Here is a 72089-nt window from a genome sequence, read left to right on the forward strand (position 1 = left end):
GACGGAGTGCAAAACATACTCTCTCCCCATGCCTTCGGCCTGGTGGAGACAAAAAAAAGTACGAGAAATATATATACTATAAGCTAGGTGGTTAATGTATGTTTTGCAATAATAATCAATTGAGATGTCTGAGACATCTGAGATGTAGTGGAGTACTGAAAACTGGAAATACTCCAGTAAAGTAAAAAGTGAAAGTACAGTACTTGAGTAAACGTACTAAGTGACTTTCCACCACTGCCTGGAGGGAACTGTGAAGTTAACATGATGACATACTGTTGCTGTTCACACACACACACACACACACACACACACACACACACACACACACACACACACACACACACACACACACACACACACACACACACTGCTGGAACAGCTTAGCTACAGTAGCTGACATTTAGGTGTGTGCAGTGGTGGACAAAGTACTCAACCCACTCGACTCAAAGTACTCCTGGTCAAATATTACTCAACTCCAAGTGAAAGTTGCTTAGTCAAAGTTGTACTTGAGTTATAGTTGTGGAGTAAAAAAAAAAAGTACGTAAATCTAAATGTGTTAAGAGGTTTATTCCGTCTTCTCCTGTGTTTTGGTGAATGCCATTATCATCTGAACATTATTGATTCAGCAATCTATCTACAGTATATTCACATTGGCTAAATTGTGACTATATATAATTCTTCTTCACAGCATGAACAGCAGCCTCCCAGTTCTGGCCATGTCATAATTGGTGAACTTTCTGCCAAAATAGTCGTAGAGTCTACTGAGTAGACCTGTGAGCAGGCTGTTTTTTTTTTTGGGAAGAGATTTGGTGTCAAGGGCGAAAAAAGGGACCATCTGTGGAGGCTTTCTAAGCAACAAATGTCAGCATTTGCATTTGGTTGAGTAGTGTCACATTTTACCTCACACACATACCTCACACATTGTTATTGCACAGGCCTCAGGTTCTCATTCATACGTTATTAATCATGTTTTACCACAGACTGACTGTCTCCCCCTGGAGCTTTCAAGGCCTGCGATGATGATGAGCCATGAGGGGTTACTGTATGTGTTTGGGTTGAGGAGCATTTACATCCATCTGCTTTAAGCTGCTTGACTCTTGATGAGGGAAACAGGGTTATTTGGGAGTCAGAGTGAGGTTGGATGTCACTCTGGGCAAGACATAGCCTACGCTGTAGAGTGCATTGCTGGAATTTGTCAGAAGTAGCTGGATTTTGGCGGAAGTACCGCTCAAGAAAACAACGCTTTACAAACCTGTTTACATTCTCCGTGCATGAAACATGTGTTGTGATTGGTCGGAAAATATCGTAGCCGGGGGAAGTACATCTGACGGATGTTCCGGCACTATGCACTCTCTGCCATATAGGTTGTGAGTCGTGACCATACCAGGCTTTTCACTTTGCAGATGAGTAAGGCTGGAAGTGGGACCAAGGCTAGGTTGGATGAGGGAAACAGGGTTATTATCTGGGAGTCAGAGCCAGGTTGGATATGGGGAACAGAGTTATCTGGGAGGCAGAGTGAGGTTACAATGTGACGTGCTGTGAGCCTGTAGATCTGCTATTTTCAACTTGTGAAGTGGACATTTTGCATAATGAGTAGGCTACTTTTTACTTTTGGTCCTTTTAAGCATATTTTGATGCCCATGATACTTTTGTACTTTTACTCAAGTACATTTTTAATACCAGACTTTCACTTGTAAACAGAGCATTTCACATTGAGTTATTGTTGATGCTTGTACTTAAGAAACGAATGCATGAGTACTTCTTCCATCGCTGAGTACTTCTTCCACCACAGTCAGCATGCAGGCAGTCAGCAGAGGAGGAGGATAAACAACAACACAACAGAACAGAGCAGAGCATCTTCTCTCCTGGCTTTCAGCAGGGAGACGTCTTTCACATGGTAATGGGATATAGACATTGTGTTGCCCCACTTTTCACTCCATCTCTGTCTCTACCCACTCACTGCAGCTCTATCTCCATCGGCTCTGTTCTTATTTCTGTCAGTATATATCCAAACCACCCCCGCCTCCCCTTTTTCTGGAGATGCAGTCTCGGAGCTGACAATGCGCATTATCTATTGTTATTATCTGGATTTATTTGTTTCACCGTCTGTGGCGGCCAGGCAAATCCTTCCAGCTCGGCTCACAACAGAGTATTATACGCTACAGAGTTCTAGCTGCTGAAACTATCGATTATCAATATATATCTTTTTAGAGTCAATTAAATCAAATAGGTTCATCCTGTCCCATCCCTACAAATGTTCACAACAGCAGAAAGAAGCCATGTATTTCACAGACACCAACCTTTGTTTGGCCTTTTGGTGTGTAATCTGGCATGGTCCAGTGTACTGTTAGTTATGTTAGACGTCAAGCAGTCATCGTCTTGTGTACTTACTGCATGTGTATGCTTGCCATGTACGCAATACCGACACACATGAAAATTACTTGAGCCGTTGTTATTGTTGTGTGTTTGCTGTAGTAATACCTCAGATTCACCTCAGCCATCTTGTTTGGAGTACACACCTTAATTTGAAGAACGGTCTGTCACTTAGAGCTGTCACTATCAAAACTACACTTTTTGCTCACAAATGTGAACAAAGCCGGTTATGCACACAAAGAAATGTGCCTACATGATCTATTCCACAAAGAGCAGGTTGTCTCTATGCGAAAGACTATCAATATTTCAATACAAAACAAGAATGAACCCATTCGACCCTTGGCTGACGCAATGTATACTGGCCGGTGCTTGTGAAAGCGTGTTTGTATTTTCACCATATGAGAGAGAGAGAGAGAGAGAGAGAGAGAGAGAGAGAGAGAGAGAGAGAGAGAGAGAGAGAGAGAGAGAGAGAGAGAGAGAGAGAGAGAGAGAGAGAGACAGAGACAGAGAGACAGAGAGACAGAGAGACAGAGAGACAGAGACAGAGACAGAGACAGACAGACAGACAGACAGACAGACAGACAGACAGACAGACAGACAGACAGACAGACAGACAGACAGACAGACAGACAGACAGACAGACAGACAGACAGAGACAGACAGACAGACAGACAGACAGACAGTTCTGCAGTGGAATGCAAACTCATTTTGAGTGGGAGTTCACCAGCATCCGTGCCATTGGCTGGGAACTGCAGTAGCAGTGTCAGTAGGTTTATGTTGTGTACACCCCAGTGACACAAGCTGTCCAATGATGCTGCACTTAACAGCCATTCCCAACCTGTGGATGAGGCCCACAGGTTGGCAAAACACTACGAGTACATTCATAATATAACAATTATATTAACAAAATGTATGTTAACAAAGCCATGATATTTTGTTCTTACAAATGTACCAGTGAATAGGAATTAAACTAGGCTACATTAGTTCCAAGAGGGGATGCAATTTATCGATGAATCATGATCAAATAAATGTTAAGTGGTCAGACACACATACACATGCACACGCTTTGATCTTGTAGATCTGCTATGTATTTTGTAGAAAAATACATTGGGGGATTTGGTCAGCAATATCATTGGATTTGACCTATTAGTGTTGCTCGCCTAAATATGGTATAGTACTCAAACATATGATATGAATGTTTTATGTGAGAGAGGACTATGCCTAACCCACAACACCCCTAACAGCCACCCAAGAGTGCAAGGACACTGAAACGTCCACATGGTTGTTAGCATGGCTCCTTCCTTCCCACCACCTAATGGGTTTATGGCCTTGTTTTCGGCACACCTGGTTCTGTGCTCTGCTCTAGTTAAAAGGCTTTGAACAATTGCCTTTGCAGGTGTGAGGTTCACAACAGGAGTAAACACACACACACACACACACACACACACACACACCCGCACACATGCACACATGCACACACACACACACACACACACACACACACACACACACACACACACACACACACACACACACACACACACACACACACACACACACACACACACACACACACACACACACACACACACACACACACACAATGAAAATGCTTTATGTTAGATGTTTTAAAGTTCTGCTATGAAACTATATAAACCCAGTGTTTTACAAAGCCATTCCAACGTATTTTCAAAGCCTATTTTTCTTGTTTAAATCTGTGATGCATTCTCACAGCTGGATAAAGTTCTGTCCTCCTCTCCCCTTCCCTTCCCTTCCATCCTCTCCTCTCCTCTCCTCTCCTCTCCTCTCCTCTCCTCTCCTCTCCTCCCTCCTCTCCTCTCCTCTCCTCTCAACATAGCTTGTGTCCCAAGCTAAGTTGACCTGTCACCTAGACAGTAAAGGGAACATATATTGGGTGTGGCCCTTCTGTTGTAGTGGCATGCGATTGTCGCCAAGACCAATGCTTCAAGCCGCTTAATTAACAAAGGCATACTGTCACAATCCAAATTAATTAGCCATAAACTGCTTATGCTGTACACATTTTGTTGTAGACATAGGCTAACATCTTTAGAAGACACCCCTGCCCCTAAATAAATAAGTAATAATATTTGCATATAAGTGCATTGACAAATGTTACTTTGCCATTTCAATATTTCCTTCAACATCACAACAGTCAAACCAGAGGTCTTTCTGTAAATACTGTTAATTCTCGAAACGTATAGGTCGTATACAATAAAAGGGGGGGACTGGGGACGGATTCCTTGTATCATGATGCAACACCAACAAAATGTACGCGATGTGAGCTTGAGATTGGGTATATTTTCGCAGAATGTTCGCTCATAGAATAGGGAAGCTAGGGCTCATTAGGTTACAGCACCTCCTCCCTAATTCATGTCATCGTGAGCCAGGTCAGTGCTGAAATTCCCCTGCTCTCCTCTTCCCAATTAAATTGTTACATAACACAGGCTTCTAGAACTGCTGTCTTGTGACTATCCCCCCCCCCCCCCCCCCCCCCCCCCCCCCCCCCCCCCCCACACACACACACACACACACACACACACACACACACACACACACACACACACACCACCACCCATCCATCCATGCCCACCCACTACCCCTCCCTTCCTGACTATAATTTGTCCTTGTCTCCGGTGGTGGAAAATGTACTGAAATTGTTTACTTAAGTAATGCAGAATGCAGAAATACTCTGTTTCATACAAGTAAAAGTCAGGATAATCTAAATTTACTTAAAAGTACAAAACTATTGGCATTAAAATATACTTAAAGTACCAAAAGTGAAAAAGTATTAAAATGTGAAAAAGTATTCTGAAAATAACAGATCAACAAGCTCACAACGCATCGCGACAAGTTGTGAGCTTGTAGATAAGCTATTTTCAAATTGCCAAAGTTTAAATAGGGCTGTTAATGTAAGTTTTGTAATAATTAAAATCTGCAAAGTAACTAGTAAATAAAGTTTTCAAATGGACTAAAGGTACAATATTTGCCTCTGAGATGTAGTGGAGTAGAAGTAAAAGTGTAGAAAATTGCAAATATTCCAGTAAACCTGCTATTACCTCACTTGTGTACGTGTACTTAGTTACTTTACATCACTGCTTGTCTTTGACCCCTCCGCTCTCGATGTCCCCTCGGAGCCCTATGCTAAATGTCACATGTAACGGCCAAGCATATTCTGCCACAGAGCTGAAGACAGATGCAGTATAGCAGCTCTTTGGCTATGAGTCAAAGTTCATGCGGGTTTACTTTCACTAGGTCTTGTGTGTTCACAGACACTGGCAGATACAAAGCTACATGTAGTCTACCATTCATTTGCAAAAAGCAAAGCAAAGTTACTATATTTACCCAGGGTAACTGGACTAAGCATCAGATACTTGTTTACAGCCTCAAGGGCACTTAGTGGTGGTAATTTTAACGTGCCGGTCCGGGGATACGAACTGGCGACCTTCCGGTATCAAGACCGCTCCGCAAACCGTTCGGCCACCGCTGCCTATGTACAGTACGACAGGGCAGGCCAGTGACATGAAGATTGAAAGATGCATCCCCTACGTCAGGAGTGGGCAACTGGCGGCCCGGGGGCCACATGCGGCCCCCACCTTCACTTAATGCAGCCCTCAGGTTAATGTCAGAATTCTGATATAATATTGGTTTCAGCTGATTACAATTCCACAACATGCAAACATGACCCGCTTTAATTACTTCAGTCTAAATTAGTAGCTCAATGCTTCAACACAAGTATAATTAAAGGCATTTGAAATGACATAAAAATGTTAATTTTCAGGATTCTGATAAAAAAATAGCAAAAATTCAAGATTTCAATTCGAATATAGCAAAAATAGCCGATCTACAAGCTCAAAACGCGTCGGCTATTTTTGCGACGACCGTAATATATGGCCCTAGGGAGTGAGTGTTGAAATATAGTGGCCCTCTCCATTGTCAAAGTTGCCCACCGCTGCCCTACATTTAGCTGATATATACAAAAGCTACAACAGCTGCCGTTGGGTTTTTTTCTACCTTGGAAACAGAGATCACCCAATGACATGAAGAACCCTGTAAATGGTTGTTTAACTTCAAGTCAAAAAGTATATTCACAAAAGGAATAATAATACAAATGATTCATTCCGTTCTGAGAAAATATACAAAGTTACAGTATGGAGGCAGATATCTATTTCTCCTGTATGGTGGGAAAGGATCAACATATGGAATGTCAGAACAGGTCAGCTCCATATATGGAGATATAAGGGTTTGAGTGCAGTTATGACAGTTCAGAGGTGGCGGGCCCCCATAGGCCGAGACGAGCAGATGACATGATGGTGCCAGTGTGGTGCCAGTTTATAGGATGACAGGATGATGTGCCTGATGACATGGCATATTATCTCTTGACCAGCAGTTGTCAAGTCGGTGCTCTAGGGTTGTCAGAGATGCCCCAGTTTGAGCTGTCATGGGTTCCTCTTATCAATGACATGTAGGCGGGACATACAGACTGATACAGTACATGTGCTCCTTCAGCTCAGAACACATGCACAGGGCCTGATTTCTAGAGGACCGGATGACATCTGACACTAGGACTAGTTAAACAGTACTTCAACTGCAGCTACAAAGCTACGACGACAAAGTGTGCTTTAACCATTTCCACTCACCTTTGCTTGACACACTTCCTGCTTGTTTTGTGTCTTTTTAACTTTAAAGTAGGTCACCCAAAAAATTAAGCCTTGAATTTGTGGAATTTGTTTTTTGTTCTTGTCTCATTCCTGAGCCAATAATTTGATGACTGGTGTCATCAAATTATTGGTTTAGGAATGCGACAAAAACAAAAAAAAATCTCCATGAATTCAAGGCTTCATGGGGTGTGTAATTTATAGAAAATAAGTCATTTTTTGGGGGGTGAACTGCTCCTTTTACTAACTTTAAGGCTTTTTTTTTTTCTTGCTTGCCGATGCACAATTTATGACGTCAACGATCTCATTGCGTTGTATCTGCCAGTGTGTACACAGCTTTAGTGCTGTTCATGAGGTTGTGTGCGTGCGTGCGTACTAGACTCATTATATAAGGGTTTTATAATACGTTCCCAGTATGAATAAAATGAAAGACCCACTATTAAAGAATTACTGTTTTCAATGGATGAAAAACAGATATAGATTCCTCTGTTCATCTGAATGAGAGAGACAGGGACAGAGAGAGAAGTGCACACACACAGACACACGCACATGGTCTGTAGGCCTATATGTGTGAGTGTGTGGTGTGTGTGTGTGTGTGTGTGTGTGTGTGTGTGTGGGGGGGGGTCAAAAGTTAAAGTTCACCACGGCTGAGTAAACAGAACATATTTAAGCCAACAAGCGGTCCTCTCCGCATGTCACACTGGCTGTTTTCAACATTAGCTGTTTTGACAAAATTGGCAATTTCACTAATATGTGCCAAATCCTTCAGTCCGCACACGCGCACACGCACGGTGCGCGCGCGCACACACACTGCGCACACACACACACACACACACACACACACACACACACACACACACACACACACACACACACACACACACACACACACACACACACACACACACACACACACACACACACACACACACACACACACACACACACACACACACACACAGCAAGGAAACTAATTTCTGTCCCCAGAGAAGTTTTCAAATTGAACTGTTCAATGTTCTGACTAACTGCTGATGCGGATAATAAGCTCCAGATCTTCTCAGCTGTCTCAAGAATCACGAAGATCTCTGTATATCTGTCAGTCCTTGTCCATTTTATGCCCATATATGGAGATCTTTTAATTTAATTTATCAGTCCATGTCACTTTTTTATTCAGCTGATTTGTTTGCGACTGATGCCATGACAATTGATGACACACTCTATATTTGGGCGTAGCTGCATTGGTAACTCCTTATGTGGTTATGGTTGAGCCATGGTGACATGAGCGTGATGTCAGAGGCCCACCGGCCTATCCTCCCTGTTTTAATATACTGTAGGATTAACCACTTCAGCGCTAGTTCTTACCATCGGACATCATTTTATACCGGCCAATAAGAATTTGCGTCCTCACCTTCGTCGTTAATGTTTGTGTTACGCAATGTTTGTGTTTAAACAAACACTCAAAATTGTCCATTCATTGTCAATGGGATTGTTAAAGTTTGTGTAGGACAAAGTTTGGCGCATACACCGCATACATCGCCCCTCAACAATAGCCGATCTGCGACGCCTTTTGATCTAGTAGATCTGCTATAAATTTGCACAATTTGTACTTTTGGATATTTGAGTGTCTACTTGAGTATATAACTTTGTCCACCACTCAGTATTCTCTTCAAAGTGTCTGTATTTTCTCTCATGTGAATGCCATTGGGTTTAAATGCTTGCGGCTAGTGATGAACTTCTGAGGAAAACACAGAAGAAAATGGTCGGTTCACAGTTTGATCCAATTATGACCTCTCTCTCTCTCTCTCTCTCTCTGTATATACATTGACTGGAATTCATTAGCAGCTGAATGGGGTGCGGTGCGTTTGAACTGCCTTCATTACTTGGCTTACATAGAGGCTGCAAAACCAAGTATCAAAGCTTGTTAGCGAAAAAAAAAAATAAGTCAGCCAACATCTTATCTGAGTTTCAAACAGTCCCCAAAAAGACGTGTAGACACTTAACTCAATTTCACGCTGTGGTTATATATACAGACTTTTAACAAGGCTGGTGAAATAAGTTTTAAGTATAGGGATGGAGGGGGTTGTTTATGGGGGAGGCAGAGATTTAGCCTTTAATGTGAGGACATTAATCTGTGTTATTCTGCCATGTCCCCAAAACCTTGTTGTACAAGCAGCATGGTCAGTGTTGCCAAGTCTGATTATTATAACTAATTGACTTAGTTCGTCAGTTGGTTTTTGGCTTGTTTCTAAGGTGTAGTTGCTTATTTGGGCTTGCTTTCTGATGCCATCTAATATAAGCCAGTGATTCTCAAACATTTCCTTGTCAAGGACCCCCGAATTGTATGTATTTGTACACGGACCCTCATCTGAAAAATACTTTAAATTTAGAAGGTTTAAAAAACTATTACAAATAATAGTGAGGGGCGCTAGCCCCTCCTATGTCCAGCTTTGAGGGTCTGTGTACTGTAAACACAAACATTGAAGACAAAAGTGTGTAAACAGTGTTTACACACTTTTCTCTTCAATGTTTGTGTTTACTAAACACAAACATTGAAGAGAAAAGTGTGTAAGAACAAACATTGAAGACAAAAGTGAGGACGCAAATTGTGATTGGCCAGAATGAGATGATGTATGATGACGCATGATGATAAGAGCGCCCCTCACTTCACACAGGTGTGATTTACTATAACATATAAACATAGGAAACGTTTTGTACTTTTACTCAAGTACATTTTGAATACCGGACTTATACAACAGTGTTTCTACATTGCAGTATTGATACTGCAATGTCTAGAATACATGTGAGTACTTCTTCCCACCACTGCTCTGTACAGAGCTTTCCATTCCAACTCCCAAGAAGGCCTAGGAGGGGAACAAAGGTCGGCTCACCTCTGACCTTTGACCTTCAGAATGTCCACACAGACACTGTGTGACAATCTCACGCTGTGTTCTGGCTCACAGAGGGTTAACATTATTGTCATCGCTGTCACGCACAAACCTTGTATCTCCATCTGTCTATGTAGCTTTGTTTTTTTGTGCTTTTTACGTTCTTTTCTCCGTAATTTACTTGTTATGCCATTGATTCCTCCCACGGCACTGCTGCTGCATACTACTGGCTCACCTGCCAGTAAGCAGCCCCCACCGGGAGGACGTAGAGCTTTCGTCCTGTTCCTCCTGCCCAACACCCCCTGCTGACAGGTACCATCCGCCAACACGTACGGGCCAATTGTGTTCGCATAGATGCCTGACAAAGCTGGATGCACCACGATAGATAGACCGATAACCTCTACACGGTAGTGGGCTGGCACTTTACCACTGCACCACCAAAAGTATCGGCTATTTTCACAATTTTAGAAACGTTTTAAAATAATACAATAAACGGTTATGAACATGCAAGGTTTCCACCCAATGGCATCGGTATGTAATGTAGCAATGGGGTTAGATTATCCAAGCCGCAGGAAATCGAAAATCTAAAAGTAGTCGGGAAACAGGTAACATGATCCCAGGACAAGTGTTTAGTCACCAGTACAGCAGCAGAATGCTGTGCTATCTAAAGCCATGTCACGACCATGGAGTCGCTGAGACAGAGGGATAACGGTATCGAGAACGAGGACACACCATGCAAAACAGAAAAGAACATGAACTGCTGAGGCGCCACGTTATATTCGGTCCCTCAAGCTAGAATCAAGGTTTCATTTGTCACCAACTAACACCAACAAGTACAAGCAGCTAAAGCTGTTGGGACTTAAGAAATACTGCAACATAAACATATTACAGTAAGTAAGAGAATGAGTAATAATAATATAATAATACAAAATGTATACAGTGAGAAATAAATATAGGATCTTGTCTTAGACATTAGGTAGGCCTATCGGCTGCCGTGTTAAGTGGTCAGATGGGTGGGCGGCGTGCATTCTCAGAGCAGTGTTCTTAATGATCAATCAATCGATTGTGTGTTGGCTTGGATCAATGGACATAACATAGTATGTAGGTGGGCCAGCGAGCACTTTCGATATTTTTCAAGTGGGCCCTGATTCAGAAAAGATTGGGGAACTTTGTATCTATAGTTCCAAATCTATAAATCATTTCTGGAAATAACTACTAACTAATTAGTGTGTGGACAACCAGAGGTCTCCTCCTAGCTTGAAGCGTGGGAACGCAGTTGGATGGAGGGCGCATGTTGCACTGTAGTTATCATGCTTAAATCATCGTTCTGTCCACACGTGTGTCTGAAACCAGAATCAAATTATCCCCGGAACCGAGACCGAGACCCATGCATGAACCCTCATAACCTCAATCTGTATACATTTTAAATTTATGTAAGAAGCGATATCAATGCACTCTTTATCTCTATAGCCCACATACACATGACTGCTGAGTCATCCCCAGACACCCCCCCCCCCCCCACACACACACACACACACACGTTCAAAAACAATTATGTGCATGAAGAGAGAGAGATTTCGTGAGATGTTTTACATCTGTGGCTGAAGGACATCTGCTTTGGCTCCGCCGCGATGCGACAGCCCTGCACCACTTCTTCTTCCATGGAACCACAGCTTAAGGCCTCTCTTCTTCGCTGTCGGGTTGAAACCTTGTCTGTCCAAAATCGCTTTCAGGCGTTGTCTATACGTGTGTTCGGACGTAGTTATTATTTATTCACAAGCTCTTGTTAATACTTTGCATCGGTTAAATATTCATACAACACACACAATTCAATTACATTCAAAGGAGCTTTATCGGCATGAGAAAACATAAGTTTACATTGCCTCAAGTCTCAAAATACTGTATAATAAAAACAGGTGAAAATGGGGAAAGTATATACAGTTGGAGGGGGTACACAGTACACACACACACACACACACACACACACACACACACACACACACACACACACACACACACACACACACACACACACACACACACACACACACACACCTTAATCAACACGCTAAAATATGTATCTGAAAACATTATAGGTTAGAAATAAGCCACGTAGTAGCAAACATGCTGAGCTGCCCGTCTGTCTCTCACTTGTAAACAAACACATCGCAGATATATGAAGGGCTCTGATTGGTTCAGAAACACACAGGCTTCTGTTTCAGACAAATAAAATGCCCCAAAAAGCCATTTCACCCCATCTTTAACTATTCTAAATCTTTCAAATATAGAAACAATAACAGATCTACATCTTCCACAAGCTCCCAATGCCCCGCCGCGTTGTGAGCAACTATTGTGAACGTTTTGTATTTAAGCAGGGCATCAATTTACACAAAAAAGAAATAAAAAAAACACGTACGAAGTTCAAGCATGGAGATACAAGCTCTCTGGCCGACAGCAACACTATGTGTAGATAAGCAGAAAGAGAGTGCTGCTCACGGGGAGGCGAAGGCTTTTCACAAGAAGTACTTGTTTACTATACAGCACCGTTATAGGCAGGCTGGCCTTCCACCGAGGGCCAAATGGAAACAACGTAGGGGTTTGTTTGGTCTGGGAGATTTTGAGCTGTCTTAATAGAACTGCTTGTGGTCTGTACAGACTGTACAGGGTTAGGGAGCTTCTTCTTATGTATGTGCCAGTGGTGATAAAACTACTCTTGAACTTAATTAAAAAGTAGTAATACCAGAGTATGAAAGCAATGTGTAAAACAAGTAAAAGTCATGCATTCAAATCTGACTAGTAGAAACACTACACATCAAAATATCTATCCTAAAACGGTCATTCTACAAGTTCACAGCGCATCGCAACTCGACACTTTGTGAGCTTGTAGATCAGCTATTTTCGTCGAATGTTTGATTCGCCACTGGCTGTGTTTTTGAGTGGTGTAAACCACTCCTACAACTGGCTTTGTTAGTTTGTCTGTCTGTCTGTTCGTACCAAAAAAATTGCATGGTTGCTATGGTCACCCAGTTCACACGGGTGTGATTTCATTACGTCAGACATTACGTCAGACCACAGCTGATCAGTCTATATAAGACCTTACACCACTCAGTTCACACGGGTGTGATTTGTTTTTTTTACATCAAACGTGTATCTGGCATCTGTGTATACTGTAATCTGTGTATACTGTAATCGTAGCAACGGCTTTGTTTTCATGCTGACAGTATAATAAGCCACATTTCCATGGCTGCATGCACTCCAGGTACGGAAATAGAGAACGAGGCACATTAGCTGTTAAAACGTGCGATTCCAAGATTCACACCTCCGTGATGATATCAAGAAGTCATTACCGCCTCTCAGCACCAAGGGCTGGAACATATGCAGTGAAAATGGGTTTTTGTCCTGGCTGCCTCTTCCCAGGCAAGTTAACCATTAAACCCCGGTTTGTGGTTCAATAGCTCAAGGTCATGATCATTGATCGGTAGGAAATGGGGCTGCCCTGGGCCTGTGTTGACCAGGAGTATGTATAAAATAAGCTTTCAGCTGCATAGGCTATACATATTGCCAGTGGACTGCATATATTTTCGAATAATTAGTAAATACCCCTATTCAAGGCTACCAATGTGTTATGTATATCGCCGCTGTCGGGTGGAAAGCTTGTATGGCCAAAACCTTCCTTTTTGAGCGGTGCCTCCGCTCCATTACGCAGCTATGTGTGTCCCTGTACGTGTCTGTCCGAGCACGGAAAGCTGGGCCCTGTTCCGGCGAGCCTTCCCGCATCCGAAATGGATGTTCCGGAGACCCCCCGGTGACCCCCACGCGGTAACTCTGTCATTTCTCGACTGTTTCGGACGCGGAAAGGCTCGCCGGAACCGGGCCGGCCCCCTGGGCGCATTGCTGGGGGACTGGGTGTTCCGGAGACCCCCCGTTGACCCCCACATGGTAACTCTGTCATTTCTCAAAGATATTTTCCAAAAATAATCAAAGTGCAGTACAGAGCACAGTACACTACAATACAGTACAGAGTACAGTATAGTAACTATAACAATAAATGTATAGTTGCACCGCTCAGTTCACGCAGTGCGGGGCATTGTGAGCTTGTAGATCGACTATTTTCACTACTTTTGTGTGACACTCTTGCATGATCAAGTAGGTATAGAGCATTAATTTATAAAACAATATAAAAAGCTGAAATATGTGGATAGGGATTTGCCTGGCAGCAACTTTATACAATATGCTTCATTTAAATGTTGAAATTGCACTATAAAACAAGTGTGGGGTCTTCTGCGTCAAAACAAAAGTCTCGAGACAAGAACTGAGATAAGAGCTGGGCTTGCCAATTGGGATGGAAAATGACAACCCCGGCCCAAACCCTGCTTCCCCTATAAAATTGCAACTGATGCTGAGGTTATGTGCGATTTAACTCACTTTCACCGTGTAAAATGCATCCAGCTGTCATAAATAATTCACTTCATGAAGAAGATCATGTGTTTTCTGTGCTGTAGATACAACGAGTGGGTGATTTTTCTCTTTATTTATTTATTTATTTTAAATCCCTACCGTTTCTATAACAACCAGATACAGTATGAACCTCTGGTGTCAAAAGTTTAGCAGCATGCTGACGAGTATCCTAGACTACAGTACTGTAGGTTGATTGTTTTTTTCCTACATAAGCTAAACTTTAAGATATGATTGGTCAAAATACTAATGGATGCATTTAAAGCGGCACTATGTAACTATGTAACATGTTTTTAATGAATAAATGTAATTTGTCCAATCTGTATGGCAGAGTATGTTCTTATATTGAGATCGTGTCAAAGGTCAAGATCTAACACGAATTTTGACCTGATGGTCAAGAGTAAATGTATCCCCTGAGCGAGTAGACAGGCTCTATTAAAAGAGTATTTAAAAAATGCAGCATTTGCACAAATCTGAGGTAGAAGAGGAAAGTTACAGCTCTATCAAAATTTAAGTCTAATCTATTAGCGTTCTCATGCAATAAATTAACCAAACATTGGAATGGAACATCTATCTACAGTATAAATGCACCATGTCTCTGTGTGTACGTATGTACGTCTGTAATCCACGTAACTCCAAAACCGTTCGCCCACCGACTTTCGACACACGCGTTCCACACCCCCACAGGGAGTGCAGTGCCAGGTGTTGACTGTCGAGTCCGTCGGATAGCCGGTTGTCCAGAACCAGCACAAAAGCCTCTGCCCGGGATCTGGACCTGATCACCCCTATATCTTCATATATGGAGCTGGCCTGTTCTGACATCACAATATTTGTTCTGAGATCACAATGGTGTTCCGACATCTGCATAGACTCCATATTTGGGAATGCCTGACAAAGAACCAATCACTGTAGCATCATCAGTGTTAACTTAACTATGAGAGTGAACACAAAAACATGGATGCACTCTCTGAGTTAGAGACCCTATGGGTGTAAAAAGGTCCTACTACCTAACTAATCATTTAGTGGGAAGTGGGAACCCCCTGGTGGGAACCCCCTGGAACCCCTCAAGGACCCCTGAACCAATGGCCTAACAATAAAGTATACGGAAATGTCTGTGTTGGGAAGGGTCAAACACAGTCAGTGCCTCCACCCCGAGTATAGAATTGCACTAGGAGCGTTATAACAGAAAACAACAGCTGAGATTCTCATTTTCTCCACCTCTTCGACCCCTAACACAGCAAGCATAAATCACCATTTAAAACAAATCCATATGTTTTTACTCCCCAAAGTCTGACACAGCTTGCCTGTTAGTAACGTCTACACTGCCTGCCTGCCGATCCCTATTCCCTAAAGCCTCAAGCTAAGATAGATGGCCAGTCTGAGCTTGCTTTGCTCGCTCAGAAAATGAGTCACAGGCTAACGCAGAGCTAAAACTTGTAACACAAGTCAAGATTAAACAGACGATAGAAAAAGAAAAGCATTATGCAATCGCTTCCTAATCCAAAAATAACCGTGGGTCCACTTAAACGATCAAACCTGAGATATTCCACCCGTATAGATGATGCAATCACTTTTTGCATCACGTCGTCCTGTGATCCTGGTTCACAGTGGGCAGGATAATGCTGAATCATAAGATAATGCTGAATCATAAGAAAGCAAAGGGGCTATTTATGCGCTTAAAGGGTCACTGTGTTCCCTCCAGAGTCTTAGCAGTGGTCTTTGGAAACAGCAGACAGAGTCAGACACATGGAGTCACCCAGCTGGAGCCGAGGGAGGTTAGAAAAACAATGACTTTACAGCTCCGGCTGACGGGTTACGATGGATGAAGTGATGGCTCCCGGGAGCAGCGTCTATGACACTGGTATGAGGTCACGCTCCCCGGGCAGCCAGCGACCTCTTTGACACAATTGCACAATTGTGATTACATGAGGTCAAAATCAGCAAACTGGGTTAAGGGGAGGGAGGGAGTTAACTGTACAAGACCTTTACAATTTGCACTTTATTCATGGCGTAGCCGTAGATGGTAAATGGTGCATTTATATAGCACCTTTATCCAAAGGGCTTTACACTGCATTGCGTGGCAGCAGTGGCTCAGGGGTAGAGTGACCGACTGGCAACCGCAAGGTTCCAAGTTCAAACCTGGGCTCCCCCAGAGTTAGTGTCAAAGTATCCTTGAGCAAGACACTGAACCCTTCCTCCCGATGTGCAGGTTGGTGCCTTGCATGGTTTCCTCCGGCATCGCTGTATGAATGAAGTGTGTGAATGGGTGAATGTAATGCACAATCTCTGTAAAGCGCCTTGGATAAAGGCGCTATATAAATCACCCAATCACCCATTCACACACACACACACACACACAGTCACAAACCTGCTCATCGGGAGCAGTCAGGGATTCAGTGTCTTGCTCAACATCAGGACACTTTGACAGTAATGCAGGGAAAGCCCAAAATCAAACCACGAACCTAGCAGTTAGGTAGAGTTATAGGTTTGAGACTATAGTTCACAGGATATTCAACATCACCATGGTGCATCGGTAAGAATGCATGGACAAGTTCTGTTTAAGCCTTTGTTGTTCCATCGTGCACACACAAGCATTTGGAATTTGAGCAAGGAGTTGGTGAGGCTTCACACTCACAGTTATGTTTTTTGTTCAGTGACGCATAACTATAGCCTGTAAAGACTCCAGGACAGAAGGCTCTCAGGTGGAGTTGTTGCTGCTCCTGCTGCTGCCAAACGTGAACTGAAGGGACAGGACAGCCAGGTACTCGGGCAGAATAAAGCAGACCACTGATTGATTGAGGAGTGAGTGAGGACAGCAGTGAAGTGGGTGGATCCGATCCATGGAACAGGCCAGGCAGTTGCTATTGCTCACTTTTTTATGACATTTAATTCAACCCTAGAAGCAACCAAGCTGCGAATGAGACAAAATTACTACATGTGTAAATTCTAGTAAACCTATATTATCCAAACTGAAATTGACCTAAAGCATAGGCTTTTAGCTTCTCTTATAGAACATAACGGTTAGCATTGTGAATTCATGGGAAATTAAAGATGTGGTGGAGGGCATTTTCACTCCACATACAGATGAGCAGGTTCACTGTCTAACCTTCCTGGTACGCTCCTTTTCAAATCTCTTTTGGTTAATCAGCTTGTGAGGCTTAGTGTGTGATAGCCAGTCTCAGCCCAGGCGAGGGGGGAGATCAGCTATGCTCTTGTAATTAAATTTCTAATGAGAGTCATGGCGTAGCCCCTGGAATCAGACAAGGACAACTTGCCACTCCTCCCTGTAGCATCCTAAAGTCACATTCTAATATGCAGTGCAGTCTTTCTGCCACACATGGACCTCTTAAGATTATTTTTTTTGGTCGCGTTCCTAAGCGAATCATTTGATATTGTCATCAAATTATTGGCTTAGGAACGTGACAAAAAAATATGTGAATTCAAAATAAGCAATTTTTTGGGTGAACTACTCCTTTAAGACTTTCTCGGGCAGTGGATTGTGTCCTTTAAACACTTGGGCTACCAAAATAAGCAAGCTCAATAATTGACCAACTGACGCTCACGATGGTTGGTTCTTTGGCCTAAAGCAGACAGACAACATTTTCTGGTCTCATGCAAAAATGCCTTTTCTGGATCAGGGCCCACTTATCTCAAAAGTGTTTGCGGCGCATCTGACCAATAACACACGCTTGCCGTGTCAAGTGGTCAGATGGGTGGGCCGCATGCCTTTTCAGAGCATGTTTAGTAATAATGATCAATCAAACAGTTGTGTTCTTGGTTTGGATCAAAGAAACTAACTTGGTACACACATTCCTATTTTATTGGTATCACAAAGGAAGGTTTTAAAGAAAATGTACTGTGACATTTGTTGAATGTTTATTTTAATGAATTATCATTCAAATATTAGTGTTTTGCCAATCATTTTGGGGGGCCCACTTGCAATACAGTCGCGGCCCAACAGCGGCCCCGGGTCCACGGGTTGAGAGTCACTGCTATAAACCCTTCTTGCTGTTAATTTTTTTGTTTGGTTGCTGAATGCTGAGGGGGTTGGAGGTCCGCCAAACAAAGTCCTGTCACCATGGCGAGAGAGAGAGAGAGAGAGAGAGAGAGAGAGAGAGAGAGAGAGAGAGAGAGAGAGAGAGAGAGAGGGGGTGCTGGATGCTATTCAGTGGTATAATCCACGGCATTCCTATGGTTCCATAGTCTCCCCCCCAAAACACACTGACAAACACAGACAGCTGGACCAGGACCAGCTGACTGGTTGCTATGTCAACGCTTTGCACCCCTTTCATCCTGAAACAATTGCCGCTGAACGCATTGACCCCCTTTCAATGCACTTTCCTTCTCCGAGTCCGCCAGTGGCACACATTGGCCCAAAACATTGAGCCACAACTGTCTCGGAATGATTCTTCCATGGTCCACGGAAAGGTTCTGATTGGCTGACAGGTGTCCGTTGATATCGTATAAGATGAGGACCTCAAACATATATAGGGCCAATTAGCAGCTTATTCATGTTGCATTGTCCGTCCGTCGGTCCATCAGTCAAACTTGGCTTGTGTCAAACATCTGCAGTGCATTGTGGCAATTCGTTCGGACCAACACTGTCCATAAAACGGTTTTGTTGCGAGACGTGACAAAGAAAACAGTTTTAAGGCCAATCCACACCAATGCAACTCCTTGCAACTGCCATTGGGGATGGGGAAGTAGTTGCAACTTTTTGCATGTTGCAAGGAGTTGCATTGGTGTGGACTGGCCTTTGTTGACCCCGGAAACATCTTAAAACAAAGAGCCATGAGGGGATATTAACCTTCCATTATCAATTATAGAGTAGTAGTTTTTGGTGGGTGGTGGTGGTGGTGGTGGTGGCCGAACCTCTTTTAAAAGCTGGCGAGCTGTAGGGGCCTTTGTGTGAGTGTGTGTGTGTGTGTGTGTGGGGGGGGGGGGGGGGGGGGGGGGGGGGTATTTCCGATTCATCAGCAGGGGGTAGACATTCACAAAGTTGATGTGTGAATTATTGAGGCGGGTGACATGAATGAATCATCGAGAAATTTCACTACGTAAGCCCAGGTAGGCTCTCTGCCCCCATTACTTGCCCAACTGTGTTATGGCCCTTAAATGCATGTAAATAATTGAAACATAGTCTTGCTCTGTAGCTGTCTGCTGAAAGAGAAACTACAGAGAGATCCCCGCTGTGAGGTGAAAGCCTTGATGAAAGAAAAAAAAAAGAAATCCCCAAATCCTGCTTAGTGCTTAACCACTTTAAGCCCCATTTTACACTTTGTTGTCGTAAGGCGTAACAGCTATTTTCACGATGTTCAAATATTATATATATATTATTATATATGGTGCCTGAAGCAGGGTGCCAGTTTAAAAGTGGTTGTCTTTCTCTGTGGTTCTCAAACATTTTCATGTCAAGGACCTCCAAATTATGAGGGAGGGCCTTACTGAAAATTATTACACACACACACACACACACACACACACACACACACACACACACACACACACACACACACACACACACACACACATACACATACACACTCACACACACCCACACACACACACACACACTTGATTCAGTATTTAGTTACAACCCCATTGTAACTTCAAACTCCATTTTAACCATGTTAGATTAATCGAAAACACCAACCTTTTTTCTGGTGAATGATATTGTCCTTCTAATACGTGAGGGAACTGTTTTCATTATTTTTAATAATTGTTTTTGGTGTTTTCCTGGAGCGTTCTTTGCATTTACCCCTAAAATATATTAAAAATAACTGAAAACAGTAAATGACAAAACACGGGCCCCTCACGTATTCGAAGGACAATATCAGTCTCCAGAAAAGAGGTTGGGTGTTTTCGATGAATCTATCATGGTTAAAATGAAGTTTGAAGTTACAATGGGTTTGTATGGGAAGGGGGCGGGGAGGGAGGGGAGGGAGGGGCGGATGGCAAGGCGACGGCCCTAGTTAGTTAGTTGGGTCATGCATATTCCCAGCTGAAGCCATGCCACAGCTCCAATCTGTTGCTTTGTCCCATTAGCCTAGCTTAATTGATTTCCATAGCTTGCAATCTCAGGGATGCGAAATCCATAGAGCTGCCATGGAAAACATCACTTCCTCAACGCCCAGCAGCTACGCAATCATTTTATTGACATGTGGGAGAGCACGGAGGGCTGTATGGCTTAACTATACATGCTAAATACTAGGGGGATGAACAGCTTTGTTGGCGACAGTGTCTGTCAACCTGATATAATTGACATGACAAACTGGCAAACTGGTGGGTCCCAAAATTATGTTGGGGGGGGGGGGGGGGGGGGGGGGTCAACAGATGATTAGCTTAATGTGCAACATTGCTTTCTCAATCAACTGTAAACAAACCAGCATACAGTATAAATGATTAAATGTATCTTCTCCACATTTCTTAAGTTACAATTTAATGACTTTTAAGACATTTTTAATACCAAACTGGCAAAATTGTCAAATATTACGTTAGGAAGAAGCAGAAAAGTATCAGTGCTACAAACAAGCTCAAAACATTTGGCATCATGTGGTTAACTTAACACAGACGATACTGTGTGCTGCTCTGAGCTTTAACCACAAAACAAAACATGCACTTTGTATTGCCTCTGAGTGACTACACTAGTGGATCTCTGCACAGAGTTGTTTTCAGACCCACTAACCCTCATCCAGCTGTCTTGGCGCAAAAAGCCAACTGGGAAGCACTTAAGATAGAGTAAATGACTGTATGACCCAAATGGGCGTCTTCTATATGCGAGCTAAATATAAGCCCAACTGAATGGAGGAGATAGTGGTGATACAACACACACACACACACACACACACACACACACACACACACACACACACACACACACACACACACACACACACACACACACACACACACACACACACACACACACACACACACACACACACACACCATCCTTAAAAAATGTGGACCACTGCAGCCTTCTTTCAAAACAGGTCTGAAAACCATCTAGCAGGAGACCACGAAGGAAGGTAAATGCAATTTTCCCACAGAAAGAAGGTGTCATTCACTACCGACATTTTTCTTTTTCTCCTATAGTGTTTTGTATTCGTTGATGATATGTCTTGTGGTGTTGCATGTCTTTTATGCTATGTTGGTGAATTGAATACAGGATCACAATGGAAACATTAGCCTTAATGTCTGACTGTACCCGTACTGTTTGCATTTCTGTCTAATAAAGTATTCAATCAATCAATCAATCAACGCCAAAACTCTTCCTGATGATATCGTTGTTTTGTTGGCACTGTTATTTGTCCAGTTTGTTTGTTTCAGTGTCCAATGTTTAATAGACCACAATGGAAACATGCCTTTGGCTTTTTTGTGTTTTAACTTGTCATACTGCTGTACTAGTCAATAAAAATGTCAATAATATATTCAATCAATTGATCAATGAGCATGTTGTTGCTCTGCATGGTTCCCTCCATGTGAACATGTGTAAATGGTATGTTCATATGGCGCCTTTATCCAAAGCACTTTACAACCGGTGGTGGAGGGAACCCGTAAGGAAACGACCTGCTCATAGGGAGCAGTTAGGGGTTAAGGACACTTCCACAGTAACACAGGGGGAGCCCAGGAGCAGTTAGGGGTTAAGGACACTTCCACAGTAACACAGGGGGAGCCCAGGAGCAGTTAGGGGTTAAGGACACTTCCACAGTAACACAGGGGGAGCCCAGGAGCAGTTAGGGGTTAAGGACACTTCCACAGTAACACAGGGGGAGCCCAGGAGCAGTTAGGGGTTAAGGACACTTCCACAGTAACACAGGGGGAGCCCAGGAGCAGTTAGGGGTTAAGGACACTTCCACAGTAACACAGGGGGAGCCCAGGAGCAGTTAGGGGTTAAGGACACTTCCACAGTAACACAGGGGGAGCCCAGGAGCAGTTAGGGGTTAAGGACACTTCCACAGTAACACAGGGGGAGCCCAGGAGCAGTTAGGGGTTAAGGACACTTCCACAGTAACACAGGGGGAGCCCAGGAGCAGTTAGGGGTTAAGGACACTTCCACAGTAACACAGAGGGAGCCCAGGAGCAAACCGTCTGCTTTACCTCTTGAGTCACTGTGAATATGGGTTTCAAATGTGCTCTGGATAAAGGCGCTATATTAAATGCACCATTTACCATTCAACTACCACATTGAAATGTTTCCAGTTTCCACTAATGCATTGATTCAGTGTTGTCTTTGAAATGTCCTGGCTGTAATTCATTTAGTTACCGTCCACCTCTGGTTAAATGCGGAGTAGATACACAGACAAACCATCCGTGAGCAAACATCCCGTGCTGAGGTAGCATGTCTTTCAGCTTTTGTGAAAAAGTGGGACAGGTGGAAGTGCCTTTGTTTTCCCTATATGCAACAAGAGAGAGAGAAAGACGAGACGGAGAGAGAGAGAGAGAGAGAGAGAGGGGACAAATTGTATGCCCCACTGCCCGCCTGGCATACAATCCACCCTGAGGAAAGAAAAGCACTGCAGTGGACTTTTGGCTTTGTGCCAACCGGAGGCAGAGGACAAACACAGGTGTTTTAGGAAGGAGAGACCGTGGGTGTGCTTGAGAGGAAACAAGTCGCTGTCGGACAGAAAACCTCTTATCTCCATATTTAAACTTTTTCGTAAATTAACACCCTACTTGCCTACTACAACATCACACAAAAGCATCAAAGTAAGAGATTCGCAAGCTTGTCAATATACGAAAAGCATGAAAAAGTTCAAATGTAGGCTATGTAAAAGTCTGCAGACACGGTCCTTGACATACGTGGACAGACGTACTCATAGTGACCATGAGGGGGGTTGGTTGTGTCTCGTGTTTCTGAGTCCCACTGAACATGGATGTCTCCTGACTGCCTCTTGATTATGCAGCGTCTGACAGGCCTATTTTATCATCCAATAAAATGCATAATTCATCCACACATTACCGGGCAGGAAACGTAAAGAATAGATGGTGATTTCCTTTGATGTGTATGTGTGTGCCATTCGCACCTTGCTTTTTGCAGTGGAAGAAGCACTCAGATTAGTATTATTTTTGTCTTCACTTAACAGTTACTCCGCCAGCATTTATTAATAAATTGTGATATAATTCACGCCAGTATTATTCCCTGTTGAGCTCTTATTTTGAAAAGCTATATTTCCAGATTTCCAGTCATGATCGCATGTTAGAAGGTTGGACAATGCATAGTCACATCCTGTGTATCAAACGGACCTAACCGAGTGCAGTGGCAAAAATGCCATCTGGGACAAGGAATAGGAGATAGCCTACAGGCGATTGAAAGAAACAGATAGAATGGGTGTTTATGGTGACGACGATCCAAGATGGCGCGACCCAGTGTTATGACAACAACGGGACAACGGAAACCCTGTATGTTCTTAAAGTTATCAAGACAACGGCGAATTAAACATATAAAACAAAAGGCGGGTTTAGCGTGTTCCGCAGGGAAAGACAATGGGAAAAAGACAGGTTTAGCGTGTTAGTAAACTTATATAATTAGGGTGGTTGTATTTGGTCTCTCTGCTCTTCTATTGAGACATTTAGTTCGTGTCAAAGGTCATGTCTCACCTAGACACAGGATCTGACAGGAAGATTCAATTCATCCCCTGAGCAAGCAGGCAGTCTCTATTAGCTCAATGGTAAAAATGTCAGCACAAGGGTTCAAATAGAAGAGGAAAGTTAAAAAGTACAGAATGTTTGCCTCCGAGATGTAATGGAGAAGAGGTACTGAAAGGAAATACTCATAACGTAAAGGTACATCAAAATTGCACTTAAAGCTTACATTTTGAAAGTACTCATATTATTGTTATAGAGTGTTCAGTAATGGGATTCTCCCTGTCTCTCCAGCTCTTTAGTAAACAGAAAATACATTTTCAGATCATGAGAGAGAATTTGCACAGGATACAGATTAAACAAGTGGAATTGGAAGTGATGGCATATACAGAAATGAGCAGACAAAATTGGAACTGGAACAATACATTTTCACCCTGGGCAAGACCTACTCTGTAAAGACTATCATTTGTTTGGGTGGAAGTTGCGGGATTTTAGCGGAAGTATCGCCCAAGGAAATGGCGTTGATGCTTTACAAATCAGTTTACATTCTCCGCGAATGAAACAAGCGTTGTGATTGGTCGGAAGAATATCGTATCTGGGGGAAAGACATCTGACGGATGTTTCTAGCTTCTCTGCCTTACGTTGTGACCAGGCTTTTCTTTTCGCAGATAAGTAAGCCTGGGACCGAGGCTAATACATTTTAGGCTGATAAATGGGTACTCTCTCCTGATTGGCTGAAATATTGCAAACCCCCTGAACATTGATTTTCACTTCAGTTTATTAAAGAGCAGGAGAGAGTGAGACAGATAGACTCATGCTACTGAACAAACACTCACACAGCAAATCAGAAGTATAGCCTTCAGGGGAATGTGTGCATGCGTGTGTGTGTGTGTGTGTGTGTGTGTGTGTGTGTGTGTGTGTGTGTGTGTGTGTGTGTGTGTGTGTGTGTGTGTGTGTGTGTGTGTGTGTGTGCATGTGTGTGTGTGTGTGTGTGTGTGTGTGTAGTGCTCCACGTGTGTGCTTACGTGAGTAGATGTGGGTGTGTCTGGTATGTCTGCATAATGACGGCTTGCGAACACAGTCTTGTGTGGACACGCCGGTGCGTCGTCAATCATGTGTTTCTAAACATTTTCACTACAGACTTAAACAGTGGGTACTGAAACTTTGGCACGTCAAGGATTTGGCCGTGGACCCCCATCTGAAAGGTTTACCGCCAGAAGGGAGCAGTTATCTTAAAATAAAAATCTAAATGATTCAAATGTTCCAAAGATTTTTGATATTTTTTAAAATACTTTAAAAAAGTTGCAGGTATACAAGCTTGCACATCTGCTATTTTTAATTGCCAACGTATAAAATTCTACATTAAGTAATTTTACTCACATACTTTACTTGAGTAGCCTATTTGCATTTCTCGATACGTTATGCTGTACTAAAGTGTACTTCCTACTCCACTAGAGCTCAGAGGCAAATATTGAACTTTATACTCCACTGCAATTATTTGACATCTTTAGTTAACCTACTTGTTCAGATTCACAGTATAGATTATTATAATTACAAAACATACATTAACCACTTAAGCCCTATTTTATACTTTGGCAACAAGTTGCGAGCAACAGTCAGCTTCAGTATTTTTGTATTGTGACTTTTACTTTAAGCGGCTAGCCCATTAAAATAGGGAAAGCATCCGTGTCATTTTAAGGTTTTAGCTATACGTTTTTTAGAAATCTTTTAATTTAATTTAATTTATATGCCACTTTTGAAACAAATCTCAAAGTGCTAGTGCTTTCAACACAGATCCTCTCTTCTGGGGGGGTCGTTAGCTGGCACAAAACAGCATTTCAGGTGGGCGTGGGCGTCCACAGCATAAAATACAAATAGACATGCATATTATGTATTTGACTGGTCCTTTACGGAAACGTTTAAGGACCAATTTGTAGAATCAGCATCAAGGTCTAATGGGTTAAGTAAAAGTACTGAAGTAAAAGTACTTCCTCCACCATGTGTGTCCCCACAGGCCCTGTATCCTTATAGAGGCATGTTCCTCTCTCTCTCTCTCTCTCTCTCTCTCTCTCTCTCTCTCTCTCTCTCTCTCTCTCAGACTAAACTGTAGTTCAGCACAACACATTAATCAGTCTCCTCGCCAGCAGGCATCAGAGGGGGAAAATAAGCCACGGCACAAAAAAAACAAAAAACAAAACTGCTGTGGAAATCAATTTGGTTCTGTGGCAAAACCTAATATCCTTTTGTGGCCGTAAAATAATTATATGGAATAGCCTATTATTTGATGTTGCAAAAAAAACAGACGATCCCAGTCTGTAAACGTGCTAAAATGTCATCAACAAAGGACTTCTTTATAACCAGAGGGATTACATCAAACTAGAGCAATGGTTCTCAAACTTTTTCATGCCAAATCGACATATAGATTTGGCGGACCCCCATCTGAAAGATCTGCTATTTTTTAATAGCCAACGTGTAATATGATTGCGATGCTATGTTAACTATACGTTTCCTGGGGACCCCTTGAACCCCCCCCCCCAGAAACACTGGGGGGAGAAACAGCAATGACACGGATGTGTGGCGTTCTAGGAGTGTACGACGTATGACGTGGTCGCCGGCCTGCTTGCATTAGCCAATTTTAATATAAGTATATAAATGGTAAATGGTGCATTTATATACAGCGCCTTGGCGCTTTACATATATTGTTCATTTAATTCACCCATTCACACACCAATGGCAGAGGGAACCATGCAAGGCACCAACCTGCACATCAGGAGCATAATAGGATATAGGATAGTGAAGCTAAGGTTCAACTGGTTCTGCTGTGAATCGTTTAGTCTCACACTTCATCGGGTAAACAATCCCAGTGATTCTCAACCTCATTTGAGCTTTGGACCACTAGCATGATATTTCAAACTTTCCTCAAGGATTCATGCTGCCGGTACGGCGTTCACACTTGCTTTCCGCAAAGACTTTGCCTGCAACGTTGTAGTAGGTCCCAAGAAGGCATAAATACTAGGGATGCACCGAATATGATTAATATTATATATCTTTTTTCCTACCATTGCTGTCATGGCCGTACCTTAAAGCTACAGTACCTGATTTATGGCAAAATAAATGGTTATGGCAAAACTTAACTTAAATAATAATCACTATTATGGGTCCATAAAACATTTATTCAGCTCTTTTGAATGCATTAATTGCATACACTATTCAGTGATATATTTTGCGGGCGAATATTCGGTGCATCACTAATAAATACTGCAACGTTGTAGTAGGTCCCAAGAAGGCATAAATGCTGGTACAAGATTGCCGCCACTCCAAATTCTGCACACGTTCACGCATGAGTCTGACACCAAATTCAAACATGCCGACACACTTGCCTGCAGACTTTGTCAATCTGAACGGGTCTTAAAATTGCACATAGTACAACACGATTGAACCCTTCAAGGGAATTAGTTAAGATATACAGATATAAGATAGATAATAGATAATAATCCACGTAAATGCACGCAATGAACATACTGAGATGGTGAAGAAATAAGCCACTATCATATTTCTGACATTCCTCAAGGATTGAGGATCACTAACTAACCCCCCTGAACCAGAGCCTGGCATACAGATGTTATTACATACTGTACATTACATAACACTGAACCCTTCAAGGGCATAGCTTAAGATGTACAGATATAACACGATTACAATCCACAGAAATTCCTACAATTAACATACGGACATAGCGAAAGAATGCACGACTCAATATAAGGAGATGCCTTGGGGAGGTGGAGGGAGTTTGATCACTGACAAACTGCAGTAGAGTTGATGTTGAGCTATGCTGATAAGTGTGTGATGTAGTATGAAGAGTATTACGCAACGTTTAAAAAGACAGCCGGCCCTAGATCGACCCTTTAGGCTTGAGTGTGTACTATATGTGTGAGTTAACTTGACTGAGCGTGGTGGAACAGCTTGTCTGCTGTGACTGCCTGAACTAGCTGCCTGACATCTTGATTAGTGCCCCGCAGGGACCACTAGCGGTCCGCGGGCCGCCGCGTGAGAAACCATGCCACATACCAATGTACACACTCACCCTCACCCCGGCCACACACAGAGCATAGCTCTCTAATCCCGATGCCAATTGTGAGGATTAAACTACTCTGTGTGGGTGCGTGCGTGCGTGCGTGCGTGCGTGCGTGCGTGCGTGCGTGCGTGCGTGCGTGCGTGCGTGCGTGCGTGTGTGTGTGTGTGTAAACACGCCACCGTCTGTGAAACACTAGCGTCACGCTAGCATTTACTGAATGCCTCTTGGCCGACCACTGACCCAAGCACTGAGGAATGCTGGGTACTAGCCGCTGGGCACGAGAAGTGTCTCCCTCCAGCCATCCATCCAGTTAGCAGGTACCAGCTGTACCGTCTCCAAAGGTCACGGAAAAGTTCAATAAGTACATTTCGTTGTTGGCGGGCAGAAACCCCTTAACTCCATATTTCTGTCTGTTTGTTTGTTTTTCATAAAAGAAATCGCTACTTGATCCTGCTACAGCGTTTCGGCAAAGAAATGCCTTCTTCATGGTATGAAGAAGGCATTATAAGGCATTATAAGGGGTATAAAATAGGGGTATATAATAAAAAAAACGTTTTTTGCATCGTGACTACAAGCTGTGCGACCTCTCTTTCCCTTTTTTCATACATTGCCAATTCGCAAAAAATAGCAGATCTACAAGCTCACATCGGTGACATTATTCTGCATGATGAGTCCTGTTACTTTTGGTACCAAGGAATTGATGCCAGTACTTCTTCCAGGACTTGCAAATGAGCAGGTGTGAAGATCTGCACTCTGACTTAATGCCTTGATGGATGATGCCTTGCTTTAAGGCTCATGGCCCTGACACATAGAAAGTGTCAGTTGCTTGTGTCAGAAAGAACGCACCCATTGTTTACAACAGCTGTGGCCACATTGCAGGCATCAATTGGCCGCGTCCAAACCCGTTGACGCCTCTTTCAGAGACACGCTTCTATTTTGGAGTGTCAACAGACCACAGACCACCAAAAACACGTGTATATTGCATCAAGACAGGGAGAGCAGGGAGAAAATAAATATATGGAAAGAGGTAGGTAGGGCATTCTTAGGCAAAGGAATTACTTTATTAAGGTATTAAAGAAAATGAATATACAACATTAAATAAGCATGTCAATGAGAACATAAAAAATCAGGACTCAGGACTCATCAGGAAAAACGACTCGCTCTGCGAGTCATTGTGAGCTTGTAGATCAGCTATTTCGGCAAAGTGGTTTAAAGGTATATTCAGTGATTTCACTTAATTCAAATATCACTTCTTTTTGAGTGGTGCAACCACTCCCTTACGGAGCTATGTGTGTGGCTGGGTGGATGGCTGGGTGGGTGGCTGGGTGGTCTGAGCACGAAAACAGCATGGTTGTTTTTCACCACCTGTGCGCAACCTAACACACACACACAAACAAACACACACGCACATATTAATTGTATGATGATTCCGGGTGTTTCAAGTTTACTAAGACTGTTTAAGTGGTTAAATGTCTGAAAATTATACATCAACATGAATCCACATTGTGCTGTCATACAAGTCAATGAAGCTATCTATGAAATCTATGAAAAAGTGTAATCTGCAACACAGTTACCGGTATATACAACATGTTGCGGGGGTGGGGGGGTCCCTGCTTTATCACTCTCTCAACTATGAGCTCCATGGGCTGAAAAATGTTGAAGACCCTTGCTCTAAAGCGTTCAGTAGCGGTGGCATCATGGTGCCTGCCTGGCTGCCACAGACAGCACGTTATTATCATTTTAATTGAGCAGACAACAAGGCTGTGTGTTGGACCTGTTCCGTGTCTGGCTTTGTGTTTACATGTGCGCTAGCTGTGTGTTTGTGGAGGGTGCTAATTTGTGTGTTTCCGCAACGCGCTGGAGCCAACCGCTAGCTACGCCATTGTCTTTGTGCCCGGCGCGCCCCGCCCCTCCCCTCCCGTTCATCATGTCATTTCAATGGCTTACCAATTAACACAAAGCAGGGCTAATGTTTAGCACCAATCCAAACACTTTTAGTCATCAATCTGTCTGGAGGAAGTTAAAAATACACCCAAGTCTTCACGTCTAGTAGTCTCACCGTCAAACACGGTGAAGTCATTCATTTGCACCAGAACAGTATAAGACTTTTCAACGCAATATTAAAAACCAATGAACAATTAAAAACCTTAAAAACCAGTTGCTGCTAACAGTTAAGATTCCAATGCTGACTGTCCCTCTTTCTTTCACCTTCGTTAATTACCTAATAGCATCATGTTGTAGCTGATACTTTTGATGCTTTTATGTGACGCTGTAGAGTATGATCAAGTATGGCATTGATTTACATTAAAAGAGGAAAACACCATGTTTAAATATGGAGACAAGAGGTTTCTGCCCGACAGCAACAATATTGAAAAAGAATGGCTGATCAGTCTCTTTCACTAACCTTTGACCCTATCTTTCATTAGTGCACATGACGGTGCAGTGTTTGTGTTGTGTGTGGGTGGGGTGGAACTCTCCTCTTCAAAACAAAATAATGCTTGGCTTGCTGTGGTGGTCCCTATAGGGTTTCTTTATTAATGTGCCACTTGCACTGGCAGTGATGGATGGATATTGTCCAGATGCCAACAGGAATGTGTTGACCGCTGTCTTGAAGTCATGTCACCACCTCAAAGCAGAGAGCTGGCCCTTTGTGCAACCACTTGACCGTGTTGGTCAGTGGTGGAAGAAGCACTTCAAGCTGCACTGTGTAACTTTCCACTTTTGAACCCGGGTTTCCTGCGCAAGTGCTGAACCTTTTACCATTGAGATATTAGCCTGCCTGCCTGCCTTGCTCAGGGGATTGAAAAAGAAAAATATTGAATCCCCAGAGCAATCCCCTGAATCAAAATTTGTTTCAAATCAGCAACAGCAGCATGGTGTCAAAGGTCACGTCTCACTCAATAGAAGAGCAGGAAGGCCAAATACAACCAACCCAATTATATACGTTAGTTAGCCTATATTGTATTAACATACTCTACCATACAGATTGAACAGAATAACATTCTATTCATTAAAGAAGTTGCATAGTGGCGCTTTATGTAGAAATGTTAAGTAACAGTCAAGTGAAAGTAAAAGTAGCAATACCACAACAATATAAAATATTTGACTTGAGGACAAATACAAAAGTACTGGCATTCGTAAGGTAGCAGTACTATTGCTGGATGATTGTACTATAGAGTGTATATGTTTGTATACTTACTTTTAATGTTTGATATTGTTACTTTTCAATCATGTCTCCTATTAGTCTTAATGTACTTCTAATGCCATGTATCTGCCAAAGATATCAAGAACTGCCAGCCAGCAAATTGGTGCTGTGGGAACCAACACACAGGCATCGATCGTGAGGACTGTTGTGATATTAGCCCATGCACAGTACATCTTAGTCTATGTACTTGAACTTGAGATACAGTGTACTTGATATGTATTGTGTACTGCCGGTACTGTAGCATTCTTTATAGATAGGCTACGAGAGACATCTAGGCGACAGCAAGGCAATGCTACAGTACCGGCAGTACACAATACATATCAAGTACACTGTATCTCAAGTTCAAGTACATAGACTAAGATGTACTGTGCATGGGCTAATATCACAACAAGGACGTCCCACATTAACATACGTGGATGTACTCAAGAACGACGGAGGAGCGGAAAGTACCAACAAACTGGCCAGATGTATGGAGAATCAGGATGACTGATCAGCGACGATAGGGGGAGAGATATGTCTCTGTAACTTAAACTGCTGTGCTGTCTCTAGCACCTGAAGTTCTTTTACTTCAGTCCAATAATGCGATTACACAACATTGGTAACTCAAGCCACCATTGGTACAGAATCACAATCATTTTAACCACTTTAACCTATTTTATACTGCTTTTATACTTTATACTGCTATTAGCAGTTTGAAGCTCAGTGTGTCACTTCGTGCCGCACTATGAGCTTGTACTGTAGATCTGCTATTTTTGACAACATTGTGAAAATGTGTTCAAATGTTTGAATATACAGTATACACAGCATATATTTTTAAAGCAAACATTTTTTTACTCAGGAACTGGGGTTCCCTAGAGATGGGGGTCGGCGGCCAAATTCCTTCACATGAAAAAGCTCACACCACTGTGTAGCAGCCAGGGAAACACAGTGAGTGAACAGGTCATGCTCATCTGTTGCATTCTGTGTGTTGTGTTGATCTGTGCTGCCTCCCTGCTCCCTCTCCTCCCCCTCCTCCTTTTCCCCACCTCCTCCTCCTTTGTTTTTCCTTCTCTCTCATTCCTCCTCCTCCTCCTCTTCTCTTTGTTGTTCCCTCTCCCTCAGCGCTCCAATTATCTACTTAAAGCAGCCATGCTCCAGCGCCAGAGAGTTGTCGTGTCAGGCACCACAAACAGCTTATCAAGGAGGAGCGTGTTTTTGTGCGCTGGTGGTTAAATCATGGGCACACCAAGTGGAAAGATAACAACCTGACACTGTGAACCCTGTGGCGTGCACCCCGAGCATCCGGGTGCCGCTTTTCTTGACATTTGTATTTTCTTTTACTCTTTCTTTGCACTGTTCCGTTTTTTCTGTCTCTATAAACGAGAGGATGTAATCTAGATGTTACAAATTTTAACCACATAAATCCCCAGTACACCAAATCTCCACACACACACCTTCTCAGAATTGTTATTTTTCTTTTAGTTTGCTTTGCAAAATGGCCAATAAAAATGTACGTCATAAAAAGAAAATCTCTCTGCACACCAAACATAGGCAATCTACAGTACAAGCTCATGTGACAAGTTGTGAGCTTGTAGATCGGCAATTTTGGCTGAAAGTTCACTCCCCACAGAATATGTGTACATACGCTACAGGTCATGTGGCTAAATAAGCGCTCTAGTATCTGAACAACTCACATTTCCATGATTTTGAATGAAAAACATGCCCAGGGTGACCTGCTGTGATAAGACATGGAAAGGACACGGTTCCCAGTGTACAGGGTATCTGTAGTGCATAGTGTATCTGTATAGCGGAGCACACATGACGTTGTTCTCTTGTGCATATATTTTTTCAGCTGTATTGTATACAGTGCGGTTGATAAGCTGCATATTGTCTGTGTGGTCCCTGGCATATAGGTCATGCTCTTTCTCGTGTGTGTGTGTGTGTGTGTGTGTGTGTGTGTGTGTGTGTGTGTGTGTGTGTGTGTGTGTGTGTGTGTGTGTGTGTGTGTGTGTGTGTGTGTGTGTGTGCGTGTAACGTAACACATTAAACATGCAGTAGCTACCTATAGCAAAACACTTGGAGCCTTTGACAAAATAATAGCAACATTTGGTCTATTCAGACTTTTGAAATGGGATGGTCTCTTTCATGCTCGCATTTAAAATAACACGGATCATGTGTTGAATTTGGCATGTAGGCTTTTAGCGTAGAGAAACAAGACATGCCATGGGCAGTCACATGTTCTCTGAAGAGGATAAACCCTGTCATTTAGCCTCTGACAGCCTAGAATTAGCTTGTGTTGATAGTGAGAGAGAGAGACAGGGAGACAGGGAGGGAGCAGTGTTGCCAGCTTTTGTGAGCTAAATAAGCAACCAGGTGTAGGTAAACAAGCCCAAAAGAAGCAACTACTTCAGTTTTCTGAGAAATAAGAGGCGTTGTGCTTTCTACACCACCCGCTGTCTCTCCACTGCCCTTTATTGATAGATTTACAGTAGGCTGACAGGAAACGAGGAGAGAGATGGGGGGTGACACGCAGCAAAGGTCGTCGGGATCGGGAGTCGAACCCGCGCCATGCTGTCAGCTGGATTACCAGCCTAGGTACCCAGAGGCTATCCCAGCCGCCAAGGCCATAGCCTATTCATTTGGGGGGTCCTTGACATGGAAATGTTTGAGAACTACTGGTTTAAGTAATACTAAAGAAATGTGGACGCTCAAGCCCAAAATAAGCCACAACCAGCGACTACGAATATTTACTAGTAACTTTACAGAAAAAGAAGCCCAAAGTCGCTTATAATAAATGGACATGGCAACATTGGCAGGGAGGGAGAGTCAGAGAGAGATGGAGTGGGGGGAGGGTGGGAGTTTCAGTCATTGGGGGTGGGGTTGTGGGGGGATGGTAGCCCTGAATCCCTGGAAAGAGCCTGATGTTCACGTGACTCTACCTATCCTGGGGTATTTACAACAAGTGCAGCAGTACTAGTATTCATGTGTGTTACCAATAATACCAATGGTGAAAAGTAACTAAGTAGCAGTATAATAGTATAGTATAGCAGTAAGGGTCCATTAGGGCCCCTTGTGTTTCCTCGACCCAACATTGTGAAACGATTTGCCCTATTGATGACGCTACAGGAATGCTATGCTACGGACACCAAAGTCTTTGTAGTGGTGCAGCCAGCCCACGGCAAAAGGATTCAAATGATAGTCTTCAAGACACAATAAAGTGGCCGCACACACTGGTAGCCAAAGTGCCAATATTCTATTTTGGACGCAGAGGAATGACAACCAACGTTTCGGCAGCTAACAGCCTTCTTCAGGGTAGACCTAGTCCTAGTGATGGCAATATGCCACACTTTTTGATGTGTTGTTCACTGTCAAAAGATGTGTCTTATTTTTGTATTTTATTTGATCTACTCTTAATTGTTGCACCATCATCATATAATCAGAATCCTTACTGTACCACCTCCCCCCCACACACACATTTCTTTACACTCATACATCCCCAGAACATTGTCAACACATGACAGAAAGAATGAAAGAGACAATGAATGTGCATCAGAAAGAGAAGAAGGTATAGAGAGAGTATGTACAACTGGTAATTACATGCCACGCTCCTTGCATGGCTCTAGAAACTGCATACATGACTGTTATTTTATTTTTTTCTTATTTTTTATCACAATCATTTGAACCACTTTATCCATAATTATTTTATATGTTGGCCATTCGAAAATAGCAGACATACAAGCTCATTTGCAGATCGGGATCCGCTGCCAAATGCATCAATTTGGGCCCAGGGTCCTTGACATGAAAACATTTGAGAACTACTGCTTTGAATTGCATTGAGAAACAGGTCTCCTCATCACTTGTAGGACATAAACAAATGCAAACAAAGTGAATTCTACCAATGCATTTAATACAAATGTGTCCTGGTATTCAGCCACAGATTAGTAATATAAGACTTATATTACTAATCTGTGACTGAAGTTCTCTAAAGCAGCTAAAACAATATAGTTGACCAAGAATTGGTGTAACGCCGCTCCTCGGAGGCAAGCCGTCCAGAAGAGGGTCTGTCTGTCTGGACCCCCACTTTGAGAACCACGTAGATAAGACTACACATCGTTGACGTTACGACACTGACCGCAGTCTCAACGCTTACATAACGGAGTGTGAGGAAGACAAATGGTGCCACCGGAGGGAACGGCCACGCCATTAACCACGGACGCGTTAAGTGGGAGGAGACAAATGGATATTGGATTTCCTGGTGTCACCTCTGACCCTCCTCCTCATTAACAGACACATTTGTTAAATTGAGCGTAAAATCCATCACCTGACTAATGACCTTTGCACCTCGCACCATCGTCCAAGAATTTACCTCCTGACTGAACCCCCCCCCCCCCGGACCCCCCCTGCTGGGGCTTTAACCAACTGCCTTGTTGTGACAAATAGACAGTTGGCAATGTAATGAAGACTGGTTCTCAAACAGTTTCATGTGAAGGACCCCCAAATTAAATGTTTTAACCATTTTACCAGGTGCTTGAAAAGCGCCTGGTACTACATTTGCTACTTCTCTACTAGCGAACGTACTGACGACCTTAGTGGACACTTTTTCATGATTGGCTGCTTCTTAGCCAATGGGAGACTTACCCATAAAACCTACAGTATACTCTGCACTGCACCTGGCAGTTACGACCGAGTCATTCTGGCTGCTACTTTTCCTATTTTTACGGAGCTGTGTGTGTCCATATGTCTGTCTCTGTGTTTGTTTGTCTGTCTGTATGTCCGAGCATGGAAAGCTGCAACACCTAAAGTGGCCAGTCAGTACAGTACAGCAGATAAGAGTAAAGTGGCACAGAGTACACTACAGTACGAGCCCTGGGCCGTTCCTGGGGCACTGGATGTTCCGGGGACCCCCCACATGGTAACTGTCATTTCTCGACCGTTCACACAGGTGTTCTTTTTTTAATTTGGACCCTGAAAAGTACGAGTTTTGGAAATATGAGGATTCCACCCAACAGAGACGATATTCAAGTCATCTGCAAAGATTTGGCCATGGAACACCCCCTAGCTCTCCCCCCAACATATGTTGTGCCTTGGCTTGTATATGATTGTCTTTAAATGTCTTGATGAATTGAAAATACAGGATCATCATTTGCATAATCGTACCACTGTACCATTTGCACACTGATAATAAAGTGTATCAATCAATCAATCAAAACCCCCATACGAGAAGATTTATTTTTTGTTTCGTTTTGTTTTTCGAAATTGATCTTCTATTTTGGGAATAGCCGAGGTATGAAATAGGTTTATAATGTTCCATTGTTTTGCTGGGGACCCCCTAGAGCCCACCTCGAGCTTTCCTGGGCGTCCCAGACCCCACTTTGAGAACCACACAGTAATATCTCACAGATACAAATAATGAGGACTGAACCAAAAGCCAACAATTTTACGTATTTCAGTAGATGACGATGACGTTACATCATGCCAGTCAAAAATAAAGGGCCATGTTAACCACTTAAGCCTCATTTTAAAAATAGCTATAGCTATCTATAAGCTCACATACTGACACATTGTGAGCTTGTAGATGTGTTTTGAGCGGTGCAGCCACTCCAATGCACAGCTTTGTGTGTATGTCTGTCTGTCTGTCTGTCTGTTTGAGCATGGAATATGCTCATATGATTGCACATCATGTTGTTGACAGCATCAGACATCATCATTGTGATGAAAGGAACCGCTCACTTCACACGAGTGTGATTTTTATTGCCTATAAATGACATGCCCAAATAAGGACACCAGGTTGAAAGTGGTAAAAAAAAACAAATAGTCAAGTTTAATAATGAGTACTGTTGTCTTATTTTTCTGTGTAATATGTATGGTAATAGTGTAAAAGGGTGAAACATGTCCGGGAACTAGGCGGATAAAAGTTTGTTGTTATCAAATAAAGGAAGCGGTTTCTCATGTTGTCACTGAACTCTCCTCCTCCTAGACCGAGTTGCTTGTATCTTTTTTTTCTCTCTCTCGTTGCCATAGCAATGGGCTGTACTTAAGAGGACAAGGGCTCTGTCTGTGAGCTCTGCTGGCTTCTAAAAAAGACTTTTCTTTACATAAGACGGCTTTCCTAGGGGATACTCCATTCTCCTAGTCTATTTACCCAAACATTACTGCCATTTCGGGAGCATCTAACACTCCTAGCCTTAGCCACAGACTTTCTCCTACTCGTACTATTGTTGAAATACGATAGGTATGGGAGTGAGGTAGTGCTTGTGGCTTTGGCATGCAGTGAGTCAGCAATCCTTATTGATTAAAACTATAGATTTTTGTGTGGAGCTGGTGAGGGCCTTGGCTCACAGCACCAGGTAAATAATGCCAAAAGGCTGTGGCCAGGTCATCTTTTAGTGCGTTCTGCAATTTCAGCTGCATGATGCACCTTTCCATTTGGTTTCACAGTCAGCATCAATTTGCGTAGGAGTACAGTTCAGGAGCTGCTGCTGTACCAAATACAACTCCGTGTTCAGTGGTGTAAAGTAACTAAGTGCAATTACTTAACCGTTTGACCGCTACCATTATTCAATCCCTCCGCCGCGTCCTGACAGGGTTTTATCGCACGTGACACTTACTTTGAAGAGCCAAATATCCGTAATCGCATTTTACTATGAAACCATTCCGTGTGTGTTGATGAAGCTGGTGCTTGTTCTCTCGGTCGGTGGTGGAAAAAGTGGACCGCGAGTATCACAGCGCCTGCTACAGACCGTTGAAAACGCTTGTCTGGGACAAAGCGACCCCTGCAATGTCGCTTCTGGAGATAAAGCCGTCTGAAAACAGAGCAGGCAATGTAAGTGGATGCGCGCGCATCTTCAAAATGGCCGCGGCCATTGGCTCAGAAGCATAACAGAGCTAACCAACGGTAGCTTTTAATACGATCGTATTAAAACATGCATTAAATAATACATCGCTGTTAAAATGGCTTTTCCGGGTGTGGCACCGTACGCTATTCTACGTGTCTATGTTCCTGGCAGGCCTCGTGTTAAGTACTGTACATAAATACAATGTCATGTAACTTTTACTTTACTTGAGTATTTCCATTTTTAAATACTTCATTATTTCTACTACTCTCCATCTCAGAGGCAAATATTGCACTTTTTACTCCACTACAATTATTTGACAGCTGTTGTTACTACTTAATACTTTGCAGATATATATTATTACCAAACATACATCAACCAATTAAGCCCCATGTTACACTTAGGTTATTAGAAAATAGCAGGTCTTCAAGTTCACAATATGCATCGTGATGGAACATGTGACCTTGTATGATTTTTGTATTTTTTTATGTGATTGATGTGTCAAATAGCCCATCTGTATATAAAAGATCAAGGTATAAAGTGGTAAAATTGATTGATTTTGATGCTATGTTAACTAATTTAGTTGGGGACCCCCTGGAACCCCCTTAAGGGCCCCCGAGGAGCCCGCAGTTTGAGAACCACTGGCCTAGATAAGGGATCAAGAGAGGATGGTAATATCGTCTCTGTCGGATGTAAACCTCATAGGTCCAAAACTGTACTTTTCCAGATTCCAAATCAAAAATAGCAAAAGTAGCAGATCAACACGCTCTGCTACCTTTGATGCTTTTGTGTGACACTGTATTATGACATGAGAATATGGAGATAGGAGGTTATGCCCGACACCAACGAAATTCACACTCTCAATTTATGGTATACTCCCACATGAGCAAGCCACTTAACCACGTTAACCCAGGCGTCCCTATTTTTGGCATGTCATTATAGGCCAAAGGTTTTAAAATTAGCGGGAAAATAAAAGCAGCTCTACAAGTTCACAAGGTCTCACATCACAATTAGGGATGCACATTATCAATTAATCCATTAATTGATCGTTGATAACCTTATTGATTGATTAACCGCTTAGTTGATCAGCGTTGTTTATTTTACTTTATCAGAGAATCTTAATTTAAATCAATAATGTCTAACATAAAAATCTACATTTAGCTGATACAGAAATACCCGTACAAAAGGCATATTATATTCCTTAATCAAATATTTATTTGATCATTAGAGATACAGGGCCAACGAGTTCTGAGCTTAATTTAGAAATTAGAGCTAATTGGCGGAAATGAATGCACCCATTGCCACTTGTTTCGAAGCTTGTAGTGATCTAGTCTCAGATCACGAAAGCAAGGACTGTATTTAAACACTTGGGCTATTTGTTCTTTAACCCATTAAGGCCGGAGGCCATCTAAACCAGTAGTTCTTCCAAGATTTTTCTAAAATGTTCAGAAATAGCAGATGTACAAGCTGGCTGCATGGCACAAAGTGACACGCTGTTGGCTTGTTTATCTGCTATTTTTGAATAGCCATGCTAACACATGGTGGGGGGACCCCCTGGGACCCCTACAAGGGCCCCTGGGGGTCCCCAAACCCCACTTTGAGAACCACTGGATTAAACAACCAACCTACCCTCACTGCAATTTATAGATTAACGGTATAGGTTACCTTTACAGTTACACCTGTATTGACAATTGACATTGTCATAAACATTACCACAACACATTATCAAACAACAATATCATCTATCAATCGATCAATCAATCAATCAATCAACCAACCAACCAGTCAATTGATGAACAGGTTAAGCCATCTGCCAGAATTAGATAAGTGATTTTCCATTTTGTTATGGTCGTAAAGCTTCAGAGGCCACAGCATTGTGCATAAAAACACTGCATTGCAGATCCATAAATTTCACAAACGAGCTTGTGCTTCTCGCTGCTAGATTAGTGCTCACTTCAGATACAATAATAAGGCTCAGTTCCACACAGAAGAGACATGTTTGTGGGCATTAAAACAAGCTTGGACAATAGAAAGATGTTTATGGGAGATTTTCATTCTGAATCGATTCCTGATCTTCAACCTTCAAAGATTCTGAACTCTGCGACCTTCAACCTATGCTCTCTCTCTCTCTCTCTATCTCCCCCCCACACCATGGAGTTGTAAATGTTTCTCCTTTGAACAGTACTAAGATAAAGATCAGATCAGGCTGGGTCAATAATAGTTCACAGGACCTTGTCCTGATTATCTGCTGATAACAAAATATTTCCATGCAGGCAATATATTCTACATCATGTAATATACATCAATGACACTTTCAGTTAAAGACCCGTTTTAGGGTCCCTTTGGTCATCCCCGGGACCCCCATGTTGAGAATCAGTAATTATCATCTATATTCAACCAACCACCACCATATGAAAATAATCACCCACGTTGTCACTTTTATATCTTTTAATATTCAAAAAATACTTCAATTTTGGCTTCTTTCTTCTTTTTCTTTCAGTACATAATCGGCCTGGATTTGCTCTTCTATACAGTGTAGTACTCTACTATTTTCTTGTTTATGAAATGAAAAAAAGTGCAAAGTAGTGGACCGGGTCACAGACAATTATTATCCTCATAGGCCCACCACACATAGTAAAGGCTACTTCAACGCTAAAAAAAAACAAAAACTTGTGTTATCATCATCTGCATGACATCCATAATAATCCATAACCACAGGCTCCACACACCACATACAAGTCCTTGGCATCAGTCTGTTGTTGAATGGAAGCAGGGGGCACACATTTGAATATGACCCCAAGCAACGTGCAAAATTAAGAAAAAAAAGTCATGGTTCCAAGGAAGCATTCCATTGAAGGCCTGGTGGAAGGAAAATAAAAAATATCCAAACTGAAAGAAGGAAAGTACTTGGTGGGCTACAAGGATGGAAGCTTCTTCGAATTAAAATGTCCACCTGCTGTACGTACGTTGAAAATCCATGGTAAAGCAGCAAATAACGGTGCCAGCCCGTTTTTGTTTTTTTATGTTCATCTTTTTGTTTTCATCGTTCTTGAATGCTGTAGTTCATAATATAATGTCCTTTCAAGTTTATTTTCTTTATTTGGTTAATCTTAGTATATATTCTTGCACCCATAAGAGGGACGCTCTCGCGTGCAAAAGCATCATTCAGCAGGGGGTTGGTTGGGTTCACAGCCTCTTAATGACTTTTTGACAGCATAACCCAAACAAAATGAAAGGATGTTGGCTACAAAATAATCACTGCAGTCTGCAAAGTAAACCACTTTTTGTGAGGGGGCGGGCAACACTGGCATACCCGGTTAGCATTTCTGGTTACAGTAATTTTTAAGCAGTCCCATAATGCAGTGGTTCTCAAAAGTGGGGTCCAGGGACCCTCAGGGTTCCTTGAGAGGGTGGGGGGTCCAAATGGATCCTTATGTATCCTCTGTATAACTCAGAACCATACATGGAACCTAATGGACCCTTTACAGGTCTGTAACTCTGAGAGCATACAAATGGAACCAATTGTACACTCTCAGAGTTATGGGGGTCCTTAAAAAACATTTGAGAACCACTGCCAACATTGTCCATAAGCGCTATGCTATTCATCCATTGTGGGCCAGTCGTTATCGCTTCTTCTTCTGCTTTAGAGATTTCCTCCGTTTCACGATCATCTCGTAGAGCTTGTCCATGCCCTCGTGCAGGCCCTCGCCTATGATGGCGCAGGCGGGCTGGACATGGTAGGTGGTGGATGGCGTGAGCTCGTGCAGCGCCAGCTGCTTCTCGATGTCGGCCACCGCCAGCGACTTGGGCAGGTCCTGCTTGTTGGCGATCACCAGCAGCGGCGTGCCCTGGTTCTCTGCGAACTTGGTGACTTTGTGCAGCTCCGTCTTGGCCTCCTCCAGCCGGTCCACGTCCACAGAGTCCACCACGTAGATGATGCCGTCCGTGCAGCGGCTGTACGACTTCCACAGGGGCCGCAGCTTCTCCTGGCCGCCCACGTCCCAGAAGTGGCAACTTATGCCCTTGGCCGTGCCGTTGCTGAGCTTGATCTTCTCTGTGTTGAAGCCGATCGTGGGCACCGTGTTGACGAACTCGTTAAATTTGAGCCTGTAGAGGACGGTGGTCTTGCCGGCGGAGTCCAACCCCAGCATGACGATGTGCAGCGACTGGAAGGCAGAGATGTTGGAGAAACTGTTGCCCATTTTTTCAAATAGCGAAAGGTGGAGGTTGGTGGTGGGTGGGTGATTGGGGGGGGTGGGGGGGGGGGGGAGGTGTCTGGCGTGGCCCCCCTTTCTATCCCAACCCTGTCTGAAAACAACACTGCGCGGCACAGATATACTCCCCACCCTCTGGCAAAGAGGAAAATAAAAAAGGGTTGCTGGTGTCCGTGTGGAGGGTCCCCAGTGAACGGACGATGCGTGCTGCTGGTGCTGGTGGCTGGTGTCCTCTCCTCTCTCAGTCAGTAGCAGGGAGGGATGACGCCCGCGTCGGCAGGACGCAGCAGCACAGCGACGTTCATTAACATTCTCCTCACAGCCGCGTCAGCTCCACAACATCTCCCACTATATCACCCTCACCACTACAGGACAGCTCAAGGAGGCTGGGGGATTCTGTCTATGCTGTTAAAAAAAACGACAGCAAAACAAACACACCCTGTCCCTGAGACCCAGCCAATTAAATTATACCGTCAGCTGCAGCTCGCGCACTTGTCTCCTCCGCGCCTGTGAGTCCTTTTTGGCAACGGCAGTCGCACCCCCAGAAAAAACAGCAAAAAGACGCTTCTCTTTTCCTCGGTATTTAAAATAAAATCCGCCTATGTCGACAGTTATCCAGTGGCTCGGTTGGTTGGTAAGGTGACGTCCTGTAAAAATTAAATGACGCCTTTGAATAGAATTTCTCCAGGTTATTTTTCAGTGTGTGTGCGTGTCTCGGCACACGAGTAGAGGTCCTTCACCAGCGACCGCTGCATAAGCACTGCTGTATGGATGGAGGAATCACACCGCAGTAGAACTGAGGCGACGCGACGCTCCACCCAGTCAGGCCCACGTGCACCCCCCAACGCACGCGCGCGCGCGCACACACACACACACACACACACACACACACACACACACACACACACACACACACACACACACACACACACACACACACACACACGTAAAAGTTAAAAAAAAAAGTATTGGTATCAAAATGTACTTGACAATGCGTCTCATCTCAACGCATTGTGAAAGTAGATCGGCTATTTTCAAATGTATGCAGGTGGTTTGAGGTTAATTTGTAATAATAATACAAACCTAATAGTAGCCATACGTTTTCAAATAATTGCAGTGGCGTAAAAGCAAAAAAGTTGCTTAAAATATAGTGGAGTAGAAGTAAAAGTAGCCTACTAAAAATAGGAAAGACTCATGTAGCCTATAAGCCTAAAGTAAAAGTACCTCAAAATGTTACTTACAGTATATGTACCATACTTTGAGTAGTCATTGCACACGTTTGCATTAGCCTACTGTAACATTTAGGACTGATCGTGTTTATGATTTACATTTTTTACGACATCGTTCATGATCTTTGACTTTAAGAAACCTTAAAGCCAGAAATAGCAGATCCACAAGCTTCACCTTGTGAAGTTGTGAGCTTGTAGATCTGCTATTTTGGATGGCGTGCGCGCGCGCGCACACACACACACACACACACACACACACACACACAATAAGCCTACATGACTTTGATGTTATCTTTCTGTTTAGACAGCGCAACATGCAACAGTCATGTGCTGAAGTCAATAAACGATTGCTTCTAATACATGTTTATTCAATCTCTGATTTCACAGGCGACATTAGACATAGCCTATAGAGACGTTGTTGTTGTTATGGTTACATACAGTACATATGTTTATTTCTGATATGACCATATAGCTCTGCAAGAATTTAAGCAACTACGACACCTTGTGGTAGAAATAGGCAACGTAGGCTGTGTCATCAATATACAGTTCAAGCACATCTTTGGTGCCAATCGTCACTAGATCAATACAGGCTTTCCCCCCACTAGATCAGTGATTCTCAAACTTTTTCATTTCAAGGATGCCCAGTATTTAAACTCTGGGAGTGGGATCCCAACCGACACAGTGAAATCCTGTGTGTTGAAATAACTGAGTGTACAAATGAAACCACAAGGACCTGTAACGTATAAGGGTACAGTATATTGTATACTTTATAGCCTAGTTTCTATAGTAATTTATGCTTATATTTGTAATAAATAGTCAGATTTTTTGTATAAATGTTTCTATACATCAAAGACATTATGGTGACTTTACATTGTCAGATACTTGAGTGTGTCCTTTTATTATCACTTTTCCCAAATCCTACAGCTCAAATGGAGTTACGAGGTGTTTGACTATGAATGTAGAGATAGTTTTTTTCATGTAACCTTTGTGTGTGACAGTTTCAGAAGTGCTTCCTTAATTATTTTCATTGGTTCAATATTTGTAAAAAAACACACAAACATAAAGGGTGTTCAATAGCATTGATTTATTTATTTAAAAAAAAAAGAAAGGTTGAAAAATGGAGATTGTTTCTGCCCATCAGTGACGATAATATTTATAGTGACTCAAATTTGCTAAATCTTTACTTTACATGATGTATAATTTGCATGGCACAATTTAATAACTAAGGCACTTTACATCCATCTATCTATCTATAAATGCACCAAGTCTCTGTGTGTACAGTATGTAAGTGTGAGTTTGGGGTTCAGTGTCTTGCCCAAGGACACTTCGACATGTAGACAGGAGGAGCCGGGATTCGAACCGCCGACCCATGGATCATTGGACGACCTTGCTCTACATCCTGAGCCACAGTCGCCACTTATGTATAATATGTATAATATTTTAAGTTCCAATTATCCACAGCCACAGTCACATTTTCAGGTTTGCTTCATTCATCTTCATTAAAGGGCTTATTCCTCAACAAAAACAGCTTCTCTGCCACCGTAACCAGTCTCTTCCTGTACTCCAGTTTCTTGTGGTTCCGCTCTGGAACTCCCCTGAAGCCGTAGATGGCGCCCCACCAGGCAGCAGCGATCGCAGCCGTGGAGTCGCTGTCTCCACCGTGGAAGAAGCCATGATCGGCCAGCTTCTCCCACGAGTCACCAGCGCATAGGAGAGCATCATAAGCTATCATGGGGGCATCGTGACCACTGGCACCGCCAGTGCTTTGGAAAGCAACATGCTTGTAAAATCTCTCTCTTTCCTTCAGGCCATAGCATTCTGGAAAGCGTGCTTTCTCGGCTTTCCCATCAAGGATTCCTCTCTCTGACAGGTAGTCCTTCCAAGATTTCTCAAAGTAGTCCCTATAGCATGGATCAGTGAATGCTGAATTTATTACTCTACTACTGACATTTAAATATACTATCTGCTATTGATAATACTGATTTGAACAACACACACAAATAAGTAGTCATTACATTGTAATAATTACAATGGGATCCAGACACATTGCCTTTGATTACGAAGGATGATCATACTCTCATATATTTAGTATATTGTTTATACATCTTTTTTTTCCATTAATATGTTAGATGTCAGGCAGAAACCAACTATCTCCAAAATATTAACTATAAACAGTAAAAACATGTTTTAGACCACTGACTTAGCAAAGTTGCCATTATATTATCATCAGTAACGAAATACAGCTCAAGTGGAGTTAGGAGGTTTTTTGACTAGTGAATGTGGAAAAAGTTATCATTGATTAGAATGACAAAGTCAGAAGAAGAAAAAAGACAAAAACAAGGATCCAATGGCGTCAGAAGCACTTTTTGATACTTTTCATTGGTCAAATATTTGTAAAACGCACACAAAGATGAGACGTAAATGGTGTTCAATAGCACTGATTTATTAAATAAAAGAAAAAAAAGTGAGAGATAGTTGATTTCTGCCCGACAGCAACAATAATAATAATGTATTTTTGATTTTATTCTTCACACACTCACCATGTCTGCAGGTTCTCAGTCACACAGTGGCCTGCCTCTCTGATGTAGTCCTTGGCTTTCTCCAGCACCTCCAGGAGGCCATGGCCCCAGGCCTCCACGGGCGGGCTGCCTCTGACGGCGTAGGCCGTGAACAGTGCTGCGGCCAAGGCCCCCAGGTACCCGGTGGGGTGGTGGTGGGTAAGACGCCCGCTCTCAACGCTCACCGCTATCAGGTGACGCTCCTGCTCTCCGTCAGGGAAGCGCAGGCCGATGCACATGGCGCGCATGGCCGCCCCACAGCCTCCACCCATGCGGTGGAAGGGTATGTTGTAGTTGTAGTCTTTTGTCATCATTCTCTGCTCGAGAAGATGACAGGAAGACATGCAGGTTATCCCTGGAGGAGATCAAAAAGAAAAACAATTTCAAGATTATAATCACAATTTCTGTCATATGCCATTGTTGTGATCTTGATTGATTTGTGAAGATGGCTCTAGTCTAAAGTGACAGTCACACAGACATTGTCAAAGTAAAATGTATGTGTATGTCCCTGACCTAACACACAAAAACCTGCCAATTGAAGTAATGTCAGATACCTGGTGCACGTCCATCCATGTCCTTCATACTGTCCACGTATTTTTTTGCCAATTCCCGACACAAGTCCGGCAGGGTTGTCTTAGCCTTTTCCTCGACCTCAATCAGCGCATACGCGGTGGCCAAGTGCATGATGGTATCATCGCTGATCGGAAAGTCCTTGGCATCCAGCTTAGCCAAACCACCTTTCTCTTTTACTTGCTGATGAATTTTTTCCCCTTTACTCTCAAACTCCCAGTCACCGTGGTTGTAGCCCAGGGCATCACCTACACCGCTCAGAACCATGCTGGCTGCATACCTCTCCTTCAAGGGGATTTCAGTAGACATTATGACTCCTTAACTGAGGACATACAGTATGAAAAGGGCAACAGATTGTTTAAAATTATATTTTAAATGGACTTTATTTCACTTACTAAGCGCACATGGATCTGGTAACCGGAAGGCTCGCCACAAATCATGCTCGCCCCCATTTTGAGAAGACCACCTTGTATGTCTCTAAATGTTTTGATGAATTGAACAAGGTGGACCCTCTTGTAAACAAGTATAATGCTTAATTGGGTCGTCCACTCAGTTAACAGTCTTTGTATTGAGTTTGTGCTTGAAATGTACTGTAATTCTGCAAACTGTTAAATATTTCAATCAATCAATAAAAAAAACCTCTCCCCTAGCGTCGGTCCAGTCGTGCGCAACACTCGCCCCTCAGTGCGGAACGCTTGCCCGGAACTCTCCCCCACAATTCATATCATAGGGTCCATGCCCACACAACATTTTAATCTAAAATGTGTTTTAAGCCTGAACAATGCACCATTGGAGTGCATTTATTCAGGAAGCTGATGCTTGGTGAGAACTTAATAATAAATGCATACATAACAGCAACCAACAATTGGCAACAAATGACTGATTCCAGTTGAGAGCGAGAGCGCGAGAGAGAGCTGCGTGGCATGAGAAGCGAAACAAACAACAGCGATCTTGTCATCTTTTTGCCATTTCAGCCTGTTCCCAAACTCCCTTGAACTTGAATGCAGCATTTCATGTTGAAATAATTCCCCTGTGTCGAAATACATGTCGTTGGATTTGCCAGGGATTTAAGTGAGATGTGTCTTTTGGTCTGTTTTATTGATATATTAAAAAAAAAAAATATATATATATATATATATATATATATATATATATATATATATGTGTGTGTGTGTGAGATGTGTGTCTTTTGGTCTGTTTTATTATAATGTTTTATATAATATATATGATATGTATAAAAAATATATTATTTATTTATTTATTTGGGGGGGGTGCGCACTGCCGTTCACTTCCTTGTTTGCGGCTCTGAAAGAATGGCTCATATCTCCTAATCTAGGGAACTCTCCATGGTTTTGACCAGATGGGCAATGTTCTGTCTTCATTTCTGACTTCAGCATGACTCTCGTTTGGAATATTAACGCTTCTAGAAAGACTTTAGCGTGACCAGTGCGAGGTAGAAATAGAAGATTATGCCTGTGTGAGAGTGAGTGTGTGTGTGTATTAATATTGACCCAATGAAAACTTGAAACCACCTAACTCCAACTTGTGGAGCTCTGGAGCGTTTTTTGGGCATTGGGCATCACTATTTTTTGGGCATAGTGATATGGACACAAATAACATCGTCAAAAATGAACGAAAGTTGCACTAATATTTTAGAAATAGGTCAACAATACGAATGACATTAGTTTTGTGGATTAATATATACTTTTAATGCGTGGCCCCCTGTGCCCCCCACAAAATGGAACTACTTAATATTTCACCAAAACCAGAGCAGAACTACCACCACAGGACTCAGGCAATCAATGAATACAGTTGCAACCACTATATTAACAATTTAAGCTATAACAGACTTTGGCGTTGCTGTTTGGATTCCAGGGGCATGGTTTGTTTGTCAACCACTCCCGTGGGTTCCCAGAAATCACATCCCTCCCTTTGACTGGCAAGAGGAAGTATTCTATGGCCCACTGGCAGTGTGTGTACAGACTACAGAACATTATGGTGCAGATCTGTCCAGCTGCGCAGTTAGCAAGATTAGCTTCGGACAGACAGGCTGACAAGATATGGCTGATCGCTTCCTTGGACACAGACAGGAAAGCAGAGAGAGAGAGACAGGCAGGCAGAGACACAGACAGGAAGGCAGAGAGAGATACAGGCAGGCAGGCCATGAGGCAGACAGGCAGGCGGAGAGACAGACAGGCAGGCAGAGACACAGACAGGAAGGCAGAGAGAGATACAGGCAGGCAGGCCATGAGGCAGACAGGCAGGCGGAGAGACAGACAGGCAGGCAGGCAGAGACACAGACAGGAAGGCAGAGAGAGAGAGAGAGAGACAGACAGGCACTGCAGGCAGGCAGAGAGACAGACAGGCAGGTAGGCAGACAGACATACAGACAGACAGACAAAACATTGGAAACACTTCCCATATATTTGGAATGAAAATAAAATAAATCTTCCCAGTCCCACATTCAACACACCCTGGGTGGTGCGCTGACAACTGAAAACTTGCATATAACTCCACTCCAGCACTAGCTCTGGTCTAGCCCAAACATTTAGACTCTCGTAGAGGTTTTTTTCGATTCTGACGAATCTCTCAACGAGAGTCTAAACGACTAGGTCCCCTTTAAGAGGGCTCGTGTTTACGTTTCTGCCTCAAAATCACTCTTACCTTGTACAAATGCAAAATCTAAAAATAATCAAGATTGCCCCACATGTCCGGCGGGTGTTCGGAAAACAATTACTTCCGTAGCGACCGTAGTTTTCAATAAAATAAATATTTTAATCCACTCCGTCCATACTCCTCCATTGTAAATGCGCAACAGAACATTGGCCGCGCCCCTAGTGGCCAGGGTTCTGTTGCGCATTTACAATGGAGAGAAAACCAAGATGGCCGCCAGATTCCGAGACAGAGTATGGACTTTAGTATGGACGGAGTGGATTAAAATATTTTTTTTATTGAAAACTACGGTCGCTACGGAAGTAATTGTTTTCCGAACACCCGCCGGACAGAGATTTTTTTGCATTTGTACAAGGTAAGAGTGATTTTGAGGCAGAAACGTAAACACGAGCCCTCTTAAAGGGGACCTAGTCGTTTTAGTGCGGCGGTTAAGCTCATATATGGAAGGTATTGTGCATTTTATGACTAAAGCATGAAACTTTCAGCATATCATCTACACACCCCAAGGTTTGATTTCAGACGTGGAACCACTTTCAGACTGACCTCTGGTGACCTTGAGGGGTCATTGACCTCAGAATTGCATTTTTGCACGTTTTGCTCCATTATTTTCCACTATAATAATTTATTATGTTTGTTAAATGGAAGTTTTGTTCTAATGAATGACAACTTAAACCCCAATAGTCTACAGAAATGGTGAATCATGTTAACTTTTGATATAAATGTTATGACATTGTTATAACATTAAAAACATCTATGAGAGAGATTGTGGAGAGAGAGAGTGCGGCGGTTAAAGATGGAGTGTCACGATTTCTTTCCACCCTAAAACATGATCATCAGGTATTATTATAATAGGAGGAAGAACTTTCTCCAAAAAGTGTACAGTATTTGTTAAAATCATGCTATTATGTGGACACGCCCACCAGTTCATTAAGTATGCCTGGTTTGCCTGGTGGGTGGTGATGGGTGGTGATCCACCTGAACTGAAGCCGCACCCACAGCTGTAGTTGTATGATAAAGGGGGAGGGGTTAGGGGAGGGGCTGATAGTGTGATGTCACTATATTACTGTTTATTTCATTGGCCCTTTTGACTGTCAAGGGTTCAGCCTCTAGGAAGAACCCTAAATACAAAGTTAATACACCATTGCACATAAAAACGACTCCAGGGTGTCTAATGAAGTACTGTCACCTCATAGACGCATGAAAAACTGGAAGAAATGCAAAGATTGTGGCACTCCATCTTTAAGCTCATATATGGAAGGTATTGTGCATGTTATGACTAAAGCATGACACTTTCTACAGTGCTAGCTACAAAAAGGACTGTATGAAGAGGTATAAGGAGATGGTCAAAGCCAAGAAAGCGGCACAGGAGCTTGTGGCAGCGAAGAGTAAAACATGACAAGAACCACAGAAGAGATAGTTGTCGTTATTTTAACATTATTGTATTGGTCTTAATTGTTTTTAATGAAGTTAGGGAAGAAAAAAATACAGAAAGACTTGATTGATGAGTTTGTTTGGTTTTTATATCCAATATCCTTACAGTATATTCAAAGGTGCTATAGGACATAGCAGTGGTGGCCATTTTCTGGTTCCATCCATCCAGACCCCATTCATTTTTCACATATAGAGATTTACAAACAATCAATTATTCTAAGCCTATGTAATCAAGCCATCCAGGATCCTGGTAATTAATGACCAGAACACATTTGATTCTGTGAAAAAATAAAACCTCAAAACAAAGGATATACATCACATAATCAAATGTTTTATCGTCATGATTCAGTAGGGTCCTGGATGGCTTGATTCTATAGGCTTATTATGTTTTTATATAAATATTTGTAGAAATCTTCATGGGAAAAAAACAATGGGGTCTGAAACAATGGAACCCGCAAATGGCTGCCACTGCTATATTGTATGCCCTATTCATCTCATGATTTTGGTTTTGGGGCAGTATATGGCGAGGGTTCAGGGTTCATATGTTTTGGGGGGAGTAACTGTTGGATACTCTTAAACCTCCTACCAGGTGGCAGGAGTTTAAGGAGATGTTGGGAGATAATATGGTACCATTTCTGTCATAACACTTGCTACCAGTGACATCAATGGAGAATCCAAGCTAATATAAACTGAAGACTTTATATTTTTGGAAATTTTGCTATTATAGAAGTCATTGTTCTCACATTAATACAAAATCAAATTAAAACATTTAAATGTTCGAAATGAACAAACCTGCCTACTGACAATGTCACCGGTAGGCAAGTTTCTGAACTGTCCACAGCCCTACTCTGAGACACAGACTGAGTGGACAAAAAATGTATCATAATGAGCATTAGTGAACCACAACCTCACAGACTCAATGGTATTTTTCCACTATCTCCATCATCTCTCTCCTCATTCCCTTCAGCCTCTGCATCTTCTTTGTCTTCATCTTTGTGTATTAGACCTTATATTAATCATATTGGAAAATTCAGTTTTCTGCTTCAATTAGGTTATTGCTGCTCAAGGCCATCAGACCTTTGAGGTCAGGGGGTAGTTGGGGATTAAGGGTCTTGCTATGTATACCTCGACACATTGCCGGGGCCTGGAATTTCCCAGGTGTTCCATTCAGCTATGGCCATCCTTCTTGTGAATGGGTTGTAGAAGTTCCAACAGGAACTGTATTGAGACTAGGCATGGTACTTTCTCACGGGGTAGGAGAGTAAGGAGACAGTATCACATTCACACACAACAGGAAGGAGGACAAGCACAAGCATCTGATAACACTCAATGCCTACTTTTATCACAGACATGTTCATCAATATTCCAATGCAGCCAATGAATGCCAACAGAGTGTGCATCATGCCGTACTTTCAGATTCCAAGACCTCATGAGCCACTGCTGCTCCGTCACTCCACTGTATTAGACATGTCATAAAATAGGTCTAGAGCTTGAGGTCCAGTGTGGTGTGCATACTTCATGGAAAAGCTCTTTAGTGATTTCTTAGGTGAGCATGGGATCAGGTGAGAAGGTGGATAAAATCGATAAATGGACACCGATACAGACAATTTACATTTTTAGGGTTTATACTTATAGGGCTGTATTTTGCGTGTCTTAAGTACCAGGTCTTATTACTTAACTTAAGACCTGGAGGCGTGGTCAATGCTCTTTGGCCACTCAGAATAGCCAAATGGCATTGATCACGCCTCCAGGTCTTAAGTTATGTAATAGACCTGGTACTTAAGACACGCAAAATACAGCCCATAGTCTCTAAAAGCACCTTTCTAAATGATTAAGTTAAAATATTACTATTTCCTGGTTTGGGACGAATTATTATATACTTTATGCAAATTATGCAAATGAGGAACAATTTCATAATTTAGTTATGGCAAGAGATTAATTTATGTATCAACATAATATAGATGTAGACTCTAAAACAACCTTGATATGTTGACTAAAAGCAATAATACTGTATAGCTAATTCCTAATTTGTACCTATGTTATAATTTATGCCAATTATGCTAATGAAGAAAGGGTGCATGACTTCCCCATAACAGCAGATTAATTTCTGGATATCACAAACATAGACTTTGACTCTTAAGTCACCTTTCGAAGTAAACTGGATGCAAAATGATAGCCATTTCTAGTTAAGTTGCTCATTAAGCAATTGATTTGCTCATTATGCTAATTCCTCAAATTGTCCAACATATAACTTTTAGCAAACAATCTTAGTCTCATCTGCTAGCCTATAGATGACATTTTAATAAAAGTTTAAAGGAAACAACATTTCTGGGTTTAACATGGGCCCTATGGCGGTTTACAACATGGTTTGACAGCCCGAAATGTGTACAGCCTCTGACAAGTTCCAGATGTAAATTCAGAAGTCCACATCTAAAAACAAACTTCATGGTATATAGAAACACTGTAGAAAGTGTCATGCTTTAGTCATAACATGCACAATACCTTCCATATATGAGCTTAACCACCGCACTCTATCTCTCTCCGCACAATCTCTCTCCTAGATGTTTTTAATGTTATAACAATGTCATAACATTTATATCATAAACGTTGACATGATTCACCATTTCTGTAGACTATTGGGGTTTAAGTTGTCATTCATTAGAACAAAACTTCCATTTAACAAACATAATAAATTATTATAGTGGAAAATAATGGAGCAAAACGTGCAAAAATGCAATTCTGAGGTCAATGACCCCTCAAGGTCACCAGAGGTCAGTCAGAAAGTGGTTCCACGTCTGAAATCAAACCTTGGGGTGTGTAGATGATATGCTGAAAGTTTCATGCTTTAGTCATAAAATGCACAATTGGTTTGGTTATCCGCCGCACTATTTAGACTCTCGTTGAGAGATTCGTCAGAATCGAAAAAAACCTCTACGAGAGAAATGTTTGGGCTAGCTCTGGTCCATAGCTCTAATGCCGTTGGCCAACGGCATTGTAACGGCATTAGAGCATGTACTACACAGTACACACTACTCACATCAACTCCTGCACATCGATAATACAGATTACAGATTCACATAGTTTACGGTATCTTGAAAAGGAGCGGAACACTAACATAATTTACTCTTACCTGAGCCGGCAAACCAGGAATGAACAATCAAGGAAGTGAAGTGAACAATAAGGAAATACAAGTTAACCAACCGACGTCATGCGCACTGATTTGACTACACCCCACTCTATGGTGTGCCCTTGAACAAGGCATTGAACCACTACGATGAAATGTTCTATGAGCAGGGCCTGGCTGGAAACAAGTTCTTGAGCTTAGCCCAGATATTCTGGGTAAATATAGTAATCATTTCATTTCATTTCATTTCATGGACTACACTGGTTGTCGTTGTTGTATTATTATTATTACACCAGAGGATGGCGCTGTTGTTCAGACAACGTATTATTCAGAAAATAACATGGCATCAAATAAAATAACTACTGTTGCATTTGATAGTTGTCCAGTGTGCATCATGCACAACAATGGCCATAGGCTATATGGTAGTGGTATGGCAGAGCTATCAATGTGCTTATTCTGTCATAGCTTTTTCTGCCATAAATCAAAGTGTCCTGATGCTAATATAAATGTGAAATGCGATTAATTAAAATCTTAAAATCTGTTTTTATTTTTTTAATTACAGACATGGTAAGCTATCTGGGGACAGTTGCAACATGTTGTGAGCTTGTAGATCTCATATTTTAAAATGAAAATTTAATATTTTTTAATACATTTTAATACATATTTGAAAGTTCCTGATACATTTTAACAACAGAAATCTTCTATGGGGGTGCATGGTACAAAATATTTTCAGATGGAGGTCTGTGGCCAAATGCAGAATCAATTTGGTGGACCAAAGTTTGAGAACCACTGCATTATGACACCCTGACCAACATGTCCTAGACTCTTCTCCATCCTGGGTCCCAAGCTGCATAATGACAATTTACAATTTACAATTTAGGCATTTGGCAGACGCTCTTAATCCAGAGCGACTTACAATAGGCAAGAACAAATTTCAGTCAGAAATGGCGGTGTGTGTACTTGTACTGTAGGTGTTCGGGCATCGTAGCGGCCCCGAACTTCTACTAATACCAAAAGGGCTGTCATTGTCAATTATGTTTGTTATTTACTGCCGTACAGCAAGACATTCGGTTATACAAATTAACTTGAAGTTAACAGACTACACAATCTGACATATGAGATAATCGGACAGCTGTGATGATCAAAGCAAGACTGCTTGTTAATTGGCTTCTGAGATGTGGACATCCGGGCTCTTGCATTAAAGCGTTATTTCCAGTGACATGGAGGACTTGTCATCCCCTCTAGCCTCTCTTCTTTTTATGGTTTAATTAGAGGCCAGCAGTCTCCCACATGTCATGGTTTATGTAATCACAGAGCTGACCTGGGAACGGAGCTCTGTCTGCAGGGCATGGAGAGATGCTGCTTCTCCCTCACTTAATCTGTCTATGGCTGACTGTCATATCAGTCTTGATGCTTTCTGCTTTTAGCCCTCTTCCCCTGTTTCTTTATCCTCTCTCTCTCTCTCTCTCTCTCTCTCTCTCTCTCTCTCTCTCTCTCTCTCTCTCTCTCTCTCTCTCTCTCTCTCTCTCTCTCTCTCTCTCTCTCTCTCTCTCTCTCTCTCTCTCTCTTTGATGAATTGAACATGGTGGACCCTCTTGTAAACAAGTGTAATGCTTAATTGGGTGGTCCACTCACAGTTAACGGTCTTTGTATTGAGTTTGTGCTTGAAATGTACTGTAATTCTGCAAACTGTTAATAAATATTTCAATCAATCAAAAACACTCTCTCTCTCTCTCTCTCTCTCTCTCTCTCTCTCTCTCTCTCTCTCTCTCTCTCTCTCTCTCTCTCTCTCTCTCTCTCTCTCTCTCTCTCTCTCTGTCTCTCTCTCTCTCTCTCTCTCTCGCAGAAACCAAACCTATATCCATATTTGAACTTTTCGTGTTTTTTGTAAATGAATGCCCTACTTGAATGATCATGCTAAACAGTGTCACCAAAGTTAAGTATCAAAAGTTCAAAACGGGTCACAAAGCGATGAGTTTTGAGCTTGCAGATCTGCTACTTTTTATATTCTTTTATTTTAATCAGAAAAGGAAACAGTTTTGAACATACATGTATGAGGCGTCCACTAAAACTCCAACAGAGACGATATCGCGCGCACACACATAGTATCTCATATGCACTCAGTCATAGCTCTATGGGTGCTGCAACTTCTGATTGTTTGTGTTCATCATGTTGTTCAGATTTAGGCTGCTGCAACAGTTCACTAAAGTGACATCTGCATTTCAATCTATAAGAAAGACAGATCAATAAATAGGTTTGTAAATTGTGGTCAAAAAGTGCACATTCAATAACAGTGATGCTCAGTGACGGTCAATGACCGTTCTTGCTGACTGTGACCGCAAGAACAGTCCATCAACAAAAAGAGAGGGATGTTAGCCTACAATTCAGTAGAGATGCAGTGCATGAACCCCTCGTTACAAAGACAAATGCAGATGTGAGTTCAGTTGTGTAAAAAAACATAGACACTGGTCTACATACAGTAGATGTGGAAAATGGTGATAATAGTCAGATGAGTCACCGTTCACCTGTTCTCCTCAAGTGGGAGAGTGCATGCGGCGTAGCCTACAAGAGAATGGAACCGTACAGGCCTGCATGCTTGACACGTTGATAGTAGGTGGATGGAAACCCTTGGGGAGTGAGTGAGTGAGTGGGGGGGTGCTGTACAGAATGCGAGAAGGTGAGAAAGGACAATCTACATACAAGCTCATAGCACATTGCTATACGACACGTTGCTCAGAAACGTGACGTGATGCGACACATTGTGAGCTTGAAGATAGAGTTTACTGTAGGCCTATGCCCTATGTCATTGCTGTTGGGCCGAAACCTCTTATCTCAATATTTTAACTTTTTTTCTTTCCTGTTAATGAATACCCTACTAGTACTTTTATTTTTTTATTTATTGCTATTTTAAAGTTGTTTGACTTTAAATCCGTAAAAGTAACACTTTTGAACCCTATGAGTTTTCCACCCGGCAGAGACGATGTGCCCATTAAAAGTAACAAACATCCATATTAAGCTTATTTCCAATCTGGGAAACCCATAGGCAAAAAAGTAGCCTCTGGGGGTGGCGTCAAACAGAATGTGGATAGCAGGATGATGCCCGTTTGCTTCGCCTTAGGCCCTTCCTCTTCCGGTGGGTCACCTATGTTTCTGAATGCCCCTGCCGACACATTCAGTAGTGTAGCTCGGATTCGGAATCTGTTCTTGAGAGATTAGCCTATTAGCATCAACCAAACACACACACACACGCATACACACACACACACACACACACACACACACACACACACACACACACACACACACACACACACACACACACACACACACACACACACACACACACACACACACACACACACACACACTGACACACACACACACACACACACACATACATCATCCATGTGTCCATTCTCTTCTCCCTGCAGCATAGTATTGTACATGTCTTTGGCTTTCTCCCACGCCAGTCCTGCCAAATGAAATGGGTTTCCCAGTGCCAGTCTTCATGCCCGTCGTGCACCAGGGCTGCTAATGGACTCACAATTGCCCACAGGGAAGTAGAGTGAAGCCAGGGTTACAGAGGGAAAATGGCTCTTCGCGAGTCAATTTGGGTTCTTTCAAAGCCTGAGACCAGTCCAGAATTTATTAGGCCATATAAATCTAATTTAAATGCAATCTCTTCACATGAACCACGGAAGATCTAGACCTCATATTACAGACCCATTGAAGAAGAAAAGATTTCTTGTCTATTTTATAGTTTACAAACATTACAACCACAAGCTTTTGCATAAAATAAATATATGTTACATGCACCTTTAATGACATGAAACGACAGCTGAAAAACATTTTATTTCTTTCACGAAATTACCCAAATACCCAATGTAGGAGACAGTGATTCATTGCTCAGTAAAATGAAATTACGAGCTGGTATTTTATCAGTCCAGTGTTGTGATAAATTAGGGAGGAGGTATCTCCTATAAAGATATTGTCTCTGCCGGGTGGAAACCTCATATGTCTGTAACCCTACACTTCACTCTCAGGTTGGATACGGAATAGGATAGAGACTTGTACTCTCCTTTATCAAGATGCAACCCACTTTTATTTGTCTAATAGACGTCTAATGGGCCGTCTAAAAATGGCTTAAAATGGTCTAACATGTTAAGTTTTATAGCTGTCTAGGCTTAGATTAGACGTTGAAACAAGGTCGTTTCAACATCTATAGCCTATAGAGTAGACGGTCTATATAATCAGCGTCTAGGCTAAGCTTAGACTGCTAAAAAAAATCATTTTAGACCAATTATAACCCATTTTTAGATGGACGTCTAATAGACGACTATTGCTCAGTGGGATCTGTGTCTCTTTTTGGCTCAGTTGATTTACAATGTCTTTTTCACTCACTAGATGGCAGTATGATACAAGAAAACATTTAAATCTGGTTCTCACTGCTAGTAGCAACAGCAAACAGTAGCCTATACTATAGGCTATATGAGAAACATAATATGCAGGTAGTAGGCTATACACATTTGATGTATCATTTAAAATGGTAATACTCTACTAAAAATGTACTGCCATCCACTGTTAAATTGACAAAGTGGTGACCTTTGCTGTGCTGAGTTAATCAGCTGGTTTGCCAATGACTACATGGCAGTGGTGCAACCATAAAACAAGATGAACACATAAATCATCGGCCTTATGCATAAACATACGCATGCAAGCATGCACGCACGCGCGCACACGCACGCACGCACGCACGCACGCACGCACGCACGCACGCACGCACGCACGCACGCACGCACGCACGCACGCACGCACGCACGCACGCACGCACGCACGCACGCACGCACGCACGCACACACACACACACACACACACACACACACACACACACACACACACACACACACACACACACACACACACACACACACACACACACACACACACACACACACACACAGTCAGTTGTTCCAGGCAGTAGAAGAGTAGACAGTTGAGTACATACTCAATAGCATCCTGCCTCCTTCATCTCTTCCCTATAGAAAACACCTGTCACCCTGCAACATGCTACTGACTGTCTCTCTCTCTCTCTCTCTCTCTCTCTCTCTCTCTCTCTCTCTCTCTCTCTCTCTCTCTCTCTCTCTCTCTCTCTCTCTCTCTCTCTGTTTCTCTCTCTCATATAAAAATAGATGCTCACTCACATATGGGAATAATGATCATGTACAAGCTTACTCTCTCTCGCACGCACGCACGCACGCACGCACGCACGCACGCACGCACGCACACACACACTGACACACACCAGGTAAGGTCACACTTCACTTCACGGCAGGAGTTTTGGGAGGAGGAGTGAGTGTTTTAAGGAGAACCCTGGCAGATGTGCCCTCCACTAAAGGCCCATCTGCCTCCCTCACCGGCTCACCCCCTCCACTCCACCCTTACTCCATTCCTCGTCGCTGTCGGACAGAAACCTTGCATCTCCATATTTCTACTTTTTCCGTAAATGAATGCCCTACTTGACCATACAAGAGTGTCTGTCACACCAAAGTAGTGAAAAATGTGATCTACAAGCTCATAACACGTCTGGACTTGTAGCGTGGCTATTTTCACTATTTTCTTAACGTCTTTGTAAAATAATTTAAAAAAGGTACCGGTAACTGATTTTGGATGTACAAGGTTTCCTCTTGTTCACGAGAATTCTATTAGTCATGAAAGTTTCATCAGGCCTGCTGGCACGCGGCCATACAACGGCCCCCTTCCTTCAGGCCTGCTGGCACGCGGCCATACAACGGCCCCCTTCCTTCCAGCATAAAACACCCCTTCCCCACAAAATGCCTCGCGCCATGTGATCCAAGCAGTGAAAGCATGGTTTATTCATGCCATCCTGCGTGGATTTATTATTAGGAGTTTTTTCCGCATGCCTTGAGTAGAGCAGAGCCTGAACGATACATCGGTCAGATCTTTCTGGTCAGATTCTTCTGTAAATAGTTCCCATATGGCACCCACTGAAAAAATGGGTTACAAAATTGTGGGATAAAAGAGAGAAGAAGAAGAAGAAGAAGAAGAGAGAAGATTCTGGCATTGGTCGGGCTCTCCAGTCTTTCGTTGGAATATGGGATCTTTTCCTATCTGTGTGGTTGGTGTGTATTTAGTTTCGGAACCAACACTTCAATACTTGGGCTGTGGCAGTTAGATTGCTATTCTTGCCGCCCAGTTCCAGCTAGGTAAATGTCACACGCCGGCGTTCCAGCTGCGCCCGCTCTGACTTGTGTGGAAGCGTGGTTCAAAGGCATGACATTAAACATTCACAGATGAGACGGAACACAAACTTGGCCACACCGAAAGGTTTCCCTGGTACAAAACCTAGAGGCACAGAAGATCATGTCAGGTGGAAATCTTGTATGTCCAGAACTGTAACTTTTCAGGAAATGGGGAAAAAATTACCTTTTCAATGTGAACAGGAAATTTGTGAAGTTCAATGAATCCAGTTATTATTTAGTCACAAGCTCATTGGACATTGGTTCACATTTCATTGGTTCAGAATAAAACCCACGCACCTTATACTGTACCACTTAAAAAAGCAAATAGCAAAAATAGCACAATGCAACATTGTGATCTTGTAGATGTGCTATTTTTGAGAGACAGTGAGATCGATTTTCGCTAACTTTGTATGACACTGTAATATGACATAGCAGGGCATCAATTTACAAAATAAAATCAAAAATTGAAATATGGAGATACATGGTTCTTTTTCCTGGAACGCAACAATATAAGTAGAGACTTAAGTTTCCAGTTCCTTTTGTTTGTCATTGTAAAAGGTCATTTTTGACATAAATTACCATGAGGTGTGGGAGGAAACAGTTCCTAATAAAAGTGTCAAAAGAATTCCTAATGACCGCATTCTCATTGCCAAGGAAGAAATGGGTCAGAATGCCAGGCCATACTGGGTTCCTATACGTTCTCAGTTGCAGAGTAAGGGCAAGATATTGAAGACTTCAAAGTCATACTTTTCTGGGGTAGATTTATCACGCTCATATTATTTTAATGACTGTGGGGTATTAACTTGTCAGAGGTTTCTCAAATGAAGAAAAAAAGTAAATGGATCTGGAGCGATTGTGTCACCAGTCGATCCCAAAAGGCGTACAATATGATGCAACCAAGGTCTAACAGGTTGCATCATAGGTGGGCATGGTGGCACAGTTGGCACAGTGCGGTCGCCTCACTGCTAGAAGGTCCTGGGTTCGATACCCCCTGGGGACGTGTTTTCTCCTCCGCGTCATCAGTGCCCATACCCGAGGCGGGGTTGGCGAAAGGGCCTTTATTTGTGGAGTTTGCATGTTCTCCCCGTGTCCCCTAGGGTAGGTACCCTCACAAAAAATATGCAGTAATCCTGGTCTCTAAGCTATACCTCCCCCTGGCCAGCCCGGGCGCCTGATGGAGGGGAAAGGAACTGGTCGGAATAAGCGTCTTGGACTCCTCATGCATATAAGGAAGCATGAGGTCAGTCCCTGCTCCATCTCTCTCTCGGCCAAGGGGTCCTTGGCCTGAATAACATTGAAGAGCCCTATACTACTAGTGTGTTTCATTGAGGTGCTACAGTTCTACCGTGTGACAGCATGGACAGCACCTGCAGTTAATTGTTTAATAAATCCCCATTAGTCTACACACCATAGTGGAGACTATTCTTCCTGGAGTTCAGTTAACGTCATGATGGCAGCATGCAGGGACACCTAAACGATGCAATTCATAAAAAACATAATTGAGCCCAATCTCCCCATATGGGTTCCAGCCTGAATCGCTGCGTTCCGTGATTCTGAATAGTCACTCGAGTGACATTTTCAGATCCACGCAACACAGCAAATCAGGCTACAATCTCCTTGTAGTAAAGACCATTATGCAACTAATAATAGTTTATCATTCTAATTGCAGTTAGTTGGGTCGACATATTAGCACATACCAGAAAAGAAAATGAACATGATCTCTGTTATTCGGCTTTCAATTGGACCCTAGTTTTTGGAATTGTGTGAGCACAAAATCCCTTTTCAATTTACCGGTGTGTTATATATGAAAAGCAGTAGGGAGGGAAAGTAATGAAAGAAAAACCAGCTGAAAGCATTGTACACTGAGTTAAATTAACACTGAGGATTTTACTTTGATGTGCTTTGGGATGTGAGGAAAGTGGTTGCAATCCTAATTCATATTACGGCAGAATTTAAAAGGGAAAAATGCTAATGCATTGGACAACCTCAGAATTTAATTCACTGGTCAAAAAGGGTTTTTACTCAAGGAATCTTCAATGTTTTTCAGGCCAAGGACCCCCTTAGCTGAGACAGAGATGAAGCCCCCCATTACATTTTATACAATGTTTTCATAGATAGCACTTTTTGTTTATTTGTTTACACATCTTTTCTATTAATATGTTGGATGTGAAATCCTTCAATAATTAGTAAACGTGACCTTTGGCTCTGTTCTTGTTCTGCTCTTTGTTTCCTCTCAACAACAGATATCTCGGATCTGCTACTTTTGCTGTTTTTGAATTGATAGTTAGGAACCAAATGGACCCTTACACGTCTGTAATTCAGAGTTTACAAATGGAACCAAAATGGACCCTTAATGGTCCATTTGTCCCCAGTTAAGTATTGATAGTTTATACTGCAAATGGACTGCAAATGGACATGTCTAGCTGTGTACAAATGGAACCAGATGGACCATTTGGTTCCATTTGTACGGCCTCAAGAGTTATGGGAATCTGTGGCCTCATTTATATCAAACTACTAAACTATGGGTCCCTTGAAATGAAAAGGTTTGACAACCATTGTGACAGAACACAGAGTCGTGGCCGCCATGGCAGTAGACAATGCTTCAAATATGAATGCATGCTTAAAATACAAAGAAGCCGCTGTACATTAGTGGAGATTTTGTAAAATCTCCACTTCATGTTATGTGTGAGTCAGGCCAAATGCAGGACAACATGGGATCATATTCAGAAGTGTTGTTCATTAACACCACCTAAACGGGGAACACAACGAGCACTAGGAGAAAACATTAAATACGACACTGGGAGCACGAGGAATACACTGAGAAAAGGGTTAGGAAGCACACAGACGCTAATAGAACAATAATGTTTTACAAACTGGCCAGAAACACTAGGAATGGGGGGTACTGTACTACACACAAGGTAACTGGTCACAGGTGAGCACAAATAGGTAATTAGCAATGGTATAGGCTAGCCGCTAGGGGACTAACAGAGAACACAGGTTCAAACCAAGCATCTTGCATCCTGTTTCTAAATTGAGGCCTTATATTATTATATATTATATTATAGGAAGTGACAGTTATATGGCAGATAGACAGATCACTATTTATCCCCTGCTGGCTGCAGTGCAGAAGCAATAACTTCAAGCAATTGGGTTTTTGGCCGGACTATACTTTAACTTTAAGGACTTTAAGGAAAACAGGAAGCACTTGGACATAACCACAAAATAAAGTGTAAATCAACTATTAAGTAAGAAACAAGAAAACCCAGTAAAACACAGCCGCGACTCCCGTGAGGCACCACAGCACATGTCATCATGACACTATTATCCTATTAGACATTTGTGTGTGATTTTGTCATAAGCCTATTCATGAGCTATATGGCCCAATGTGTTACCAACCTTACCTTACCAAATTGTAATCAAGTTCATCCTTGAGTCCAAAATGGACGTTTGTTCCAAAAGTGAAGAAATTACCTCAAGGCGTTCCTGGGACGTAGTGTAGGCCTACGTACAGGACAGAACAAAAACGTAATATGCCTCAAATAAAGTATTTTTCGGTGTGCAACACAGTGGGCGTATGAAATGAATCATAATGGTTCCCTTGAACTTTCTGCTCGGAGATGAAAGTGCAGGGCTCACAATAAGTCATGGCTGCCTGGAACAGACGCCGGTGGGGTTTAATGGAAGCTGACAACAGCAGCCCACCTCATTGATGAGAGAGCATCCTGTCCCTAGCAGCCCCTTAAGGTGGAGAGAGAGAGAGAGAGAGAGAGAGAGAGAGAGAGAGAGGATATGAAAGATGGACTAAATTCCACTTTCATGCTTCATGTCTTTACAGAAAGCAGCTGCAGCGAAACAGTGTAAGGCACTGGTTACCAAACTAGTTTGCCCAGGACCCAAACTATAGTGAAAATAGCAGATCTACAACACGTCGCTTTGCGCCGTGTTGCGAGCATGTAAATATTGTAGCTATTTTCACGACTTCTTAATTATTATTTTTTTCATGCATGGAATGTCTTAGATTTGTTTGTTTTTAACAAACACAATAATTGTATTTATTTTTTTATATTTTTTATTTTTTTGGAAACATATATATTTAAAATGTAAGAAAGGACATTTTTTACTCGAGTCGTGACCCATAATAATTTGGCCGCGACCCACACATGGGTCTCTCGACCAAAGGTTCTCTTTCACTACATGTGAATGTGAGCACTAACGTATGCATGGATCTTTCCACAAAATACATGGCAGACGCTAAATGAAATGACCACCCACTTATCTTCATGTAGGCCTATACTTGATCCTCATGCTCATTGTAAGATGGTGGTGTCTCAGAGGAGGGCTGTTATGTGGTGGAACAGATCAGAAACCTGCCTACGACTGACGTCATCGGTATAGGCAGGGTTGGTCCACTAATGAGAAATTCTGCCACCTAATGAGCATCATTGAGGACCAATTATTATGAAGATGAGGTTGAAAAAGGGGTGAAGTGCTCTTTTATTAGAATACAAGAAACACAAGGAGAGGCTGGCATATAAATTAGCACACAACAACATACGTGCGATTCCCCTTGTTTATCGGTAGGGGGCGCATATCAAACAGAACAGGGCTCTAAACACTATCGTTGCTCCTTGTATCTCCATGTTCAGTGTTGTTTTTGTATATTAATAAATGAATGCAAAAGCAAGTTTGTAGATTGGCTATTTTAGCATTGTTTTTACATGTGTCGGCTTTATTGAACCAATGGAAAGTAACTATTAAGAGAAGCTTGTTACAAAAATAAATTGAGCTCATACTGTAGCTGAGGTTCAGGAGCAGGACCTCACCTCCAATACAGCTACCTCTACCTCCCATAAAGCCACCTCTAATCGGGTCACCTCCACCCGTAGCCCACCCAACCCACGGTTCTCCCTCTGTTTGTCACCCCCCCCCCCCCACCCTAATTCTCATCCTACTCCCTCTCTAACCTCTCCTTTTTACAGGTCCCTAAGGGGGGTTCGTTGTGCCCGGGAGCACGGCGGATCCCCGAAGCCTCCCCACCTCGGCTTAAATGACCTGATGACCAGCTGGATGGCCAGATGACCCGTCGTGGGTCATCTTCGTTTCTGTTCATTATTCATTTCGTTAATCGTTTCATGCATTCTTCTTTTCATTAATACATGTTGTTAAACTTCTTTATTTGGTGGTGTGGCCCTTGATCGTGAATAACTCCATTGGATCCATTTGGACACACAAGGTTTCCACCAATCAGCGACTATAATATGCTTTTTTTTATGTTGATGTTATAGTATCAGACTCATCAGAAATGAGAGCATCAAGATGTCGCAACAAGCCCCATAAAAACATCAGCAGTCTTTGTGTGTTGTTAGTGTTTTTTATTTTAATTTACTTGTTTATGTGTTGGGCAGTGCATGATGTCATGTAAGTTCACATGCATGACACATTTGTGGGGAAGTAGAGCAGCTGCCCCCATCATGACACAGGGCCCATGTGTGTGAACCACGCTGAACACTCCCTAAAGGCCTCTCTGAATAAATCATATATTAGCCATATTATGAATTCATAAGCCTCTGTCAGAGTAGTGCATGTGGAAACCCATGGGCTTGATATCAGTCAATGAGAGAGTGCCATGGGTCCGCACACTGCATGCTAGCATATTCTACTGCTAAATGAGATCGCCGTGAGCAAGCAATTATCTTAAATCACCTATCACCTGTTATATATTAGATAGATCATATATCTCTGACTGCCAAACACTTCTCATATTCATGTTTAATGCATGTTCAAGCTCTATTTTATACATTAGTATCTTTCTATAGTGGGGGAAAAAGCCCATCTTTAAAATGTTTACATTTCTGACGACATCAAAAAGATCATTAACAGAAGTACAAGTGATGAGCTTGTAGATCTATTTTTGAATAGCCCAATAATGTATAAACTGATTAAAATGATTGTGATGCTGCTGTATTAATCTAGTTCCTCCCCACACACATTTCTGTGTTGCATCCTGACTCACCTGTCAGTGAGGAGCCTCCACCTGGAGGACTACTCCTACCGCTGAGCACTCCCTGCTGACTGGTGCCGCCCCAGGCTGAACACGGGCCTATTGTGTATGGTATGGCTGACAAAGCCGAATGCCACCATGGTGAATTTGAACCCACAACCTCCATGGTGGTGGGCACTGCTGGGCAGGGACTTTACCACTATGCCAACCGAGCGAGGAAAAATGTGTTTACCTCCCCTTGTGATGATTTTTCAGGCCTGTTCCACATTTTTTATAAGGGATAGTGTCAGGGCATTCCAAATTTTGGTGGCAGAGAAGTGGTGTATGTGAGTGAACCTTCCCAGGTTTGTTCTATAACTGGGCTGTACCAGAACGTTGTCGCTCCCTCTAGTATTGTGGCTGCATAGTGCATACTGGTGCCATATCAGCTGCTGGCACCATTTCTGCTCATCTGGCGGACTGCTCGGGCCTGCCCTGTTTTGTTGCTTTGCATAAAGTTGCCTTCGGAATACCTACACACGTGACTGGGTGTGATACACGCACGCACGCACGCGCGCGTGCGCGCGCACACGCACGCACGCACGCACGCACGCACGCACGCACGCACGCACGCACACGCACACACACACACACACACACACACACACACACACACACACACACACACACACACACACACACACACACACACACACACACACACACACACACACACACACACACACACACACACACACACACACACACACACACACACACACACAGCTTCCAGGGTAGTTTCACATTTCCAAATCGTCGCTGTCGGGCAGAAACCTCTTATCTCCATATTCTGACTTTTTGTGTTTTTTTCGAAATTGTATAACACCCTACTTGATCATACTACAGTGTCACACAAAAGCATCAAAAGTAGTTTGAGCTTGTAGATCTGCTACTTTTGCAGTTTTTGAATACCGGTAGGCCTACATAGGTTTCCACCCAACAGAAACGATTTGAAAAGTGGAGAAACACCTGCCTCTGCAGGCAAACATGCATGTTGTCACACACATTTCAGGAATGGAATTAATCATGGCCTGGTAGCTGAGTTTTTCCCCACTGATCTCAGCAAAGCCTATCTCATTCCAGTGAACACTGTGGTGAACAGAGCTGTAGCTGTCACTCAGACCCAGACATGATAGTGGCAAAGCCACCAGGAGGCTGCACTGCGTGTGCTACACCACTGACCCTGAAATGAAAGCAATCATTTTCTGTGATTTTCCAATCCACTCATTTCATCCGCAGAGGCAACAAAGCTACAGGGTAAATTACTGAGTTTTAATCTAAAAAACCACCCCAAAAAAAGTATAAAATTATAGTTCCTCTATTTTCGGTGCATGACACCTTCGTGCGACAAAGTATAAAAATACTGCTGGTGGTTAAATTAAAACGATGAATTGTCCCTTGCTGCTTTCATTTACACGCTGGGTGTAAATGAGAAACAAACATTGATGGGAAATTAATGGCTGCAGGTCAGAATGATTATTTGAAGGGTGAATAACTAAAATGTGTATTATTCATAGCTAAATAAGAATTTCATTGTTGAAGTATGTTTACAGAGATTGTTCTTCTTGTGTTGCCATTTTTTTAAATAGAATGTATTTTCCCCTCTATTCCCTCCAGCTTTAGTCAATGTATCAGTGTACAACAGTGACATATCCTAAATTACATTGTTTTTCTTTCTTTTGTACCCACTGGGCATGATCTGTTTTCATCATCAAACCCCTCCCCTCTCCTCTCCTTGCATCTGACATGTCTGGCTGTCCTCGCCACAGACAGACAGACAGACAGACAGACAGACAGACAGACAGACAGACAGACAGACAGACACACAGACACACAGACACACACACACACACACACACACACACACACACACACACACACACACACACACACACACACAGGCAATGCAGATTTGCCCTGCTAGACTTCAGAGGTTGCCATGGCTCCAGTGTTTACTAAGAGCAGCTTTTTGTTCACTCAGTGGGCTGTGTCTGGTACACACACACACACACACACACACACACACACACACACACACACACACACACACACACACACACACACACACACACACACACACACACACACACACACACACACACACACACACACACACACACACACACACACACACACACACACACACACACACACAATATATACATTAAACATCATCTTTGGGTCCACAGATTGCCTGTTGAATGCATGCTGATGGATATTCACTCAGTCATGTGAAATATAGGCTAATGAGAATGTGTTGTTCTTCGGAGAGGCTGTATTACTCAGAGATGAGCTATATGATGTCACCATCCAACAACAACTATACCTCCCAGCATGCATCATGCCTCACAGGACCTCGATGCAGACAAACAGCACTGCTGTTCGCCGCCGTCAGGCCAGAAACCTCTTATCTCCATATTCCCACTTTTTATCAGTGGTGGAAAAAGTACTCACATGTTTTACTTAACCCATTTAGGACGGGAACCCCTTTTGGTGTTTTAAGGATTATGTTATACTTGAACTATTCCTTTAACAAATCCTACAAATGTTCTCCTAAGTGAGCGTCGTTGTCAGACGGCAAGTCTCGCGAACGTCCTATCCTGGTGCTATAGATCCCGCGAGAGTGTGTTGCTGGGACAGAGAAAGGTCGAAAATAAAATAGATTTTCTCCTGATTTATCTCTGAAAAAAGTATGAAAATCTTGGGAATATTTTGTGGCTTGTGACAATCAGATCGCATATTTAGTTAGTAATAAAGAACGATTCTTTATTCGTGTTCACGTTCAGTCTTCCATTTTAATCAATAGACTCCAACCTGCAACCATCTCCTAAAAAGGTGTCTGATCACTTCACGCAGATACGGAAATAAACCGGAGATGGCATGTCCTGCTATTTCCGTCTTGGGTTAAAACATGGCAAGCTGCATCACTGACCTTATAGTACACTGTGATGTATAAGCAACACAGCTGCAGCTAATTCAATTAATAATGGGTGTGTTAATGTGCACTGACAATACTGTTGTCTACTGTAGCCTAATGTATATGCTTGCACATTGGCACATGGCTCTGGGCACAACATACATTTATACTGTAAGTTGGCTATTCAAAAATAGCAGATGTGCCATGCTGTGAGCTTGTGCATCTGCTATTTTATGAAAATATTAGAAAAACTGTAAGAAATTTGAATAATTTAGCATGTTTCGAAACAGATCTTCTCTTCTGGGGGTCACTGGCCAAATGGAGTCATTTACAGTAGGCTATAATATTAGGTCCTTAATTGGCACGAAAAGTAGGTTTGAGAAATACTGGACTAGCCAATTAATCTACAAGCTCACACACATGCCATTCTTTTGGGGTGTCTTTTTTAAATCTTTTGACTTAGTGTTGGTGCATGAGATCCCATTATTTCTCTCTCTCCCCCTGAGCAAGTGGATATTACTCATGCATGGACGCCTGTGTTTTGGTGTAGGCCTACACTAAAAGAGAATGGGGGTAAATGGCTGTTCAGCGCTGGAAGGCACATAGCACAGCCTTATCAAGAGCATAATCGCCTAGATCCGCTGAAATTCATTCATTCATTCATTCATCTGTCGGCCCATTACACCACACTCACAGATAACGACACCAATAGCCGTGTCCTCTGCTTGACTTGAGATTGAATCAGATGTTTCCATATTTTCTAGGGGTGGGACGATATGGGTACCTCACGATATGATATATGTGGCGATATTAGGCCCTCGATAATGATAATATCACGATATTCGATATATTGCGATATTCAATATATTGCAAGAGATTTCATCAACGATATATCACGATATCTGTAACAAAAGCAAAATCTGGAATTATGCAATTTATTCCAAAACTCAAATTCACAAACTGGCCAAGTACATGAATCTTGCCTCATCCAAACAGTAAAACACTGACTGCAACTAACTAATCAATATCACGATATTGGGAGGACGATACCATATATATATATATATATATATATATATATAATCGCGGCGATATCGCAATATCGATATATCATCCCACTCCTAATATTTTCCTCCCCTTGTTAGTTTCATATATTGCCCTGCACTATGTTAATAATACAGAGAAAACAAACAAGCCATATTCCAATGTCCTTTATAGAGATTCCAAGATTTTAAAGAAGCAAGTTCAATCCGGGAAATGCACTCAACCCAGTAGAGCAGTGGTTGTTGACTCCCAAATCTTTTATGGATAAGTGCCCACTTGAAACTCTCAAACGTTTTTTTGCATGACTAAAATAAATAAAAAACATTAAATATTATCAACACAATCTTGTGTTTTGCCAATTATTTTGGGACCCACTTGCAATAGCCTCACTGCCCACCAGTGGGCCCCGGTCCCCACAGGTTGGGAATGGCTGCAGCAGAGAGGCTTTGAAGATCATCATGTGTCTGGATCTGTGTGGATTCAATGCTCCTCTCCCTCCTGATGCTACTGATGAAGAGCACAGTCCTAATCTCTGACTTAACCTCTCCTCCTTCACAGCTGGCTGCCTGCAGGGGTTGCCTAGGAAACAATCTCTGTCTGCACTCGCTCTGTGTCTCATTGGTGGGGCTATGGACAGTTCACAATCCTGCCCAGCACCAATGGCATCTTCACACTCTAACCACAAGGCTGGTGAGGACCAATCATACAGTATGAAGATTTAGCCTAGTAATGATAATGAAAAATCACACTTGTGTGAAGTGAGGGCCATATTTTGGGGGTCATGTTGATGTTCTCGACCGTGAAAAATGAAATAAATGTAGGCCTACTATTATATCAGCAACTTAAACACATTTTAAAGTCCATAGCCTTGGCTGCATGGCGTGAATTACATCATAATTTACCCTAAACAAACATTATACATATTTTACATATTTGGCTGGGCTGGGAAATTTATAATTAGGCTCTCAGCAAACATTAAAAGTCCATATACTGCCACTTGACGTAATTTCGGAAAGCAATGCATTGGCGGGGCTAGCCTAGCGGCCCTCACAAAAAGGAAGTTGGGCATACAAGGTTTCTACCGGTGATGTGAGGCATTTTCTGGCGTGCTTCCCATAGGACCTGCAAAGCCTGTTCTGGTAAATGAAATCCTCCATACGCCAAACCCTTCACCACTCTGGAGAATGAAATAACACATTGCTCCCCTTTGTTCTGAGGAGGAGTACATATAGTATGACATCCAGATAAAAAGGGAAGAAAAAGGCTTATTTGATTCGACACGCTGTTGACAATCCTCCTTTTGTATACCTTATTCAAGCCTCTTCTACGCTAAAGATAAGATATCTCCCCACCTACCCTCCCACAAAACACACATGAGCGCATGCACACACACACACACACACACACACACACACACACACACACACACACACACACACACACACACACACACACACACACACACACACACACACACACACACACACACACACACACACACACACACACACACACACACACACACAGGGTTAAGTGGGTCGATTGCAGCCACACAGACACTCCAAAGTGATGGGGAGGGGGGGGGGGGGGGGGAGAGAGAGAGAGAGAGAGAGAGGGGGGTCTTTTTTATGGTGTTTGGTACACGGAGAGAGAGTGCAGCGTGCCCCTCGCCAGGTTTCGATCTCACTCACCTGTCTCATCAACAAAAAAAGCCCCCACTCTCTGAACAAGCAAGCCACTGTTTCCCTAATGTCAGCTGAAATGCTGTGCATTTTCAGGAGAAACCGGGATGAGAGAGAGAGCGGGAGAGATAGAGAGAGAGAGAGAGAGAGAGAGAGAGAGAACAAGATGGTTGGAATGTCACAGAGACTGATGAGTCTGCCTTCATTCTCAACTTAATCAATAGCCAATCTTAGACAGGTGGGTCACTGTGGAGTCGGACATACACTGTGTGTGTGTGTGT

The 72089-nt window shown here is 42.6% G+C and overlaps 2 protein-coding genes across 3 annotated transcripts; both read right to left on the minus strand.

The window, feature by feature from the left end:
* Nucleotides 1-40267: 40267 nt before the first annotated feature.
* On the minus strand, nucleotides 40268-43052 carry arl4cb (ADP-ribosylation factor-like 4Cb). The gene has a single exon (XM_079519023.1). The coding sequence runs from the start codon at nucleotides 42266-42268 to the stop codon at nucleotides 41690-41692; it is 579 nt and encodes a 192-aa protein (XP_079375149.1). The 5' UTR covers nucleotides 42269-43052; the 3' UTR covers nucleotides 40268-41689.
* Nucleotides 43053-44584: 1532 nt separating this feature from the next.
* On the minus strand, nucleotides 44585-53951 carry LOC306935141 (ADP-ribosylhydrolase ARH1-like). Of its 2 annotated transcripts, none has more exons than XM_079518038.1 (4): nucleotides 53872-53951; nucleotides 46622-46959; nucleotides 46050-46422; nucleotides 44585-45410 (listed from the first exon to the last, which is right to left on the minus strand). In XM_079518038.1, exons 2-4 carry the CDS (start codon nucleotides 46944-46946, stop codon nucleotides 44996-44998), a joined length of 1113 nt encoding a protein of 370 aa, XP_079374164.1. In that variant the 5' UTR covers nucleotides 46947-46959; nucleotides 53872-53951; the 3' UTR covers nucleotides 44585-44995. The 2 variants fall into 2 exon arrangements, with proteins under 2 accessions (XP_079374164.1, XP_079374163.1); XM_079518037.1 differs by lacking the exon at nucleotides 53872-53951 and adding an exon at nucleotides 47277-47392 and having other exon boundaries at nucleotides 46622-47103.
* Nucleotides 53952-72089: the final 18138 nt, after the last annotated feature.

This window comes from Electrona antarctica, assembly GCF_951216825.1.
Source record: "Electrona antarctica genome assembly, chromosome: 13".
Taxonomy (NCBI): Eukaryota; Metazoa; Chordata; class Actinopteri; order Myctophiformes; family Myctophidae; genus Electrona; species Electrona antarctica.

Excerpts from the sequence above, each read along its gene's own strand:
- arl4cb (XM_079519023.1), bottom strand. The coding sequence starts at position 42,268 with ATGGGCAACAGTTTCTCCAACATCTCTGCCTTCCAGTCGCTGCACATC.
- LOC306935141 (XM_079518038.1), bottom strand. The coding sequence starts at position 46,946 with ATGTCTACTGAAATCCCCTTGAAGGAGAGGTATGCAGCCAGCATGGTT. Across the intron at positions 46,423-46,621 it reads CATGGATGGACGTGCACCAG|GGATAACCTGCATGTCTTCC; the intron begins GTATCTGACATT and ends GATCTCCTCCAG. Across the intron at positions 45,411-46,049 it reads ACTGAGAACCTGCAGACATG|GGACTACTTTGAGAAATCTT; the intron begins GTGAGTGTGTGA and ends TCCATGCTATAG.